The sequence below is a fragment of the Papio anubis genome, chromosome 8 (genome assembly GCF_008728515.1).
Source record: "Papio anubis isolate 15944 chromosome 8, Panubis1.0, whole genome shotgun sequence".
NCBI lineage: Eukaryota > Metazoa > Chordata > Mammalia > Primates > Cercopithecidae > Papio > Papio anubis.
In genome coordinates, this window is record NC_044983.1 from 2,388,303 (window position 1) to 2,460,391 (window position 72,089).

General features: G+C 40.0%; 2 long non-coding RNA genes across 2 annotated transcripts in view; one reads left to right on the forward strand and one right to left on the reverse strand.

The window, feature by feature from the left end:
* Positions 1-13,518: 13,518 nt before the first annotated feature.
* Positions 13,519-18,313, forward strand: LOC103886580. The gene is made up of 3 exons (XR_002523676.2): positions 13,519-14,192; positions 17,427-17,615; positions 17,827-18,313. It is a non-coding gene; the product is annotated as an uncharacterized LOC103886580 (long non-coding RNA).
* A 49,456-nt stretch (positions 18,314-67,769) lies between these two features.
* The window catches only part of LOC103886579, a 13,316-nt gene continuing 8,996 nt past the window's right edge, over positions 67,770-72,089 (reverse strand). The window contains exons 2-3 of the long non-coding RNA XR_650301.3: positions 68,958-69,164; positions 67,770-68,432 (exon numbers count right to left, since the gene is read on the reverse strand). This is a non-coding gene — a long non-coding RNA (uncharacterized LOC103886579). The remainder of the gene's footprint in view (positions 68,433-68,957; positions 69,165-72,089) is intronic.

A 72,089-nucleotide genomic window follows, 5' to 3' on the forward strand; every position in this document is an offset into this window, starting at 1 on the left:
GTCAATATATTTCTTTACTTCTTAAAATGGAAAGTTTGAATTTTAAGGATTTCCTTGAGTATACATATAATTCTAATATTATTCTAGATATCGAAGATGCATGCATCAGACGTGATGAGGTGAAGATTCTAGCTCCATCCCACCCCTCTGAATTTTAGTTTCCAAATTCATAAAATAATGCTGTTGATAGAGTTACCCTAGAGAGTTGTGGTCTAAAGTCACACAGCTGGTACTAGAAAAATTTAACCAAAATATTTACAATCCGCATGTCCATGTTGTCTTAGGCACAGCCGTCCAACGATGTTTCATTATGTTGCTCAGATGTCTCCCCAGGATGTTTAATAACAAAACACTGTGCTTATCCCTGGCTTCTCCACCTTTTCAAAATACTTCTCAGTTGGTCATTTAAAGATAGTTTCAAACTTCTGTAAATAGATCTTACACTTTAAAAAAATTACTAGTACTACTACTACTAATATTGTAACAAAGCCAAACACTTATAGAGTGTTCACTTGTGCTGTTTTGCAAATGTAATCTCAGTTAACTCCCACAACAACCGTACGAGGCAATAGAAATAATAATGGTATTGGCTGTAAGTATTTTTGAAGATTAAGTGGTAGTGAGTGTATAATATTCAGAGGAATGCCTAGTATACGTCAAATGTAATATCCAGTAAATCTTAGCCTGGACTCATGATGCACTGAGATTGCCCAATGGTCGGTTTAAGTGACTGAAGTGAGTAGCTCATTTGTAATTTATACTTACTAGTTACCACACTAAGTTTTAAGGATCAGATTTCAAGTTCTAATGTAAGAATGGAGGTTAGTGTGCACTTGCAAAGACAAGAGAAAGGCGACAGTATTCACAGGGATGTCCACTCCTGCTGCCTGTGCTTTGCAGATTAATATACTGTGCGGGAAATGGAACCTGCTGAGGTACTGCCTTGGGTGCAAATAGCCACAAATGCTTTCTGCCCCACTGGTGTGAGGAACACTGGGTGATATGGTTTGGCTGTGTCCCCACCCAAATCTCATCTTGAATTGTACTCCCATAATTCCCATGTGTTGTGAGAGGGTCCTGGTGGGAGATAACTGAATCACGGGGGCAGTTTACCCCCATACTGTCCTCATGGTAGTGAATAAGTCTCATGAGATCTGTTGGTTTCATAAGGGGAAACCTGTTTGCTTGGCTCTCACTCTCTCTCTTTGCCTACTGCCATCTATGTAAGATGTGACTTGCTCCTCCTTGCCTTCTGCCACGATTGTGAGGTTCCCCAGGCATGTGGAACTCTATATCCAAATAAACCTCTTTCTTTCGTAAATTGCCCAGTCTTGGGTATGTCTTTATCAGTGGCTTGAAAATAGGCTAATATATTGGGCATAACGTGGTTTTTTTTTTTTTAAGAGTTTCTATAATTTTAATTTCAATTCTGAAGTACACGTGCAGGAAGTGCAGGTTTGTTACATAGGTAAACGTGTGCCATGGTGGTTTGCTGCACCTATCAACCTATCATCTAGGTATTACGTCCAGCATGCATTAGCTATTTTTCCTGATGCTCTCCCTTCCCCCACCCCATCCCCAGACAGGCCCCAGTGGGTGTTGTTACCCTCCCTGTGTCCATATGTTCTCATTGCTCAGCTCCCACTTATAAGTGAGAACATGCAGCGTTTGATTTAAGCTCTCTATTGCTTAATTCTGAGCATGTGTTACGGTTTTGCATGGGTCATGATTGCATTTTCCGTTTCTTGGGTCAAAATATCAGAGGCTTTTCCAAATGCAGAAACTGACAGAAAACTCTAGGACAGCCTGCTGTGGTTAGGAAGAAGAAGCTCCAAGAATTCACAGTGACAGAGAGTATTTTGCATAACAGATAGAAAAGGTTTTCACAGAAATAAATTGCTTAAAACTTTCTAAACAATTTACAAAATGCATGATGGGGACTGAATAAAAAGGACCATGAAACTAAAACCAGACAGGTTTGCACAGCTCAAATCCAACGAGCAGGGGCACCATGATCTTGCACTCCCAGTGGGGTCAGGACAGAGAACAGTCATTTCATCATATTGCTTAAGAGATGAGGCCAGTTACATAAAAAAGAAAACCTGAAGACAGCTACTGTTATCCAACGTAATAGGTTTTGGTGAACTCCTACTGTTATTATAATTTTTTGGTATACAAACCAGTAAAATGAACTACATAGAGTCCTAATTACAAAATATCTATTCAACCTTTCTCCACAATTTCTTTTCCCTTCATGAAGTCCAACCAAACTTTATTCTAGCTATTGTATTTATGTGCATACAAACGAGAAAATTCTACTAAATTTGACTTCTGCTACAGGGAAAATTCTGGTAGAGTCTGTGAAACTAGATTTAATGAAACTTATTGTATCCTTTTCATTTTGTATACAAATATTTTTGTAAAATTTTAGCTTTCAAAATCTTAGCTTTATCATGGCATGCTGCAAAGTAGATGATACTGAACAGAGAGCAAGTTTTATTTACACTTACACTAAACATGCACACAGTGCCCCCCACAGGACCATTGGCTAGCACACCTGTACCATTTCTAAGACTTTGATAGGAGGGTATCTGAAAAGTTGACCTAAAAGATGGGGAAGAGGATAAGTAACTATTAGCTAATAAATGGGGAACATGTCAGTTTGTGGAGTTCGAAGCAAAGGAAAATATCTGTGCTGGCTGCTGTGGTCCCCAGATATAGCCTTAGACCCACAAGAGCTGTGAATCCTTAGAAATGGCCCCATCCTGGAGAGAGCATAGTGGGAGACCTGAAATAGAATCTAGGTTGACTTAATTATGTCGAAAAATACAGGCAGGTTTTTTTTTTCTCTGTTAAAGACACCATTTTTGCTTATTCATATATTTAATCCTTTATGGCCTAAGGGAAACAACGTTAAGCCCTAGGCTAACAGGAAATAATTTATTTCTGTGATTTTATTAAAGTGTTGGAAAATAAACATTCTGAGAACTAGGGGAAAAGAAAAAAAATTGAGCTATTTAGATTTGAGGGGAAAACAGGAGTTAGCTTATAATTACTTCAAAATACATAGTCTGTTATATAACATACACTTACCAATTGTTCCCTGTCTCACAATGAACTGAAGGACAGAAAAGAAAAATGAGATTTAGGTTAAGACTAGGAACAAGCATCTTAAAGCACTATTAAAAACAAAAAACAAAGTTTCTCAAAGGAACACACAAATTACTTTTCAAGGAGTATATTAGTCCGGTCTCACACTGCTATAAAGTAATACCCAAGACTGGGTAATTTATAAAGAAAAGAGGCTTAATTCGCTCACAGTTCTGCGGGTTGTACAGGAAGCATGACTGGGGAGGCCTCAAGAAACTTACAATCATGTCAGAAGGAGAAGGCACACTTTTAAACACCCAGATTTCCTGAGAACTCTATCATGAGACCAACACTAGTCAGATGGGGCTAAACCACTAGAAACTGCCCCCAAGATCCAATCACCTCCCATCAGGCCCCACCTCTAAACTTGGGGATTACCATTTAAAACGAGATTTGGTTGAGGACACAGATCCAAACCATATCAAAGAGTGTTTTACATAGAATAGTGTTTCCCTTGTCTAATATTTCTATACATTTGTCAGTGTGTTACATGTGTGAACATGTAATATCCCACATAGTTTATCTCACAATATCTGCCAAAAGAAGAGGCCAAAAGTTTGAAAATTTACGCTGAAACTATTTGCCATTAATTGTCACAACGAAACAAACACAGATGTGCTAATCCCCACAATCTCTGTGCAATCTTAGTTTCCTGAAACACAGTTTCTTCCCATTTGATTTTAAAACCTGTTTACAATTTCTGACAAATACAAACATGTTTATCTTACATGTGTTTACATTTGGATACATACATTTAAATTATGACAGCTTAGCATTTTCTCTTGAATTATAAACAATTCCATGAATACACCACTCTTCTGAAATTAAACAAAATAATCTTGGCCTGTTTTTTAGTTGCTTGTCAGCTGATAAAAAGCAAATACAGGCTGGATGCAATGACTCACGCCTGTAATGGGGGGCTGAGGCAGGAGGATTGCTTGAGCCCAGGAGCTCCAGGCTGCAGTGAGCTGTAATCACGCCACTGCACTCTATCCTGGGCAACAGGGTGAGACCCTGCCTCAGAAAGAAAAGTAAATACATGTGGCACACACCTGTATAAAGTCACCGTACTCATTTTCTGTAACTAGAAACAAGCATAAAATTTATACCTGCTTTTCTGACTTTAATAAACAAAAAAACTCCAGGAAATAAGATCATCCATTTCACTATTATTTTCTGCCTTTTTCTTAAAAGTCAGATCTCCTTTTACCTGAGCCAAGGTGAGTGAAGACTTCCTGCTAAACTCAGATGGCAGTTACTACAGTGATTCTCCCTGAGAATCTTACAACCTGGGGTAGAAATTTGCTGGTCTCAGTTTATTCATTTATATTTAAATAATGAGTTCATAGAAAAGCAAATTTAAACATGTTATGCAGCATATTGCATTACATTTAATAATACAAACCTTACCAAATTATTACTAAGTAATTTCAACTGTAATCAAGCAAGATTCAAGGGATGAAATCATCAAACTTGATTTTTGTCTCTTCTTACCTGTTTAAAATTGTTCCGGTAAAGCCTGTTCTTTAATGACTCCCATCATTTCCAGGGCATAAATAAATCTCTTTTATATGTCCAGGGCGCTGTCTAACCGAAGATGTTGGATTATTAAACTCCCTTCATCATGACCCCAATTCCTGACTCTCAGGAGTGCAGTTGGAGCGAGCCTTGGAGGGTGCAGGTTTTCCCTCTCATTTTGCCCACTCTCCCCATTTTTCATGGCTTTGCTTTTCCTCCCTGCCTCACATCTGCAGGTTTTACCCCATCATGACCTCTGGAAGGAGAGGTCACATGGAGTCTGCCCCTGTGCCGCTGAGTTCCTCAAAGACGGACCCTGTTCTTTCCTTCCCCTTACTTAGGCTCTTTCCTATCCTGCTGACAGTGGCAGGTGCCCAGTCTCTGTTGCTCACAACCTTCCCTGTTGCTCTCTTCTTGCTGCCCCACAAACTCAGGAGAGTTCAGAGTGGGCTCCCATAATCATATTATTATTATGGGATCCCATGCTGGACGTTAATCATAGTATAATTTTGACTCTAGCCACCGTATCTTTACTGAGCCATCAGCGCTGGTGGCAGGAAAACCAAACACTTACCTGTGTTTCTCAGGCATGACTCGGACTTCAGTGGATCCAGAAGTGGCATATCTGTCTCTGAGAGCTTCTTAAGTATCTCCTTCTTGAGGTGGATCTGCCACTGACACCAGTAATAGTCTCATGATTTCACTTTCCTGACCCTTTGTACCTAAAATACGGAGGAGAGACTAGGTTAGAAGCAATCTTGCATCTTTACAAATATTGCATGTCTGTATTTCTCAGCTGAAATAGAAACCAAAATAGTTCAATTTTAATGTCCTAATATATATAGTAAAAGTTGGTGACTTCGGAGCACAAAAAGAGGAAATAAATCATTCATTTCTCTGAGTTACGACAAATATTTCTCAAATGCAGTTTATTTGGGGAGAAGGAATTCAGGGAGAAGGCTCCAATGAACTACTTCTGAAAGATCTTTAATGAACAGAAGAATTAAAATTAGTATGTGTTATCAATGCATTGGTTTTATTAAACATAATTTAAGATCGTTGGATATATTTTTCAAAAATACCAAATATTAGGCATTGTTTCTCCAAAAACAGAAGTAAGTTATGGTAACAGATAAAGAGTTCCATGATTTAGAGAGTAAGGACAGGCAGAGAACTAGAAAGAAAACAAAATATCAGTAAAGAGAGTAATTAGATATTTTATGGAGAGGAGGCAACACAATGATGACTATTTGGTACAGAAATACTGGAACAAGGTATGGGTAGAGGTTCTTGCTTTGCAGAATAGACTGATGATGGGTGATACCTTCACAGATGTTCTCCAAGCCCCCTCCCACTGCTGACCCCACATCGAGAAGCTCAGCCTCCACTTTTCTCAAACTCATCCTTCCCCTAACTCCTGCCACCACATCACTGTCGAAGACCCCTGGCCTAGAAGAGCCTAGCTGACCCCTCAGGGCTCTGCCTCACCCAGCTCCGAGAACGCAGCTGTGTTGCAGCACACTACTTTCAAATCAGCATTCCTAAAACACATTTGTTACAACGTGTCCTCTTGTAAATTCATCAGTGCTTCTCGGCAAAACATTTCTGTAAAAATGCTCTCCACGATCTTCCTCTACCCCTTATTTTCCACAATTATCTTCTCCTCCCCTACAGGCAGAGGCCACCAAAGATCAGCCCCGCATTTTACTAAGCACTATTTTTATTTATCTAATCGCTGCAAAACAGTAACAACGATATTGACCCACGCATTCCACATAACAAAATCCAGTATGAGAACTACCTGGGGGCCCCTTTGCCTGGGCTCACAACATGGTACCACAATATATGGCATGTTAGAGATTAAGAAAATGCAGGAGCAAGTTCACTCTGACCTTCCTTTGCCTTTCTCCCCAAAAGCAGGCCATAAAAGAATTTTCTGACCAACCTTGCCTGAAATACCCTCATTCCAGATGGGTCCTGCCCTATACCCAGAAGCCAGGGGAACTTTGAACACACAGGCCCTGCTAAAGCCACCCTCGTTTGTCCAAACCTGTTCCCTCACGGTTGTCCTTTCTTCATTGAACCAAAGCATAAACATGCACAACTTTCCCTGGGTCTTTGGGTTTCATTGCTAAAGGCTCCCATGTCATATAAAATTTTGATTAAATAAATGTGTTGGGCTTTTGGGTTTTTCTCTCATTGATCTGTCTTTTGTTGTGGGATGTCAGTATGAACCTTGCGATGGGAAAGGGAAAGATTTCTTTCTCCCTTACACATATTAGCATTCAAATCTACTGCATTACCGAGTTTGCTTTTGAGGTCAAATTCAAATATTACCTCCTTCTTAAAACTGTCATTGATGCACACACTTCCCTGGTCAGAAGAAATTCCTCACTCCTCTATCCTCTCAATGCCTGTAAGGATATCTTTCCTCTCTTCTTCAAACTCTCTAGCACACAATTTGTGCATCTGGCTTTTTATTTACCAGATTTAAAAAATGTAACAGTAGTTCCTAAATAAATATTATTGGATTAAATGTGCTATTTGTACTGGTACCACGCACTAAAGTATTAGACTGATGAAAATGTACTTGTGTATTTTGCCATTGTAATTGCAAAAAACACAATAATTTTTGCACCAACCTACTACTAAAGCATATGTTGTGAAGTGTGTGTGTGTGTAGTATGTTGAGAAAAATCTAGCAACTTCCTTTAGTGATCTGTTTTTAATAGAAATTGGGTTTACACTCCCAATCCTACTGACTCCTGCTTCTAATCAAATCGTAAAATAGAGACAGATTTGGTTTTTGGAAATTTTTCTTTCAAATATGTAATACTTCAAAATGAGAAGAAAAGATAACTCACAGTCATGTAGGAATGGCAGAACCTCTCAGCCTGCAGGCTGCTGCTTCCCACGCACCTTGTGCTTTGCCTAATTCATACCGTATAAGCGCACAGTGATGAATATGCATTGTTTCTTGGTGAGCACAGGATGGTCCCACAGAGGAACACTGATTCTTGTTCTCTAATTTGCGCTGTGCTCTTGAAAGCGTTTAACACATTCCACACCTTGGATTATATCCTTTTCCAAAAATAGCTTTAAAAAATACATTTTGCTGGAAGTATCCTACATTCTCTTTTTATACATAAAAATAAAATAAAAATCTGAGCCTTCATGGTATTCTGCAATATTTTATGTAGAACTTTGTACTGTTGTTTCCAACGTTCAAATAATGGGAGGAAATTTACACCTGGACTCCACAGTCTCCCATGACTTGTGCAGAAAGGATTTGTAGCAAATCAATCTATGACCAGAAGATAGATACGGGTACATTTTCCTCAATTCGAGAAGCAACATTAATCTACTGTCAGCGGCAATGGGAAAACAATGCAGAGAAAGATTGTGGAAGACAAAGCCAGAGGAGAACAGGAGCTGGAATCCTCTACCAAGGGCGGCAGCTCCGATGTGGGATTCATTAATGCAGTTAGAGAAAGACAATGCTTTGTTTTTAGTCTGGCATCCCCTGGTGAAGACAATTTTGTGTGGGATTTAGCGTTGTCCTCAGACTTCTTAAGCCCTGCAGGGGAATTAGTACCGTATTAGGGGATTCTTCTGCAGTTTTTGCCTCCAGTGTTGTTTTTTTAGGTGAGTTTCAGGCTCCTTCCATTCTAATGAAGGCTTTAAGAATTCTCTTGGGAGCATTGTAAGTTAGAACTGAAACTTATGCAAATATTTCTCCCTGTAGCAGTTTGGGTGTACTACAGTCTCTAGCTTCCAGTCTTTGCTCGCTGAAATGAATGTTTCAACAGCTTCATGCCAGTCTGGTCAACACAAAACCCTAAGTTGTGTGTAATATTTTATGCTAGTGATCAGTTGCATGCAACACAAATAAGACTGTTAGGCTCATAAAGTTGTTCGGCTGACATAGTTCAAAGGAACCTCTTCTAAAATAAAACCTTTCTTAAGGTTAAAAATGCATTTTTCATAGTACAGAAAAATAAACAATAACTCTGTGAATGCTATTATTGTTGACTTTAAAAATCACACATTTTTGTCTTTGATTTTTATCATGCCCTTATTTGAATATGACAATATTTTCTTGATTAAATAGTCTTGGCACCCTTATCCAGCATCATTTGACCATGTATGTAAGGGTCTATTTCTGGGCTCTTCTCTCCCATTGGCCTATATGTCTGTTTTTGTCAGTAACCACAGTGTTTGATTACTACAGCTCTGTAGTAAATTTTGAAAGAAGGAAGTGTGAGCCCTTCAACTATGTTCTTCTTTTTTAAAATTATTTTGAGCTGAGCACAGTGGCTCACACTGTGGGAGGCCAAATTAGGGAGCTCACTTCTGCCTAGGAGTTCTAGGCTAGCCAGGGGCATAAAGCAAGACCTCATCCTTCCACAAAAAAAAAAAAGATGTTGGCTATTCAGGATCCCCTAATACTTCATACAAATTTTAGGAAAATTCATTTCTATTTCTGCAAAAAAATGCTGTTGGGATTTGTACAGAGATTGCACTACATTTGATCTTTCTGGGTAGTATTGGCATCCTTAACAATGGTCTTCAAATTCATGGAAATGATATTTTTTCCATTAATTGTGTGTCTTCTTTATTTCCTTTCGGCAGTATTTTGTAGTTGTGGCTGTGATATTTTTAGAAGTTGATTGACACTGATGAGATGCACGTGTTTTAAACTAAGAAGAAAGCGGCTCAGTTGTGCTGTCACTAACATTTTAAGCCTTGACTTTTTTTATTTACGGAGTTGATAATATGTTTTTCAAAGGATTATAAAAAAGATAAAATGAGATAGTTTAGACTAAGCACTTATCATACACAACTTGGCACACAAATAAGTAAATTGTTGTTGTATAATAATTGTTGATATATTTGTTGTTGACACCAGTAATTAGAATTTTAGTTATTTTGGTTACTAAAGCAAGATTGAGCAAGAATAAGGGAAACTTTTTGTTTATTATTTAGCTAGAGGATATAGTAGCATAAATGTATCAAACAACTTGAAATACAGTTTTATAACAATAATGAAAATATCAGTTTTTTAAAATTCTGACTGAAAGTAAAGAGATTAAAACACCAACATACGTCACTGTGAATTCAAACAAGAACACAAGAACATGCACTTTCTTTAGGCCTATTTATCATCATTACTCAGGAAAGTTCAAGAGAATAAACAGTGACTATAGCTCTAAAGCAGAAGTTTCATTTACACATAATATTTTAGACAAAGTCCAAATGAGAAACAATACATGTTTCCTTGGTACTTGCAGCAAGTCAGGTAACTTCTTAGCGATCTATACTCTCCTTGATAATATTTTATAGATCATAGATTTAAATTTTTGTCATTTATTTATAGTCTACTACCATTCCATTACGTTTCCGTCTTGGAATCTCTAGAACCAATCTTTTAAGAGAAGATGATTTCCTTAAGAAATGGTGAAAAGCAGTATGTAATATACTGTATGTCTTTGCTGATTGCATTGCAAATGAATAACATAGAGTTACACCGAAGAGGTTTTTGAAGAGACAATCCATGCAATTTTAACTGAAATAAATATCTCAGTGTTAATAAAAACAATATGCAGTTTGTTTGCTACGTATTTTTAATAATACCCACTTCAGTAGTCTTGGCCAGATTGCAGATGTATACATACATTTCGTGTGTGTATTTTTAACATTGGTAAACTATTAAATTTATAAAGAAATGCCAGTCTGATTTCCTATTATCAATATAATAAAGTTTATATATAATGGTCAAAATAGCCATTTGTTTCTTGTAAGGGAAAATGTGAAAATTAATTCTTAATATAAATTTTCCCAATGACTTATATACAGATAAATAAAATTTATTTAAGATTTAAAACTAGCACTGCCCTCCTTGCTGCAGGATTTCCATGCACCTGCTATAAAAGGGTTTGGAAAGGGAAAATTGGGTTAGTGTTTTACCCTTGAAAATTGACAGAATTAATTTAAGGGAAAAGGAAAATCAGGCATCCTGTTTTGGATTGAACTATGTCCCTCGAAAAGATATGCTGAAGTCCTAATTTCTGGTACCTGTGTATGTGACTTTATTTGGAAATAGGGTCTTTGCAGATGTAATCAAGTTAAGATGAGGTCATTCTGGAGTAGGCTGGGACTTAGCTCCAATCACTGGTGTCCTTATGAGAAGAGATACAGAGACAGCCAAAGAGGGTGCCTAGTGATGATGGCAGAGCCTGGAGTGATGCATCTACAAACAAATGAATGCCAGGAAATGCAGGCAAGAACCAGACAATTGGAGGGAGGCTGGGGCAGCTTCTCTCCCAAAGCCCTCACACAGGAACCACACCTGTTGATATGGTTTGGATCTGTGTCCCCACCAAAATCTCATGTCAAATTGTAACCCCCAGTGTTGGAGGAGGGGCCTGGTGGGAGGTGATTGGATCATGGGGGAGGATTTCCCCCTTGCTGTTCTCATGATAGTGAGTCATGATGAGATCTGGTGGTTTAAAAGTGTGTGGCATGTCCCCACTCACTCTCTACCTCCTGCTCTGGTCCTGGAACATGTGCCTGCTCCCTCTTCACCTTCCAGCATGATTGTAAGTTTCCTGAAGTCTCCCCAACCATGCTCCTATACAGCCTGTGGAACCATGAGCCAATTTAAACCTTTTTTCTATATAAATTACTCAGTCTCATGTAGTTCTTTATAGCAATGTGAGAGCAGGCTAATGTACCTGCCCACACTTTGATTAGGGGCTTCTAGCCTCCAGGACTGTGACAGAACAAACATTTGTTGTTTTCGACTCACCTAGTTTTTGCTATTTTATTATAGCAGCTTTGGGAAAGTAATACACATAAAATCAGAGTGGAGGAAATCTTAGATTTACTAACCAATGAGAAAAAGAGCAGGTTAGGCTCCAGAGACCCCAGACTCAGAGGGCCCTGTGGATCTAGCAGCCTTGCTTGCACCTGATAAGCTAAAATTTATCATGGTTTTCTTAACACAGTGGAAAAAAGGCCAATGGCATCATCAAATCCCACTTCTTAGCTTAGCAACATCAGTGAAATTGCATCACCTTTGACAACTCCAGGGAAACACATTATTTTATTACATGGATTGAGGAATGCTGAGACAGTCATTGAAACAGGCCGTGCATCAAGTCACATAATTCATCACTGCAGCCTGTGGGAGGAGCAGAGATCTTCCTTGCAAAGTTGTATGGTACTCATAGAGGCAAGTACTGTCATTAAAAGTAATGGTGGCAAAAAATGGGCCAATTTCAGAACAATAACTTAATGTAAGGTCATTGATGATTTCAGTGATTATCTATAATTGCACACAACTTTTCTAATCCCTTGAATATATATTATCATGTTTGATTCTCATGGTGAACCTGCAGAAGAGAAACCTATACTAATCCCTACTTTACAATGAATTTGAATCACACGTTAAGAGGCTAATACAGGTATATGAAGTTATTGTAATGGCAATTAAAACTACTAACATCTGTTTCTGATTCAGTTATGCAAGAACATGATGAATTATCAAAATGTAGCATTTTCCCCAAATTTGCTCCTTTAAAAATTTACCAACTAAGCTTATTCTTTTCACATAAAATTCACATATACATAGAAAATATTTGTGTGTATATATGAACATAAATATGTATATATGTACATATATATAAGTACATACACATGTATATGTACTTTTGAAGGTACCATGTAAAGTGTGTTCATTTTGATTAGCTCATATGTTTATTTGGTTCTTTGCATAAAAATAAAATCTAATTGCTTTTGCCATTATATTGTTCTCTATTGGCATTCCTCTGGGAACTACACAACTTTTTCCTAAAGATTCTATTTCCGTTCCCGAGATGTAGTAATGTGCTCATGAATTCAGCATTCTCTTTGATGGTTTCATTTGTATTTCTACTTTACTGCCATTGGAGGTTAGCACTCTCCCTTCACACTTGGGTTGGCAAGGAGCTCACAGAAAAAGACTCTCCCAGCATAGAAGGACCTCTGGTGGCTCCACAGCCCCTCATCTGTGTCCCTGTGGCCAGCAGGCAGCCCTTCCCCATTCCAGCTGCCTCCATCCTCATTGACCCAAACCCAGTGTTCATGGTCAGCACAGCTAAGGGCTCACTGTAGAACTTGAGGCAACATTCAGATTATTGCAGGTGCTTTTCAACAGAACACTTCCAGAAAGTTTATTTTTAATTTGCTCATTTCCATCTTCAATTATCAAAAATTTGCTTGTGACCAAATCTGGAGGATGCTAGAGCCTTGATCTTACGTTTGGTAAGCTGTTTATAAAGATGTCTTGGAAATTTGATTAGGATGTCCAAGTTTTACTAAAAAGCAGAAAACATTTTCTGGCATTTTTCATAGATAGATAGATAATAGATTCTTTTCTAAAAGTAAAAATTAAACTGTATTAGTCAGGGTTATCTAGAGGGACAGAACTAATAAGAGATACCTATCTAGTTCATACACACACTCACACACACACACACACACAGGAGTTTATTATGTATTAACTTACAGCATCAAAAGGTTGCACAATAGGCCATCTGCCAGCTGAGGAGCAAGGAGAGCCAGTCCGAGTCCCAAAACTAAAGAACTTGGGGTCTGATGTTTGAGGGCAGGAGGCATCCAGCATGGGAGAAAGATGTAGGCTCGGAGGCTAGGCTAGTCTTGCCTTTTCATGTTTTTCTGCCTGCTTTATATTCGCTGGCAGCTGCTTAGATTTTGCCCACCAGATTAAGGGTAGATCTGCCTTTCCCAGCCCACGGACTCAACTGTTCATCTCCTTTGGCAACACCCTCACAGACACACGCAGGATCTGTACTTTGTATCCTTCAGTCCAATCAAATTGACACTCAGTATTAGCCATCACAATAACCATACAAATAAACTATGTGATTTAAATAGTTTGCATGTTGTTGTTTAATTGTTTTGTGTCTTGATTTATTAAGAAAATTATCACTAGGAGATCCAAGGATTCTACAGTGGATGGCAGAGACGTAAGACGTGTTCCTCTATCCAATGCAGTAGTAAGCTGTAGGGACGCACGTGCATTTCCTATGCACTGTGTGAGAGTAAGATACTTAAAATGTTTATATCTGCATTCACTTTCTCTGAAATGTCTCCTAACATGCTGGTAACATAGCAGATGAGAGACAGAAGCAGAGAGAGAGAGAGAGAGAGAGAGAAGGCAGAAAGAAAATTCTGAAAGTAGTTCCAAAAATCTGTTTCTATTGTGCTTTTGTAAGTAGACTGTGGTACCTTAGCTTGCTTTGTTTTGCTTTTAGAATTGGAATAAGATATTTTGGAATGCTGTACTCCTGCGTCACTAAGTAGAACAAGGCATGCCTGTGTGAAGCTGTTCCATTTCACACATAACCCTGTAAACATCAGAGATGTGCTGTTCATGGATCATGAAGCAAGAGCTAGCAAAATAGAATCTTACTATGACACCTTTCTATTCGCTAGATCAACAGATCTTGAGAAGAATTTGGGTAAGGCTTATTTATGGTAAAATATATTTTTATTTGAAATTATAAAAACAGGCCTTGCACAGCGGCTCATGCCTGTAATCCCAATGCTTTAGGAGGCTGAGGCAGGAGGATCACTTGGGACTAGGAGTTTGAGACCATTTCAGGCAACATAGTAGGATTCTATCTCTACAAAAACTATTTTTTTTAATTAGCTGGGTATGATGGCTTGTGCCTGTAGTCTCAGCTACTCAGGAGGTTGAGGTGGGAGGATTGCTTGAGACCAGGAGGTTGAGGCTGCAGTGAGCTATTCTGTCTTATGACAAAAAAAGAAATAAATTGTAAAAACATTCACATAAAATAAATGCTAAATGATAATACTTTTTATTGACCTATGACCTCAGACTGTTAGCAGAAAGGCAGGTGGGGGGAGACAGAGAGAGGGTAATTAACTTGTCATCAGATTGGTAAAAAATAATCAGGAATTGCTTAGACTATTCTAAATATGTAAAAGATAACCAATAGAAAAATAAAACACAGGTAATGTTTATAGCTATAAAGACATGTATTGAGTATCATAAAAACATTTAATAGCGCTATCAGCAATATAGAGCCTAGATGTCTATTGGCCTTTTGTTGTACTAACCACTATAATACGAAAATAGTAAAACAAAACAAAACAAAACCATATAGGATATAGCCAAGCCTCCTGACACAACAGCTGTACTGGCGTTTTTCAAGGTTCTGTAGCATTTTATATGTTAATAGAACGATGCACAAGGCTTTCTGAGTGAGGTATACACAGTATCCCTTAATTTTGTACAGTTATTCACATTTCCATCTTGGAGTCTTGAAGAGTGGTGAATATACCTTACGGTAAGTCAAACCCATCTTCATCTCCAGAGTTGGGCATGATGGATTTCAGGCTTTTCTCAGCTCCTCGGCAAGCACATGATTGACCTGAGGGCATGATGCCCTGTGGAGCTTGCTGGAAGCTTCTGAGGAAGTTACTACCAGCTCTCCTGGGAGAAGTTCTGGAAACAACTTTCTTTCTCTAGATGGAGAGAAAGAAGAAAGCTGTCGTGGTATTGCTACTGTGAGCCATGCCACAAACTCAAGGGGGGGAAGACTTTGGATGAGGTTTAGGATGAGGGTGCCAGAGCAGAGGCATCCTGGGTCGCTGGTGGCTTTGCTGAGCTTCTAAATCAACTGACCTGGGGCCGGCATCCTCCAGGCTGCCAGGCGTGGGAGCACCTGCCTTTCCTTATCATTGAGGAAGCTGGAGCCAAATTTCCTGCTTGGGACAAAACACGTTCTATCTGACTCATTCAATGAGGAGTGTAAAACAGTTATTTTAAGAATTAGAACATCTTATATACACTTTTATTGCATTCTGGAAAACATTTTTATTGCCTATCACAGTGGAGTAAGGCAAGGAAAAGACCTTTAAAGTGTGTTTTTCAGAGATAGAAATTTTTTCCCTCTGTTGTATCTGTCATTATATACTGATAATGACAAAATGTCAAAAGCCCAATCGAACCTCAAGAATTTCTCTTTGAATTCACCAGAGCAATAAAGCATGTACGGCTCTTACATTAAAGACAGCTAGTTTGAACAATGGAAATTTAGATATGGCTAGATTTGATGCTTGACATGGTACAGATTTTATAAAAAGAATGAAAGATCGAACGTCTAAGCCATAAACACATAACAAGTTTTTTTCAAAAAACAAAAAGAAAAATGCTTTAAATGTATTTCCTCAGCCACCAAAAAAAGGCCTTTAAGCTATGTGGAAAATAAGTATGGAGAGGAAGCAAGTCTGCTAACAGTAACAGTGTATTTTTCTTTGAAAGGTTAATGCCAAGGTCCCAAGGAGATCGTTCCATTTTAGAATCAACGTAAAACTTCACTCACCTTTTGGCGTTATTTTACTATCTTCTGTGAAAGAACTTGATTGAGAGCCCTTCATCCTGTGTGTTTATTAAGTCTGACCCTGAGTCCTCTCTTCTTCCCAGCCTGGACTCCAGGGTCATGCTTTGCATTCCTTCCCCACCCATCTGCAGTCAAATTGTCTCTGCATTTCTTTACCACTTCCTCCCCATGAGACTGAGGTCTTTTTTTTCTTTCTTTTTTTTTTTTAAACAAATTTTACCATTTAAATATTTTTTCGGTGTAAAGTTCAGTGCCTTTAAGTAAATTCTCACTGCTGTGCAGGCATCGCCAGTGTCCGCATCCAGGGCTTGTTCATCTTCCCCAGCTGAAACCCCACATCCCACCCCCGCCCCAGCCTCTGGTAATCACCCTTCTACTTTCTGTCTGTATGGATTTGATAACTCTAGGAAACTTACATGGACAGAATTACACAGGAAGTGTTCTTACAATGTCCTCATGCTTCACCCATGTTGTAGCACGTGTCACAGTTCCCTTCCTGGTTTTTATTTTTAATATATTTTTTTGAATTGGCACCAGTTTTACGTAGCTTTATATAAGGACACAGGACAGGAAACAGCGTATAAACGTTACAGCATCAAACACATCTTCATCAGGAACCTTCCAACCACCTAGGCATGGCTTCCCAGCCCGCAGAGGACACACTCAGCTATGAGTGATGAGAGTAAGTGGGAGCCTGTGGACCGCCCCAGCAGGGGAAGCTCAGCATAGCAACGAAACCTTATAGCAGCCCATAAGCATGGCTTCCAAGGCCCTCCAAGGACACCACTGGGTCTTAGAGCTAACCAACAGGAGCTTATGCTTTCTGAAAGTCTTTTTAAATATCCTGGACAGAAAAATGCTCAGGATTTGCATGCCTGCTTACACCTCTCAGTCCAGAGGCAGTTCACTTCCAGGAGAAGCTCCATCCTCTTTGTTTCATAGCTGCAGACACGGGTCCTTTTCCTGAAGGTTGGAGAAGCACCTCTCATGCACACTCATTGTCTCCCTGACTCTTTCATGAATTCCCACGTGATGACTGCTCTCAGCATTTGCCAAAGTCCCCGAGGGGATCCCTAACAGGTGGGCTGCTCTTGATGTGACTTTTACAGAACTATGTATTTTAGTTTATCTGAAACTTCATTTTGACTCTAGTATTATTGATGAGTTTATTGTCTAACTTGAGATTGTTGAGTATTTTACAATCACTATATTTCTGATTCAATTCTGCTATGTTCAAAGAACATCGTTAGTGTGACTTAAATCCTTTAAATCTGTTGAAATTTACTGTGTGGCCCATAATACTATCTATCTTTGTGGATTTTCCAGAGGTATTTGAAAAGGATCTATTGGTTGGAGCACTCTATGGCATAAGACACATTCTCCTTCACAACATAAAGTGGAAACGGGAAAGTGACGTGTCAGAAAATTAGCAACTCTGTAGAAGAAGATGATATATTTGAGTGATCAAATTATGAATATACGCTTTCAAAAACAAAAATAGAGGACCAGATGCAAGTGCGTACAAAAAGCATGACTAGGGGAAGCCGTGGGACAGCTAGGGGATTTGAAGCTAATTTCCCAAACATATAAGTAGTCAGTGATTGTGCACAAAACTGTTTTAACAGCAAAAGTAACACCTGAAATTCTGATTCTCATATTTTAATAAACTGTGAAATGGAAAATAACAGCTTCTTCCTGTATTTCTCCTCCTTCCATTGACATTTAGAAGTGGAAATTCTCACAGACATCTATTCCGTGGAAGGCCAGCGTGAAGCAGGGAACAGAGCTATGGAAAAATGAACAAAAATCAACTTGTTGATGTTCCAGTTGTTAACAGCCGAGAAACTCAACAGTGTTTTGAGGGAGATCTGAGCTTATACTGCTCTACGAATTTGATTTGGTTGTTGTCTTGAATGGTGTTTACTCTGAAGGAGTCAGAGTAAGTAGTGTTTTTGTTAATAATGTGGGATGCTAATGTCTTTAATGTCAGCGAGTGTCGCCATCTCAGGTCCTTCTGTCAATACCACATATTAACGAAAATGTGGCGCCCATGGAAATGAGTGTGAGAGACTGTGCAGGGCAGACCTTGTACACAAAGGGTGGTGCACAACATCTGAGTACAAGCCAAGATCCATCAACAAGAGAAGAGAGAGGTGAGATTAGAAGGAAGGAAATAACCTGGACCATCAGAGAGCTTTTGAAAATTGTCCCATAACCGCCTTGAATAGAAATAAAAGATATATGAATTTACTTTTCTACTAATGTCTATTATTTTATAATATTCTACTTTTCCTGATTGGAGCATATGAAACTATCCAAATTCAAGCATTATAAAATTTAAAGATGGGTTATGTAAAAGTCAAAATCTTCCAAATTGCTGTAGCACCCTAAAAAGAATTAATATCTAACATTTTAAATATATATTTTTTTCTTGTATACTTACAGGTATATATTATATTTTTTAATAAAAAGTAGACATCTCATACACTGTGGGGCAAAATGTTATTTTCTTTTAGCTATTTTACTTGCACATGATTTCATGTTAAGAAATATAGCTGTCCATAATTCTTTTTAAGCAGAATATGGTAGTTTTTTTGGTAAGAATATGCTTAAAATTTATTACGTTTTATTAAAATTTTTCTGATGAATATTTGAATTATTTCTAACATGTCACTAATTTAAACAGTGCTGCATTTTGATATACATTATTTAGGCACTTAAGAAAATATTTCTAGAGGATAAATTCCTGGAAATAGAAATGTCAGGTTATACAGCAGATACTTTTAAGGTTTTATGAGACATTACCAAAATGCTTTCTAAAATGTAGTATCAATTCATTCTTCCATTAAGATTGTAGAAGAGTGCCTGTTTCTCAACAGCTTTCCAGCAAGGACACCATCATTTCTATAGTTAAAAAAAATTAATAGTCCAGAAGTGATACATTTATTGGTAAGTTATCAATTCTGTAAATTTTAGTAAGCTTGGGCATGCATTAATAAGTTAATTACTCCATTCTTTTTCAGTGACTTGCCTATTCATATCATTGCCAATGTATTATAATACTGTATTCTTGCCAGAAATCCAGATGTGATTTTGTTAACAGGATTTCCTAGGCAGTAGAATGAACCTTCTACGTGTCCACAAAATATGTAACACAGAACTGGCCAATATGAGATCTGCAATAATTATACTCAATAATTGTTGTAGATTTAATAATAATTAAACATAAACATTTTCCTAATGGCCTTCTAACTTTCCTGATAGTAGTTATATTGTTTTGTAAAAGTACTAACTATAGAATTTTGCCACTATTTACTTCCAGAAGAAGTTTATTTCCTTTATAAAAACTATTCTATATTCTAGTCTTTGGTTTAACCAACACAATTGTCTGAAGTTTGCAGAGTGCTATACAGATGTATACTTAGTAATATGAAAATTACTCCTAAAAGGGTCAAAGTATTATTGACGTAGTTTGTATATTTGTGCCCCCAAAATCTCATGTTGAATTACAGTCCTCAGTGTTGAGGTGGGGCCTGGTGGGAGGTGATTGGATTACGGAGGTGGATTTCTCATGAATGGTTTAGTGCCATCTCCTTAGTGCTATCCTCGGGAGAGTGAGTGAGTGCTCTTGAGATCTGGCCATTTAAAATTCTCCCTCCTGTGACAAGATAATTATGTTCTAAAGGATAAAGTCTAGATTTGTTCCAGGTCCTGGTCATCCATCTGGGTCATCCCTGTGTTATAGGACAAATCTGCTCTTTATATCTTTAAATGGCTTTCTAATATGCTTTTTATTATTCTCAAAATGTGTGTCTGTCACACACAACTCTTTAATGAACTGACCATCTTGCATTATGTACAAAAGTGTAACCACTGAACTGAACAGTTGTCATCAAAGAGTTTCCATGTTCCACCACACATGCTGTCCATTTAAAGACCCTTCTGTCCCAAGGGCTATGCCTAGAAACACATTTAAGGATTGGTATTCCCCAGAGTCACTGCAGAACAAAAACCCTACCAGCACTAGAGCCCAGCCTGGTTGGGAATTGATTTCAGTTATATCATAACTAGATTCCCCAAAGCACAAAAATGTTCAGAAGCTTAAAAACTGTCTTGATATGTGAGTTACAATTTTTTAAAATTTTATATTTGCTTTCTAGAGTCTGAAAGGAATGTTAAATTTTCCTAGGAATTAGTACATCTATTGCTTACAAGCTATTTTAAATAGCTGTATTTCCTCAATTTCTTGGGCTTGAGTTTTGTCTAGAAATTACAGGGAGAAAACTGCGAGTCCTCATGTGTGCAGTGGTTGGCCCTTTCAAGGAGTCTGCAGTTTGCAATGACGATCATCCTGCTGGGGAGACCAACAACAGCAAAAGTAGCACAGAGAGAGAAGAGCAGGGTAAAGTGGAGTCTCCAAAGCATTTGTATGTGTATTTGTAGGATGTAACTGAGGAAGAGTTAACTCTGTAAGATAAGATAGCAGTTATCAAATCCTTGAAGGACTAGTCTGTTAGATAGGGATTCTATTTACCCTGAATCACTCAATCAGCTGGAACAAGAACAAGCAAGTGAGAGCTACTGAGAGATGATTTGAGTTTCATATTAGGAAGAATTGCACAGCAGCGATCTCGAAGATGGTATCACCGGCTTCAGAAAGTTCTCAGTCTTGTGTCTCTGCAAGTATTCAAGCTGAATGGCCATTGGGAAGAGATACTATTGGAAAGGATTGACTGTTAGATAAGATGGACTCACTGAATGCCTTAAGCACATGCCAGTCATTTTAAGGAGAGAAAGTGCAGTAAAAATGGAGGATCCTGTAGAAAGGGTTATGTCCTACATATTTTAACATACACTCGAAAGCAAAAACACAGATTGATATCCACCTCAGTGCTGAAGGACAAAAACACACAGTGAAATCAAAGCACACCTATCACAAACCATACGTTACTCTCAGAGGCAAGGGCTGCTCCCTACCTCCTATCCCAGGTACTGTGTGCACAGCATTAAAGAAGAGGGGGTTCAAGTGTCAGGAACATGAGAATAAGATACCAGAAAATATTGGACAAATTGAAACAGAAAGGGTTTTCATTGATTTTTTTAATATTGTGGTGAAAGGTATATTCCTGAGCAATTTATACTGCATTCAACTAGGTTTTTTCAGTGAAGCAGCATCACAAGAGGTGATAAACAGCAAAGCATAAAACACTATGAGAAGAGCTGTAATTTAGCACCTAAGAGGTTGGTGAACCAACAGGAAGACAACTGTCATCCCGTGAATTCTTCTGTTACAAGCAGTGAGTGCAGAGTGGGACCATTAGCAATGGCAACAGCAGCAGCAGCGGCCACAGCTGGACCACGGGTCCTGGCAATGCACAGACCTAGGACAGTGTCATCTGGGACACCAAGGCCTGCTCAGGAGGCTGAGTGGCAGCATCGGTCAGCAGATGGGGACAGTGCAGAGGAAGAGAATGCAGATAAAGGAGTGTAGGTTTAGCAAACTGATGCAGGCACAGAAAACCAACGACCACATCTCATCATGGATAAGTGGGAGCTAAATGATGAGAACACATGGGCACAGGAAGGGGAAAAACAGACACAGGGGCCTACTGGAGATTGGAGGGTGGGAGGAGGGAGAGGTCAGAAAGAAGTAACTAATGGGTACCAGGCTTAATATCTGGGTGATGAAATAGTCTTTATGACAAAACCCCATGACATGGGTTTACCTATATATATATATCTGCGCACGTACCCCTGAACTTAAGATAAAAGTTAAAAAACAGAGAAAGCTGCTGCTAGATACCTAGACTAGAAAGGTGGAAATGGAAACTAGGCATGTGTCTGCGGAATGTGCACAACTATTCACCCACGGGACCGGTGCATGATGGGTCAACGATTCATTCAGCCGTGCTGTGTGCGTGCGTGTGTGGATGCATAGAACACAGACAAAAGTATTTCTTTTTCTTTTCTTTCTTTCTTTCTTTCTTTTTTTTTTTTGAGACAGAGTCTCACTCTGTCGCCCAGGCTGCAGGCTGGAGTGCAGTGGCATGATCTCAGCTCACTGCAACCTCCACCTCCTGTGTTCAAGTGATTCTCCTGCCTCAGCCTCCTGAGTAGCTGGGACTACAGATGCGCATCACCAGGTTTTGCCATGTTAGCCAGGTTGGTCTTGAACTCCTGACCTCGGGTGATCCTCCCGCCTCGGCCTCCCAAAGTGTGGGATGACAGGCATAAGTCACCACGTCCAACTGGATAAAAGTATTTCTTAAGGAATCTGGTTCTTTCAAATACACGAGTTCCTTCAGAGGTTGGGCTCTCAATTTTTTTCTTTTGCATCTCCTTGTCTTTCTCGGTCCAAAACTGCAGCACCCTCCTCACCACCTCCATTCCGCCTCTACTTCCTCCATTTGTCTGTGAGCATCAGACCTCACATTAGTCTTACCCATTGGACGCTATGACTGCCTAACTCCCTCGAATGGGAATCCCTCCACTTGTCTTCAACGGCGTTCCAATGTCCCACCCTTGGCAGCCACCTCCTCTCTCTTCGCAGACTCAGATATCTCACATCCAAGCACTCTGCTCCCTTGCAGCAATCTCCTCCTTTCTTACTGACACACTCCATATCCCATCAGTGAAATTCCTGCACTCATTTGAGCCTTCTACCATCCCTCTGCAAACCTCTCAAGATCTCACTGTCTCCCAGCCTCAACTTTCCCCTTATTTCACTGAGATTCCACTGTCCATCATCAAAGATTTTCTCTTGCAGAGAACTTTCCTTGCCTCCCCTCTCCATATTTCTCTGTAGTAGTAGCCTGGCAAGCCCCTCGCTGCTGAAATGCAATGCTACCTACTGCAGCCCCACCCTTGACACCGTATCTTCTTCAGAGGCTGCTCCATTTTTGTCCTCCTTCACATCAAAACTTATTCTAGAAGTTACGTTTAGGCCAGTCACTGTGACTCACAACCCATAATCCCAGCACTTTGGGAGGCTGAGGTAGGAGACTTTCTTGAGGCCACAGTTTGAGACAAGCCTGGGCAACACAGTGAGACCACCTTTCTATGTAACAAAAAAATAAAACCTTATTTTTAAGGTCTGTTTTTCTTATGCCATATTCTCTCCTCAAGCCACTCAAAGCTGGCCTCACTTCTCACTGTTCCAGTTCCAGAGAGAATAAACCTGCCAGGGTCTGCAGACACCTCCTCTATGTCTTCAAATAAAACAGTCATGTCTGCTTTTGCAGCGGACATCAGGGAAGCACATTCCACAGGAGTCACCACTCTGCTTGGCGAGTGCTGTCTTTTCACTGACTTTCTTTTTATCTTTCTCCATTGCCCGTCAAAGGTCCTGCCTGATCATGCAATAGTTAAATGCGTGGCTCTCCCAGGGACCTGTTTGGGGTCCTTTTCTCCTCTGACACACACATTATCTGCAGTTGATCTATCCAGTTTAATAATTTTAAATGCCACATATACGTAATGACTCTCTGAAGTCCAGGATGACCTCTCCTTATCCTTATCCAATAAGAATCTCAACCTTTGCAGTTCAAAACAAAGTCTTCGTTTTCATCCACCCTGAATCCTACACCACTTCATTCTCCCCCAGAGATCTATAAATGTCACCATTAGGAATCCAATTGCCTAAGCCCAAAATGTTTGAGTTATCTTTGATTCATCGTTCCATTTCCTCATATTCAATTAATTGATTCTTGTCCAATCCATCTACAAAACATTTCCAGATATGTCTAATTTTTTGAACTCCACACTGCTCCAAATCCTCATAATCTATCTTAAATTAATATAGCAGCCTTCGAAATTATCTCTTTTCTTCTTTATGTCTCTCTTGAAAATCTTCTATTCAAGCAAAGAGTCAGAACACTTTTTTTTTTTTTTTTTTGAGTCAGGATCTTGCTCTGTCGCCCAGGCTAGAGTGCAGTGGCACAATCTCAGTTCACTGCAACCTCTGCCTCTTGGGTTCAAACAATTCTTGTGCCTCAGCCACCCAACCAGCTGGGACATGCCACCATGCCTCGCTAGATTTTGTATTTTTGGTAGAGACGGGGTTCCACCATGCTGGCCAGGCTTGTCTCAAACTCCTGAGCTCAGGTCATCCACCCGCCTCTACTTCCTTAAATGCTGGGATTACAGGCATGAACCACCACATTCAACCCCAAAAATCATTTTAAAATGGTGTCAAACCTTGTTTAAAATGTGCTAAAGGCTTAAAATAAAAATCAACATTCTTGACCTGGATTAGGAAAACCAGAGCAATAAAAATAAATTTAAAAATCTGAACTCATCTTAAAACATCCTCCCTTTTCACTCACTGAACTCCCAGACAAGCAAGCTTGTTCCTACAGTGTGTATACAATATCATGCACATATACACCACATGTGTTCACATCAGCTCCTCCCTCAGCCGGAGACATTGGCTTTCCTTGTGTAGATCATGCCTTCCATCACTCAGGTACTTCTGAGAGAGATTCTCAGACCATCCAACCTGAAGAAACCATTTGATCATATTTTTTATTATTGGTTTATTAGCTTGGTGCATTACTTTTAATGGCAAAAACCGCAATAACTTTTGCACCAAGCTAATACATCAACTCTCCCATCTATTTTAATTTCTGATATAAAAGGAGGTCCTCTCTCAGGTCATGTTGAAAAGCTTTTTACAAACGGGTCTCCTATAAACTCCTAACAGCAGTAAACAACTCAAAAGGAAAACGGTTATAGATTAAAGATCATTTAAACTACTTGGGAAAGAAAGACTCCCATATTTTTTCCTTCCTTCGCTTGTTTCTTGGGTACTCATTGTCAAGGATGAAATGTTCCATTTAGCTTTTAGGTGAAAGCCTTTACGCATTCATTCAATTATTTTTAAACAAACTTGACTCTGTATTTATTATGTACCAAGCACTGTTAATGTCCATAAAACAGACAAGGATCCTGGTCTTCCACTCTAGTTCGAGAAGCAGACAAGAAGCAAGCCAAGAGAATGTTGAATTTTTATACTAAAATAAAATGCTCTGTAGGACTTCTCATTCTCTGATATATACAACCATTGTGGTTGACAAGTTTCCCACAGAATATGCTTCATCCAGTTGGGTAAGATAAGAAAATCATTACTGTCAGGATGAAACAAAGAGGATCCACATATTGTTGTATTATCATTGTATGAATCAGTGGCAAAATTAAATATCCAACTCCCCAAACTGTGCCTCTCATCACCAGTACACTAAGAAAGAAAGACAAGAACCCAGTTTATGTTCAATATCTTCTATGTCTCGAATGTTGTTTTGATAATGTTTTAGCTAGGCAATATATTACTCTTATGAGGCAACAAAATTCTCATAGCCATTGAATTAATAAGCTACTTTTAGTCTAATAATCCACAATTGAATGTGTTCTTGGTTTTTTGCAGAAGTTAAAAGGTTTAAACACACCAAGGAATTTTAGTTAAAGCAAAACAAGGGTCAAGTTCCACCTACAAGGGCAATAGGACCTAGTGTGAGAGGGATGTGGGTGGGTGCATTGGTGAATTCATCTCCCTCATCATTTCACAGGTGCCCATAGCTTTGTGCTTCGTAGGCAGAACTGCATAACATGTTTACATCAACTTTATGAAGAAAAGAAGAGAGACTGCATGAATTCCTCAAGTCTGTATTGGGTGGACCCATAATACAATCTGGCTGTTGTCCTTAAAGAACATGGTGAAGTGGCATCATCTCACACCAAGAAGATTAAGGACACAGACACACACTAAGAGTGAGTTTAGGAGCGGAAGTTTAATCCGCAAAAGAAAGAGAAAGGAGAGAAGCTCTCTCTCTCTCGTGAGAGATTGGTTGGACCAGGTGTGATGTTTACACAGCACATGGGGAAGGCTGGTCACCCCACTCTAATCTTATTATGCAAATGGGGTCTTTGCCTGCCTGGCACCAAATTGTCTTCTTACTATACACGAGGTTTGGCAAATAGAAGGGAAGATGGAGACACCATTTTGAACATGCCTACTCCCAGGTAGCCTTTCCTGCTGGCATTTGCCCGTGCAAGCTTCTAGCTTGCTTGTCTATGTCTGTAGATTGATTTTACAAGTTGCTTTTTGTTAGAAAAGAAAATGATTTGGGGGCTGCTTTTCATTAAAAGGAAAACCTTACCTCGGACTCCTGTACCCTCACTATCTGCCTAATTGATTTCTTCTTAACTCCTATATCAATGGCAATATGCAGTCAGAGACACTCATGAAGGCAGAGATTGGCGTGGTGAAGCTGCAAGTTGAGGAATGGCAGAGATTGCCACCAAACCATCAGAAGCCAAGAAGAGGCCAGGGGGGATTAGCCCCTACAGCCTTCCGGTGGGGGGGGGCGCTTGCTAACACCTTGATGTTGGACTTAGAGCCCCTGAAGTGTGAGGCAATTGATTTTTGTTGTTTTGGGTACCCAGCTTGTGGTACTTTGTTATGGAAGCACAGGAAATTAATACACTAGGCTTAGACCAAGATGTCCCCATGGGCCTGGGGATTTGAGGTTAGGCATTTGGATGGGTTCTAAAGATCACATTCATATTGTTTAATGATGGATTGGATGTCAGGTATGTGATAAACACAAAATCAAAGTTTCTGGACTAGGAAACTGGAAGTAAAGTTGCCATTTACTGATTTGGTGAAGACTTTGAAGTGGCAGGTTTAGAGGAAAACCAGGAACCTTATTTTATATGTGTTAATTTTCAGGTGATTATTAGACACCTACATAGGTATGAATTCAGGGAGAGCTACATGAGTCCAAAGTACCAATGGAATTAGAGACATGCAAATGTGATTGCACAGCAAGTGACACTAACTAGAGAAGAGGGAAGCCACAGGAATGCAGCCCCAGGGCACTCCAGCATTAAAAGCTTGGAAGATGAGAAGGCCTCAGCATAGCAGAGGAGGAAGGGGAAACCAAGGAATACAGTCAAGAGAGAATGGAGCCCAGAAATCAAGTAACGATGGAGTTTTCAGGAGAAAGTGATCAACGACTTCAAATTATGTTAATAAAATAACACTCAGAGCCTGCATGTTGATTTTTAGATTTGGAATGTTAGAGGCAATGGTAACAACAGTAAGTGCCATTTTAGTGGCCTGGAGGGGAGAAGAGCCTGATTTCAGTGGATGGAGGGGAGCTTGGTGAGGTCAATTCCAAAGAAGCGTGAACAACTCCTTGGGAATATTTTCTGCATAGAGTAACAGAAGAATGGGAAGTAGCTACCACACCAGATGCCTCAGAAAAATGAATAGTGAAGTCAAGGCATGAGAGTGGAATGTCTGCACCATAGGAGGAAAACACAGGCTTCTGCAAAGACAGATCAATGGAATTTTTCTGCCTAGATACAGATTTCAATGGGACATGCACAGTGACAAATTCTAGTACCAACCATTTTTTTCCAAGGTAAAAGTACCACTGAATGTGCTATGGGTCTACACACATGGTATATATGCAAAAAATGATAATTTTCATGAGGACGTTTTCCTTACAATACTCTAAATTAGCTAAGTTGTGTTTTCTTTTTTCTCCATTTTCCTTTCTCCTCCCTCTTTCTTCCTTCTGTCTTTTCTTTCTTCCTTTCTTTTTTTAAATCTTGAGCATATCAATTTTCAATTTAGTATAGAAGTATGCATATATAATGTGAATATGAATTATCAACTTTGGTATACTTTCTGTTTCAAAGACATTAATGTATTTCTAAGGGTCAGGGTTTGTGGAACACAGAGAATACTGTGTAGAATTATGAAGTCTATAAAATATTTCAATTTGATCTTCTCAGGTAAAGGTTAGAAAACATAAATTGTTGTCATTAATTTGATTGTATCTTCTGACATTATTAATTGCCTTTTGGAAAGTTGAACTAAACATCACTGATGTAATGAAAGATTTTGTTTATTTAAAATAATTAAAAAATTGGAGTTCAAAAGTAAACCTCTATTAAAGGAAGACAAATAATGTCATTATTACTCAACGAGAAAAGAAGCTAAAAAATAATTATAGAAAAGGAGCATAAATTTTCATTAGTTTGTATTCTGCCTTTGATAGCTGTTCTCCACTGATTGCTTGGGATTCAGTCTGAGATGCATGTCCTATTTTTGCATTCCATCTACCTCCAGTTTCTTTCTTGTTTACCTACAGAGGCACGAACATATTTTTTCTTTCCAGATCATTGAGGCTTCAGTGATTCTGATAAAGTATGCTGTCTTTATATGCAAAATTTAGAAATAATTTAAAAGACTTGAACCGAAGGCTACAAAATAGGGAAAAAATAGAGGTTCTTAACCTGATGAGAAAGCATGTAATTAACTAATTATTGTGAAATATAACTTCTATACAGAAGAATGCATACAAATAGAGCACAATGAATATTATAAAAACTTTTGTAGACAAGAAAATAATGTGCATATCCCACATTTTCTGGTGTATTGTCTTTCTGATCTCATATTTCTTTGCCCCTAAAAGTGACCATAACCGTGAATACTACAAACACTTCCTTGTTGTAAAGACACTTTTGCTGCCTACATGTTCATCTCTAAAACACAGAGCTTAATTTTGCCTGTTGTCAACCTTCATATAAATCAGTTCATGCTGACCTCATCCCGGTCAAACCGAGCATCTGAGGAACAGCACCGCGGCGTTCAGCCAGGAGGCGCCAGAGAGCGCCGAGGCCTGGAGACTCAAGGTGGCGGCCGAGAGCCGGAAGCAAAACGACGGGACCGGAAGCAAAACAACGGGGCGGGATTGACTCAGAGGAAGAAGACTTCCCATTGTGGGCAAAGGTAAGTGAGAGGTCCTCTGCAGTCCATGCTCCCACCAGAGACAGCTACAAGTTGGCTGCAGGAAAGCCCCTTGGCCCTCACAATCTCTGAGCCCTGGACAGGGAGATGCCAGCATCGTTCTAGAGTGTTCCCCTCCACCCCCAGTGCAGTGCCATCTGGGAGTGGGGTCGGCACTACTGCATCCGGCCCCGGGGCCCCACAGCCGCTGCCTCTCCACATCCCAGGCTGGACAGCATTCTCAGGAGTCCACTCAACCCTGAACCTATGAAACCACTAGAAGTAAACAGGGGAAACACGTTAGGACATTGTTTCTGGACAAAGATTTTATGGGTGAGACTTCAAAAACACAGGCAACACAAACAAAATAGAAATAGAGACTATATTAAGTGAAGCAGCTTCCACACGGCAAAGGAAGCAATCCACAAAATAAAGAGAAAACCTGCAGGATGGGAGAACATATCTGCAAACTGTTCACTGCCGTGGAACTAACATCCACAATATATAAGGGACCCAACAACTCCACAGCAAAACAATAATTCTGTTAAAAATGGGCAAATATTTGGTATAAATATCTCTCAAAAGAAGATATACAAATAACCAACAAACATATGAAAAAATGCTAAATATCACTAATCAGGTAAATTAAAATTAAAGCCACAATGAGATACAATCTCACTCAGTTAGAATGGCTATTATCAAACACACACACACACACACACACACACACACACAAATAACAAAGGCTTGTGGAGATGTGGAGAAAAGGGAACTCTTATACAATGTTGGTGGGAATGTAAATTAGTACAGCCATTACGAAACCAGTATGGAGGTTGCTTAAAAAACTAAAATTAGATCTACCATGCGATCCAGCAATACCACTGCTGAGTAATTATCCAAAGAAAGATATATCAGCATATGAAAAATAATATCTTCATCTCCATGCTTATTACAACAATATTCACAATAACCAAGATACAGAATCAACCTCAACACCCACCAATACGTGAATGGAGAAAAAAATGTAGTATATATTCACAATGGAACACTATTCACCCATAAAACGGAATGAAATTCTGTCATTATTGGCAACATGGATAAGCCTGGAGGATGTTGGGTTAAGTGGAATAAGCCAGACACAGAAAGATAAATACTACTTTTTCACTCATATGTTGTAAATTAATTTAAAAAAGATTGAGCTCATGGATATAGACAGTAAAATTTTGGTCATTAGAAGCTAGAAGGGATAGGGTTGAGGGGAGGTTAGAGAGCGGTTTGTTAATGACACAAAATTACAGCTAGACAGAAGCAATAAGTGCCAGTGTGCTATAGTCCTGTAGGATAACCAGAGTTAAAAGTAACTAATAGTGAGTTTTCAATTAGCTAGAAGAGATGATTTTGAGTATTCCCAGTCCAAGGAAATGATAAATATTTGATGTGATGTATATACTAATCATCCTGGTTTGATTTTTACACATTGTATGCATTTATGACAACCTTACTCTGAATCCCATGAATATGTGCAATTATTACATCTCAACTAAAAAATAAAAGAGAGAAAATAAAGGAGACACCATAGGTGCAGGGGAAAAATGAAAAGGAAATATGAAAAAATCACCACTTTATATCAGTTTATAAAATAATTGATTCAAAGAAGCATTGTCTTTGCAAAATACAGATTTTATATGAAATGATAGTAGAGAAATGAAGAGTCAAACAGTACTGAAGAATCACCCCATAACACCATAGGCCTCGAATTACATTTACATAGGAACATAAATAGTGCAAAACCAGTAGTGTCAGAAGTGATATTCACACACAGCGGACTCCGCAGAGAAAGATTCACTTGGAACGGGGATGATCCCAGCTGTGAGAGAACAAATACAAAATTCCCCTGGGAGAGAGCTGTGATAAAGCAAAAAATGCAGTGTAGAGCTCTGGAAAGTGACAGATGCATCACCAGATACGGAGGAATCTAATGGACCATTGAGTCAAAAGAAGAAGAGAAGAAAAACAGTGATCTTTGAATCTCATTCTTTGAGGGTATAGTGGAGTATGGGTTATTTTCTTACCAAAATAAATGCCTCAAATTGTGTTTATTACGTGACAACACTGTACTTGTGCTAAGATAATATAATGTATACCAACATTACCAGATCGGGCACTCAACCCACCCTTCCCAACTCACAGGAGAGCAGCACCCAGAGAAAAAATAGAACGTATATAACGTTACATATCAGCAGTGCAGAATTCCTTCACGAATATTTGAAACAGTAAATTGAGGCTTCTGTAAGGTAATTTTCTGAGTGATTCTTTTGCTAACCAAGCAAGAAAAGCAGTTTTCCCACATTGAATTAATTATACCATATCTGTGACAGCTGAAGAAATATATTCAAATAGCCTCCTTTAAGACGATTATTAGTCCTTTAGTGAAAGTAGTTGCTTTGATGGAATTGATGACTTGAGAGCATTGGATGTACTATGAATCAAATAAGACACCTGATTTAAAGCGACCTTTCCTGGCCATTTATGATTCAATGAATGTTACCAATACTGCTCAGTGTATTCCAGGAGTCCGTGCCAAGGTTGAAGTAACTGAATAGTTGCACATACCACTACAGTTGAAAACATGTGTAATGAGGTTGAGAAAACACTAATTCAGAATAATGTGAAGTGGACTCTGCTAAGATGTGTCCCAAATGATGGTGTTGAAAATATACGTAGAGCAGAAAAATTCTTAGACAAATATATAAAGTTTGTGAAAATGCAAAGTGTTCAACATTTGTGACTTATTAATTGTATTGACTTATTAGCAGGTATTTGCAATAAAATATTTGAATTTATCATGCATTACTAAACCAGTGCAGTCAGCCATGTCTATAAGTATTTGTTAGAAAAAAAAAAAAAAAAAAAGCTAAATATTCCAACTTGTGCTACTGCACATAGGAATTGGATGGCTAGGTAAAAGCCATTACAGAAAAAGACTATTCAAAGACATTAAATATATTTACAGGAAAAATATAAAACTACAGAAAAGTACAACTGTTAAAGTAGGCAGACAGCCAGACATAAGCAGGAGATGGGGATACCTGAGAAAAGGAGGTCTGGAAAATCTCTCACCCAGGGGACCACCCGAAACCTGCATGCTGGGTATATGCAGAGAGTGGGGGAAATGCCTAGGCAGGAGGGAACACCCCTTAAGATGCCCAGCAGTTGCTCACTCTGCAGTTAACCTGTTGGAATGCAGCTGGGTGTCAGTTGATAAGGGGAAGAGGGCAAAGAAGAAATTCCTAGGTGATAACACAGGCACCATTTATATCCAACACTTGGCCTGTGCACATGCACTAACTAATAGTAAGGGAGGGTCCCACAAACCTGGGAAGGAAACTTGGTGGGGAGTAGGGGAGGACTTAAGGCGGGAGTGGAAACACTAGTCAAAGAAAAAAGGAGGGGACTTAAGGCAGAGGTAAGAACTTCAAGAGAGTATTTTTCATCATAAGAACCCAACAGAACTCACAGGCTGCTGCGGGCTCACTCTCCTCAGCAGCCAGCTCTGCCTCTTCTTTTCAGCATGCACTGTCTCTCTAAATAAATTCTCTACTATTTTCCTTTAATTTTTTTTTTTTTTGATAAATCAGTCACTTGGCAGAATTCTTTCTCCAAGAATAAGAACTGATGATTCTTGCACTTCCCTGTAACACAAGGGGAGAAAAACAGTATGATCATCTTAAATGGTATTCCAGTTTAGAAATTACACAACTGAGCCAAGTGTAGTGGCATCCCAGCTACTCGGGAGGTTGAGGCAGGAGGATTTCTGGAGGCCAAGAGTTTGAGGCCACAGTGGGTTATGAGTGCACCATTGCACTGTAGCTTGGGCAACAGAGCAACATGCCCTTTCTAAAAGTTAAATGAATAATTAAACAAGCAAAAGGAAGGAAGGAAGGAAAGAAGGAAGGAAGGAAGACAAGAAAGGAAGGAAGGAAGACAGGGAAGGAAGGAAAGGAAAGGGAGGGAGGAAGGGAGGCAGGGAGGGAGGAGAAATCATAACAAAGAAATGTTAGAAAGAAAAAGAAGAAATAGAGTATTTGATATTTATTTTAGGAATAATTTGGAGAAAAGAAGTGAAGTTAATAAATAGATTAATAGAAAACTAAGGAAGAAAAAACTAAGGATATTACAAATGTATAAAGGTATACATAAAAACAAAACAATATAAATAAATTTTGGGGGTATATATTGCTGTGTAAGAAACCACCCCAAATCACTGTGGCTTAAAACAACATGCATTTTATTTCGTCAAGGCTGTTAAAGGCCTAGCCGTGTTTTAAGGGGAAGAAACATTAACTTTAACTACCGGTGAGGGGAGAGATCCTTGTACCAGGAGAATTGCATGGAGGTCATATCTGGAAACCTCCTACCACCCAAGATAGAGCCGTAAATCCAAACGAGAGAACAACAGCAATGTAGCAAATACATATGAGTGTGTAGCCTGTGTCCGGTGTGTAGCATAATGGGCACAGTAAATACACATGAATATGTAGCCTGTCTGCAATCATGAGGAAACAATTAGAGAACTGGAAAAACCGAGCTGTGACACAGACCAAAAGATGACCTGGTCTTTAAAACAATAAAAATAAACCTATGTTGTGAAAGACAGAAGAGGGGAGAAAAGAAATACTGGTTCAGACAGCACTGACCAAAGAGACCTGTCAACCAAATGCTCTGGGGGAGACACTGATAATGAACAGTGATTCTTATAGTCATTTGAGAAATTTGAATTAGGATTTTATTTTAAATATTAATATTTTATCAACGAATTGTTGGCTATGATTACAAAATGTTGACATATAGGATATCAAATGATCCTAAGTGAACAGAGAATGAGACAAGGAAGAACAATATTGTATCCACAAAATTTACTACTTCAGAAATAAATCCTAAGTGAAACATAGAATCTTTCTGTTTGACTATTTCCTCAAACTGTTTTTCCCTGGACAGGAGGCATCTGCAAATAAGAAATCGAAAGGGAAGCTTCATTAAACACCCAATGAGATTCACCAGGACTCCTGAAGCTCTGTTTTGTGTCGTGGTTAACAGATGAACAGATCCGTGGTTATCTCAGAAGCCCTTGTCTGACCTGATGAGAGTCCAGGTCATGGGGGAAGGGGGTAAAGCAATTGACTCCCTGTAGTAACACTGAGACAGGAGACTTCTCTTGACCTCCTCACAGGACTTGTGACAGGGTGGCTCATTTGTTTGGCCACCATGCTCAAACCCTTTGTGGGAGGGGGAGCATGCAGGTGAGCAGGTGCAGGAACCAGGGTGAGTGCCTTTGCACACCAGCAGGAATGAAACCTCTATCAGCCTGTGGCAGCATCTAAGAGTTGCCCGTGACCTATGGAGCCCCAGAGGGTGTGTTACAAACAATGCTCTTTTAACTTTGCCATCTGTGGATGGTTTAAGTGTTAAACAGCTCAGTGAAGAGTCAGTGTGACAGCCTTTTTGGGTTTCCACACCCAGTGCATCCCAAATTCTTGTCTGGCATCCAGGAAGAATCAGGTCACACAAACAGACTGAGGGTGGTATATGTGGGGGTTTTTATTGAGTGACGGAGTGACGGAAGTGACTCTCAGCAGGATGGGGAGGTGGAAAGGGGATGGAGTGGGAAGATAATCTTCCTCTGAAGTTTGGCCATCCCCAACCAGCCAAACTCCTCTCTGACCACCCCCGGCCAAACTCCTCTCTGACCTTCCCCAGCTGAAATTCTCTCTGACCGTCCTTGGCTGAACTCCACTCTGACCATAGTCTCTGACATCTAGCTGCCTCTTCTCTCAACATTCAGATGCATCGTCCTTCTCTCCTTTTCTGTTATTCCACTCTGCTCTTCTGCCAGTGAAATTTGGGGGTTTTATAGGTACAGGTTGGGAGTGAGGTAGGCCAGGGTTGTTTTGGAAAAGGTAACCCTTGGGTAGGAAAACAGGAATGCACATTCTCTAAATTAGAGCCACGGGTCTGGGCTTGAGGGTGGTGCCCTTGTCAGGGATCCCCCTCTCTTCTACTGAGTATTTCCCTTCCTCCTGTCCAGATCACTGAGAAACCAAGCCATGCAAATATGTGTTACCTTCTAGCATGTAGAGAAACCCTCTAGATAGCAACTGATAGGACCAGGGGCCTGGCCTAGCAAAGGGCAGAGCTGATGAAAAGCAAGATAGTCTAAGAATTAATCCTGCCTGTCTTAACATAAAAGATTCTTATTTCGTTTTTAATTTTAATTGAATATATAATGAACTAATTCAGTCTACTATGAAAAGTCAGGGGAAAAAACTGTATTCGCCAAATTTTAGAATATTGTTCCATCTGTCCCCACTGACTACTCACACTTTCTCTTTTCTTTTCCCCCTTCTAACTTATTAGAGTTATTATAAGGACAAAACTAACAATAAAATATTTATAAATCATAAAACATCATTTATTTTGAAGTATTTTTCTTGTTCTATTTCTATATTCTTCCCTGATTCATTTTCTGTTTATCCCTCTCTCATTCCTCGTTTAAGCACAGATAAAAGATGTGTTTCCTTATCTTAAAAGATACCACCCCAAGAGATTAATTAACATACAGAGAAATCATTAACATGCAAATTAACCTACTAAATGCCATGTTTTCTCATGAAAGAAGCTGGAGGCTACAGTTGCTCAACAGCAACCAGCAACCTGTGGCCTCAGGGAAACGTGGCAACGACTGTCTTCCCCAAGAGAATGCTGGCACGTGATTTATATCCGGCAAGCAGGATACAGAGAGTTTCTCACTGGAAGATGTTCTTCCCACTTTTATTGCTGGAATTTTGCTAAAACAAAGAAATCTGTATTAAGATGACTGCAGCTGTGTTAGAAACAACTGTCATACATGTTGAAATGTATTTATTTTTCCAACTCATACCAACAGAAACTCAATTATTCTTCAGTCTGGAAGCTCTGCTGAGTTTCCTTAATTTACCATGTCCTGACGTCTGTGATGAAGGCACAGACTGCATTGACTGCACTGACTGCACCGCAGAAGAACTCTGATGTCAAGAGCTGCATTTTATTTAATTCATTATTATTATTATTATTATTGATAAATGTAAAAGGAAAATAAAATCTCAGGACTCCAAATTCACTGTGCCAGAAGGTAAAAGTTAAGTTGGAAGCTGAGTCATGAAAAAACCCAAAAAATCGAACTCCTTTAAAGAGTTTGATTCTTTTTTAAAAAAGACTTTAAGGACTTTAGCTGTGGTAACAACACTTAACATGAGCTCTACCCTCTTCAGTGTTTAAGTGCTATCCATTGTTGTTGATTATTCGTATAAAGCCATACAGAAAATCTTAAGAGCTTATTTATCTTACTTGGGTAAAACTTTATACCTCTTAATTGGTAACTCCCCATCTTCCTCTCCCCTGCAGTTCTCTGCCCCCAAGTCTCTGGAAACCACTCATTGATTCTATGAATTTGAGTATTGTAGGTCTCTCATGTAAATGGAATCATGCAGTATTTATCTTTCTGAGATGGCTTTAGTTCACTTAGAATAATATCCTCAAGATTTAAGCATGTTGTTACAGAAGATAAATTTTCTTCTGTTTTTCAGGCTGAATAGTATTTTATTGTATATATGTAATGGGAGCATTATCTGACCACCCTCGCAGGGCACGCAACAAGGCAGTGGCTCATCTGTTCAGCCAGGGATGCTTAAACCCCCTGTGGGGGGAGCAGGGGATAGGGGGCATGAGGACAGGCAGCTGCAGGAGATTTGATGAGCGCCTTTGAGCTCCATCCCCATGGTAGCATCTAGGGGTGGATGTCTGGGACTCCCAAAACCCCAGTGCGCATGTTACAGTGCTCTTTTAAGCTCTGACCCCATGGTAGCATCTAGGGGTGGGTGCCTGCAACTCCTGAAGCCCCAGTGGACATGCTACAGTGTTCTTTTGAGTTCTGATGTCTGCAGACAGCTTAAGTGTTAACAAGCTCAGTGCCCTCTTGGTCTCTGGGTTCTTGTCTGGCATCCAGGAAGAATCAGGTCACATATGGACTTGAAGGATGGTGAATGCAGGGATTTGGCTGGGCAATGGAGATGGCTCTCAACAGGATGAGTGGGGAGCTGGAAAGGGGATGGAGTGGGAAGATGATCTTGCCCTGGAGTTTGGTTGTCCTGTGGCCAATATTCTCTCTGACCATTTCCAGCAGATCTCCTCTCAACATTCATACGCTCCTTCTCTGCTGCTCTTCTGCTCCTTTCTGTTCTGTTTGTCGGCTTATGTGCTTGTGGAGTGTGGGGTTTGGAGTTTATATGGGTACAGGATGGGGGATATGGCTGGCCAAACAGGCATATTTTTAAAATGTTCAATGTCACTGCTAATCAGGAAAATTCTAAGAAAAACCATAATGAGATACCACCCATACCTGTCAGGATGGCTATCAACAACAACAACAAAAACAACGACACACACGCACATACAAAAGAGAGCAGGTTTTGGTAAAGATGAGAAGACGCTGGAGGGACACTTGCACACTGTTGGTGGGAAAACAAAGCAAAGAAACTGCTATGGGAAACAGTTGGAACAGTACTCGCAACGCTAGAAACAGAAGTGCCATTTGATTCAGTTATTCCCCTTCTGGGTATTTATCCAAAATTATTGAAATTCAGGATCTTGATACTAGAAAGACTTTAAGGCAGTTATTATAAATATGTTCAAAGCTTTCAAAGGAAATATAAACATGTTGAAGAGAGAAATAGAAGATACAATAGTGTAACAGAATTTCTTGAGATGAAATAATGAAATATCTGAAAGAGTTATTTAACTTACTAGGATTCACAGCAGTTTATAAAATGCAAAAGAAAAATCAGTGAAATTTTAGAACGTTAGAAACGATCCACACAGAAACAGAACTTACACCCCAAATATGTGAAGAATAATTGTATTACAATAATTTAGAATATCCCCCAAAATCCTTAATAGATTTTAGAACAGAAAGAAACAATAATTTAGAATATCCCTCAAAATCTGTAATCGATTTTAGCAAAGAAATAAACGGAAAACAGATTTTAGAAACAGAAAGAACTGGAAGTGGGAACATGCTCAATATAATTAAGAATGTGAAAGGAAAATAAATCTTGGGACCCCGAACTCACTAAGCCAAAGGGAAAGTCAAACTAGAAACTGCATCACGAAAATCTGCCTCCCATTTTATTCCTAAATAAGACAGCTACAAAAATAAAAAAGCTACATACCTCCCCCACGGTTTTCCCACTAAGAAATCCATTGTGGGCCCCAAGATTCTTACCCTAAAACAGTCCTGTTGAATTTCACCCCAGCAAGAAAAATTGACACCTTACCTTCAGAGGTATGACACAAAGGATGAGCCTCAAAGTCATATCTCTGCTCACTCGAGACAATGCATATTCGATTGCTTCCCCTGACCTATGCTTATTTCATTTTATGTAAAAATGCAGATTCAGTGAGCTAGATGAATATATAATTGACTATTCCTCTACCGCCTCTGACATGTGAATGGCTGATCAAAGACTCAAAGGAATGAAACTATTCGCCTCTTACCTACCCACACCTTTTAAAATGTCTTCCTCTTTCCCCAGTATCTGTCCTTTCCTCTTTAAATGTTGAAGCCTTCAAAATCATCTTTAGAGAAAGGTACCTTTCTCTAAAAGTGGGATGTGTCTCCCATGCTCACATCCTCATCCTTGGGAAAATGAACTTCTCCATTGATTGAGACCTGTCTCAGATACTTTTAATTAGTATCTGTCTCAGATACTAGGTAAATGCAAATGAAAACTACATCAAGATGCTACTACATACATATTACAACGGCTGAAATTTAAAAGATTGAAAATCCCATTGGTGGTGACCATGTGGGTCAGTGAGAGAACTCATCCATTGTTGGTGGGAATGGAACATGGTTAAGTGTCTTAGAGAAAATTGTAATTAATTTGTATGAAAAATTAAATATATGCCATGTGACACAGTCATTCCATTCTTGGGGAACAGATGGAATTCTTAAATATTATGCATATTGTCTAAAGTTCACTTAGACTTTCTAAAACATGAGAGTTAAACATCTTTAATACTGTGTTTTGTGAAAGCAAACCTTAAATGAGAGTCCACTTCTGGTCAGAGTGTCGTGAGGGGTCGGCTGATTCCCCTCTGAATAAAACAAGTATAATCTTAGACAAAATTGTCAAAACAACTATTTTTATTCTCTGAACATTTACCTTATCCAGAGAATCAGACACCAGTGAAACAATGTCCACAAATTAGAAAGCATTAATCTTAAAAAAAACAACAACAAAAAACAGAAAAACCAAAACAGTTATAATTTTAGGCAAGGACATCAGTGAGCAGATGGCTTTCTTGACCACCATGGTCAAAGCTTTCTCTGACTGGGGTTGGATGGAATCACAAGCAGCTTTGAAGAATTGCTAGAGATTGCTAAGCTCACTGAGTCAGGACATAGGTCATTCATAAACTCATAGATTTGTTGGCTAAAAGTAGCAGATTTGGTACAGAACAGATGCGGAAAATCACGCAGCTTTCTTAGCCTGAGTTTGCAGACTAGGTTCTGGGTAAGTGGCAGTGCAGCCGCAGACTTAATGGGAAGATTCTAGAAGTAAGAGAACCATGGAAGGGCTGAGATATGCTGCCCTCCACTCTCTGCCTGTCCGCCACACTACGCTATGCAAGCGTGAGGAGACCCAAGGCATTCTGATAAAGGAAAGCCAAGACAGACTTAAAAACTGTATGCAAATTCAAATGTGTTTCTCAACCTGTGAACAACTCAGTTGGAAGGTTTACAAAATAAAATATCTTCTGATTGCAACCCCTGTCCAAATTGCTGGAACTGATCACCAAAATCTGCAGAGATAGAAACAACCCCAAGGACCTAAGGAAAAAAAGACAACAAAAAAGGGAGCATAACACATCAACAGCTGAGCTTTGTAGAAGAGATGAGGTTTTCCAGTGAAGTCTAGGGAAGGTTCCTAAAAATAGTCCAACAGCCCTCAGGAAAAAAAAAATTGTATATATATATGCTTATATGCTTTCTGCTTTCTTTTCCTTTTATCTTGAATGTCAGTTTTTAACCAAAAATTACACAATACACAAAGACTCAGGGAAGTGTGAGGCATATTGGAAAATAAATTTTAAAAAGATAGTATGAACTGACTGGGTAGGACCAGTTGTTGAATGTAGCATAAAAAGAACAGCAATTGTACGTAAATTCAGCACGTTGTCCTTTCATAAAAGCCAGTGCTCCTCTACAAGCTGTACAAGGAGATGGTCTGTTTTCCAAAGGTATGTGCTATACAAATTTTCTTTAAGACGGTGCCGGTCAAAAGGCAGTCTGTGCTTGTGCTGTGCAGATGTGCATGACACCTATGGGTCATTGTTTTCTGACAGACCTAGCAGGCAAATCTTAAACACTACAATTGTGCCTTTACTTACATTTTCACTGGATTGCCCTCTGCTCCATATTTGTAGAATCTCATGACAAGGATGGTAAAATTTTAGTTCCTTTCCATTGATATCTATCCCTCAAAAAGTAGGAAGCCCAATACAGGCCTTATCCCAGACCTGCCACTTTAGAAGCTCTTCAGGGAAGCCCTGGAGGTTGCATTTAATTAAAAATCACTTGATTCCTAAACACAGTAAAATTTCGGAATGTCTGCCTGCAGAATCAAACAGAAACTTGTAAGCCTGACGTAGAAAGCCCTGTTGCACTGACTGCCCCTTACGTCCCTCTCAGTCTTTCCTGTTCTCACATCCTGCAATCCCACCATATCAAAGTGCACACAGCTGCCAGTACTCACCATGTTTCTACATGGCTATGCCTTTGAAAGTAAGTGGAAAATGAGCCCCAGTTTGAAATGATTCGTTCGATTCTAAGGTGTTCACAGATTGAAATACTGGGTTTCCTACTCATCAATGATAAGAAATATAGGATTTTTGCATTTTATACATAGTGGCTGGAGTTATAAATCCTAACCGATATGTTACTTGTTCTAGGCCAATATAACTAACATGTCTTTGAGAGTAAAAATAAAATGTATAATCTTGACTTTTTTCTAACAAAGAAAAGGAAGATGATTTATAAACCAGAAAGGTCACAGTCTTATCTCTAGTCTTATCTTATAATGTCTTATCTCTAGTCTGATAACCTGTTTTAGCTCAATTCAAATACGCATTTGCTCAAAATTTTACCTAGCCATGTGCAGATATTATGCAAAGCAGAAAAAAATGATGAATTTGTATTGAATATTCTGTGTGTATCCTAATATTTCTTATGTCAGCTGTAAAAGAAATTTTTCTGTTTCTATAGATTCTGAAGCTATAGTCAGATACGTATGGGCATAGATTTCCTGGATTTGTTTCTCTGAAGAATTCTGATTAATGCAGTCGGTAGGTCTGTAAAATAAGCAGACATGTGTCTGCAATAGTTAAGTTCTGTGCTACTTAGACAAAAAAATTTAAAAAATAAAATTACAAAAGACTTCTAAAAAGGAAAAGGTCCCTGACCAGATCCCAAGCATCATCAATTAAGGCATTATTAACTATATGTTATAGGGAACCACCTTGTATAAGAGAGAAAGCAGGCAGTGTGCCGTGACTCACGCCTATAATCCCAGCATTTTGGGAGGCTGAGGCAGGTGCATCACCTGAGGTCAGAAGTTCGAGACCAACCTGGCCACCATGGTGAAAACCCATCTCTACTAAAAATGCAAGAAATTAGACGGGTGTGATGGCATGCACCTGTAATCCCACGTACTTGAGAGGCTTAGACAGGAGAATCACTTGAACCCGGGATGCGGAGGTTGCAGTGAGCTGAGATCGTGTCACTGCACTCCATCCTGGGCAACAAGAGCAAAACTCAGTTTAAAAAAAAAAAAAAAGAGAGAGAGAGAGAAAGTAAACAGGAATTGTATCCTCTGCCTCTCATATAAATCTCCTCTTTCTAAATTAAGATGCTCTTTGTTTCTGGGGATAATGATTTTTCCAAAAGGAACAAAAATTCAAGCCTGGTAGAAACTAGCCACGGTGATTCTCTTTCAGTTGCAATAATATGTGGGACTTTCACTTTCCATATAATAGAATTCTATGATAATTGCATTTTGTAAGAAGCACGTATAAAGCCAGAAAGGGAACTGAAAAAAAGTATGTTTTTCTTTCATAAACATTTAAAACATAAAGACATCAAATATGAAAATCTGTTGTGATAAGAGAAATTGCCAGCATGAAAATCAAACCATTATTCTCTATTGTTTTAATTATCAAATTGGTTGACTTAGTTCATTTGTGCTGTTATAACAAGACACCTGTGACAGACTAAGTCATTTCTAAACAGACATTTCTAGATCTCAGTTCTGGAGGCTGGAGGTCCGAGGTCACGATTCCAGCAGATTTGGTGTTTGGTGAAGGCCTGGACTTTGCTTCATAGATGGTGCTTCTGATTTTATCCTCACATGGCAGAAGGGGCAGAAGGAAGGACCAGGCGGCTCTGGTAAGATCATTTTATAAGGTCTTTTAATCCCATTCGGGAGGGTGGAGCCCTCAGGATGTAACCACTTTTGCAAAGGTCCTACATCTTACTACCACAGCATGGGCATTCAGTTTCAACATGAATTTTGGAGGGACACGTTCAAATGCCAACCCTGTTTTTTGTTGATAGTTTGTTAAAGTTTATTTCTGTGTTTTGAAACTGAAGTATCTCATGTAATTGGCAACAGTCCTTGGAAGAGGGTTCAATAGTGAATGGAAACCTTAGGAATCTGTTTCTTATTTACAGATCCTCCTGGATTGCAGCAGGGAGCACTGCAACAGCAGCAGCACACTGTTTTGCAGTGAAAATTGATTTTCCTTGCTAAGTTATCTTTCAATTACCCTCATTTCTTGTTTCTCATACAGTTAATATATTATTTTTCCCTCTATGCCTAAAAAGTTTCTGAGAGATCTGAGAAACCCCACAGCTAACTCATCACCACTACAACATGCAACTTTCTTATACTGACCACAATTTTAAATTCAACTGAACATACGGAGTCAACTTACTAAAGGCTCCATATATTGTCTTGTTAGCACAATCTCATTTATAAAAATCTCACACCCAAAATGTTTTTAAAGTTAATATATAAAATAACCCATTTCATTTCTAATATTTATTTTTTAGCACTTATCGTCTCAGCCATTAGTAGGCATCAAAAAAGACAGCCCTGTTCCAAGTTTTCCTTCCTTCTGACTTTCAACTTCATATCAATAAACAAAATACTGAAATTCACCTAACTGTACCAATTACCATAGCATACTGGTCTGTTTTCACGCTGCTGATAAAGACATACACGAGATGGGGCAATTTACAAAAGGAAGAGGTTTAATGGAACTTACAGTTCCACATAGCGGGGGAAGGTCTCACAATCATGGTGAAGGGCGAAAGGCACTTCCTACATGGGAGCAGCAAGAGAGAAATGAGGAGGAAGCAAAGGGGGACACCCCTTATTAACCCATCCTATCTCATGAGACTTATTCACTTTCAGGAGAATATCACAGGAAAGACCAGCCCCAGTGATTCCATTACCTCCCCCTGGGTCCCTCCCATAACACATGGGAATCCAGGGAGATGCAATTCAAGTTGAGATTTGGGTGGGGACATAGCCAAAGCATATCAAATAGTGATGAGCAATTAATACATGTGAATTAAAAGTCTTTCTTCTCTAATGGACACTAAAGTTAAATGTTGTTATGTATTCTTTCTGAATTTTTCTATGAAAATGATAATGCATTTGTATGTGACAAAATATATTTGCTTTTTAGTTTCAGTTTCTGTTTTCACACTAGGGATTAGATTAAGTAAATATACATTAATGAGCAAATAAGTTTGATATATAAAGACACTCTAAAATAAAATTGAAAGTATTGTATTTGTCAATTGTAAATAAATATAAAACAAAAAAGAAAAAATGCAGTTGTATTGCCTAATAACTCAATAATTAGTTTTGGGTATAGAAGTCAACAGAAGTACAGTGTGATAACGACAGGTATTTTGAAAGGGAGGACAGATTATGAGGGTAAAGAGGACTGCACATTCTTTGTTACTTCTACAAACAGAAATGACATCAAATTCTTCTTCCTTTGATTTCAGGTCTTGGTCTCGCTGTGAGTTGCTTGACCAATTGAAGTGACACTCTGGGTCCTTCAAGCCTGACCCGTAAGAAGCCTTGCAGCTTCTGCCTGGCCTCTTGGAATCCTCTGTGGTGGGCTGTTCCTGCCTCCCAGCTCTTCTTACCAAGGCCCCGGACTTAGAGCCCTGTGGACCCTTCAGCCCAGCCAACCTGCCATTGGAGTAGGGCTGGGAGACTCCTCTTGCCCCCAGTGCCAAGTGGAACACCCAGTGCCCAGGATGATGTCATGAAGCAGTGAGTTTAACCACGGCACTCAGCCAGCAGTGGGCTGAGTAAGGATCCCCCAGAGGTGCCGATATCCAACTCGCTGGACCCGAAACTGTGTTAATGACACAGGCGTTCAAAAGAAATTAGTTAGGCAGGTAGTGAGGGTAAGGAAATTCTCGGTAAGGTTTTCCTGTTAATGAAAGGCAGCCTCCAAATCATTTCTTTTCTAACAAAAGCAGCCTGTAAAATCAAGCTGCAGACATAAATAAGCAAACTGGAAGCTTGCAGGGTGAATGCCGGCAGCTACACCAGTGGGCAAGGGGCTACCTGGGAGCTGGGCATGCTCTACATGGCGGCGCCATCTTCTTTGTCACGGAAGCAATGGGAAATCAGTACACACTGTGACGGAATAAGTTGCAACTCCTTGGAAATCTAAAACACATACAATGATAAAGGCTTTAAAACATCCATTAATTGTGTTTTTACTGCTTGTTGATACACTCTGGACTGAATTGTTCCTCTTTAAAATACATACATTGAAACTTTAATCCCCAGTCTAACTGGTTTTGGAGATTGGGCTTTTAGAGGATAATGAAGGTCAAGGGGGGTAGTAAGGATGGAATCCTAATCCTACAGACTTGGTGGCCTTATAAGAAGAGAGAGAGACACTTTTCTCCCTCTTCTAGTGCATACACTGAGAAAAGGCCATGGGAGGCCACAGCAAGAAGGCAGCCACCTGCAAGCCACGGGAGGCGGCCGCACCAGGAACCAAATCAGCTGGAAACTTGGTCTTGGACCATAAACATCTGTTGTTGAAGCCTCCCCCCATCTGTAGTACTTAGTTACAGCAACTCGAGCAGGCAAATGCATGAAAATGGGTGCGGTTTTACTGACTGAAGCAGTTAATATTTGTAAGCAGCTTCCAGAGAGGTAGGATAACCTGGTGATTATGAGGGAGGCTCTGGACTGCCCAAGTTTGAGTCCAGGAATTCCTAGTTACTGTAAGTGACTATGGGCAAGAAACTGAATGTCTGTGTTTCAACTTCTTCATCTGTAAAATGGGGTTCATAACAGTGTGGGAATTTGTGATGACCACGAAGATAACACATGTAAGACTCAGGGCACTAGCTGGCCTGCACTAACAGATTCCTATTACCACATTTCAGTTCATTGAAGCAATAAAATGTTTGTATTTTTAAGTAAAATAGGACGGCATGGTGGTGAAAACAAAGGACTAAGGTACAGAAAACTTAAATTCAAATTGTTTTGAACTTGAGTACATTACAATCTCTCTGTAAATTCTGTCCTTTTCCCACCCTTATAAATGAGGGCATTGAAATTTAAATATCACAAGATCATTGAGAGGATTAAATGAAATGATATCTGTGACTGCATTTAGAACTAAGAAGCACTATAAAAGTGAAATTAATAGGTGTCATTTAATGAATGTGATTATTCATATTACTGTTACATCTCAGGAAACAGAAAATACCACGCTCTTACATGTTTTCACATTTACTGTGCCATTTGGGAAACTTGACCCTTAAAAGCTCCCACCCCTGGGACTTTTATATGAAGTTTTCTTCTCCTTTCTGCCGAGCTCGCTTGGGTGGTGGTCACCCTGCCATTACCTCCCTGAAGCAAAGGGGTTGAGGAGGAGCCGCAGGGCTGTCCCTGGCAGTCTCACCAAAGCCCTGAGCTGTGCAGATAAACCAATGCTTGCAGGTGGAGGGGTGGAAAGAAAGCTTCCCTGCCGTCTACTCTGAAGGTTCTCTGCAAAGAACTAAGGGTAGACAGTTCAAAAAAGGCAAGCAAGAACTAACTTATTAGTGTGTACAGGGCACAGGAATTCCACAAATATGAGATGCAGAGAAGGCCTTGAATGCAGCCTCGATGTGCCACATGTGGGAAATCCTGGAGGCTTGTGCTGTGGACTGGGCTGCCGTGTCTCAGAGAGCAGCATTCACACTCCCGACAGAAGCACAAAGCACCTTGATTTTCTGCCCCACGTGCTGAAACTGCGTGAAAAATTAATGAGCAATAATCATTGAGTGTTGTATTTCACAGATTATCAAGCACTCATATACTCCCCCTAAAGACCCTCGTTCTTCCTTTCCACCTCATTATATGTACTTTTATTTTATCCTGAACAAAACCCAAAACTTTACAAAATTGTTATTTCTCAAACAGAGACACCAAGGAAGAGTAAGTGCAAAGCCTGGGGATTGCATGGTCAGGGTGTGATACAGCTGGAATATGAAACCCAATGTATTATTGACCCTTTCCTCCTCTATACTTTATCCCTTTTTGCTGGTCTTTATCAATACTTTCAGTTTGAATGTGGTTAAACTGGAATCTACACTGAAGAATCTGGTGGACGGTGAGACGGCTCAGAATACATCAGCGTTTGGATATTCTGCAAGTAAAATGAGGTATGTTTTATGTCGTCATTGATGTTTTTCTCATAGTGGTGATTTATTTTGCTCTCATTCTGATGATGATTACTTTAGAAAAAGAAAAAGAGAAACAACAATGAAGTCCTCAGTCTCTTCAATACTTAAACTAAGCTCTGAGGCCCTCCCAGGACTGAGAGAGAATGGAGTGAAGGAGGCACTTAGCTTAGCTCAGGCACAAAAGTTAGAGGGAAAAAAACTCAGTCATCAAGACAAATAATATTTAATGCAATTTTTTTTTTCTTTTTTTGAGATGGAGTCTCGCTCTGTCCCCCAGGCTGGAGTGCAATGGCACAATCTCAGCTCACTGCCACCTCTGCCTCCTAGGTTCAAGTGATTCTCCCACCTCAGCCAAACAAGTAGCTGGGGTTATAAGCACCTTCCACCACGCCTGGCTAATTTTTGTTTTTTGAGTAGAGTCAGGGTTTCAGCATGTTAGCCAGGCTGGTTTCGAGCTCCTTACCTCAGTTGATCCCCCTGCCTTGGCCTCCCAAAGTTCTGGGATTGCAGGTGTGAGCCACCATGCCTGGCATGCCCATCAATTTTACCATTGACTCAGGAGTCTAGTAGTTCTTCATAATTCTGTAGATAGCTATGACCTCACTCTGTGACATTATTTTATTTTATTTATTTTATTTTATTTTTTGAGACAGTCTTGCTCTCTCACCCAGGTTGGAGTGCACTGGCGTAATCTTGGATCACTGCAACCTCCACCTCCTGGATTCAAGCGATTCTCCTGCCTCAGCCTCCTGAGTAGCTGGGATTACAGGCACCTGCCACCACACCTGGCTAACTTTTGTGTTTTTGGTAGAGATGGGGTTTGGCAATGTTGGCCAGGCTGGTCTGGAACTCCTGACTTCAGGTGATCCACTCTCCTTGGCCTCCCAAATTGCTGGGATTACAGGCATGAGCCACCATGTCCGGCCCTAATGCAGTATTTTAAAGTCTTAGTGCAAAAAATACATGACAAATAAAATTCTAAGACTTTAAAGTCAGGATCAGTTTTCTACCAGAATAATGAACATAGACACATAAACCACACCCCATGAACCCACACAGTTTTGCCCTTTGCTTCCAGGAATTCAAGCAAGTACTTAGTACAACCAATTCAGCATACTCCTAAAGGACATGAAAACACATTTAAGAACCACTAGCGTAGAGCATTTATTTGTGCCTTTAATTTTTTGACTTTGAACTTTTTTGTAACATAAAATGAACGATACCTTAATTGTTTTAATTGAATGATTTTCTGAGTAGATTTCACAAGGAAAAAAAAAAAAAAAGGTAGTTAGGTTTTAGCCCCTGGGACATCTCATTCCTAGTAAACAGCGGGTAGCTTGTCTTCCCTGAGGGTAATAGGCTCTGAAAGAAAAAAAAAAAAAAAAAAATCCATACTCTCTTTTCAAGATCGATGTTCATGGAGATTTATGGATGGTAAAATGTGAGAGGGTACAGCAGCCTCAGCAGCATCTCCCCCAGTCATATGTGGGTGGGCGTCTGTGATAACAGAAGTTAAGAAGAAATCATTTAGACAGATAGGATACAGAAGTCCCCTGTAAGTCTTTCTCTTTAATGAAAAGCAGCCCTAAATCACCATATTAACAAAGAGCAGCCTGTAAGGCCAAGCTTCAGACATAAACAATCCAGCTGGGAGCCTGCACTGGTGAATGCCGGCAGGAAGCTGGGACTAGACGTGTTCAAGATGGCGGCTCCATCTTCCCTTCTCTGTGTCCGCCACGTGTACAGGAAGAACCAAACAAGATGGCTCCTAACAACTGGAAAGCCTATTTGCATAAGAAGATTAGGGTGGGTCCACCAGCCTTCCCCAAGGCTATGTAGACGTCATGCCTGAAGGAACCAGTCTCTGTGAGCCCTAGTAAATCAGACACCGCCTCCTCAAACTTGACTATAAAATTTGGACCCTCCACCACCTCCCTTGTTCCTTTCTGCTCAGGGGCTTCTCTCTCTCTAGAGAGAACTGTTTCTCATCCTCTTCTCTTCTGCCCATGAAACCTCTGCTCCTAAATTCCTTGTGTGTCTGTGTCCTAAATTTTCCTGGTGCGTGATGGGGAACCCCAGGCTATATACCCCAGTCAACGTAGCCACTTCATTTGTGCATGTGTGTGTTTATGTGTGTAGGGGGGGAGGGGGAGAAAGAGGAAATGGGAAGGTGGAGGAGGACAAAGGGGAAGAGGAGGGGGAAGAGGAGGAGGAAGTGGGGGAGGAGAAAAAAGGGGAGGAGGAGGAAAAAATGGAGGAAGAGGAGAAGGAGAAGAAGGGATAGAGAAAGGCAGATAGATAGATAGAAAGACAGATAGTTAGATAGAGAGGTACATAGCCCAGCTGTGGAGGTTCATGCCTGCAGTCCCAGCACCTTGGGAGGCCAAGCTTGAGGCTGGGATTTCTATACCAGCCTGGGCAACAAAGTGAGACACCATATCTATAAATAAATAAATAAATAAATAAGGTAGATTGACAGATAAACACTTTCAGGATATGTCACAGAGTATTTAATAGTACTAGAATATTTCTTTTTCCTAAATCAGGAACATGTTTCCCACCTTTTCAGTAACATTCAGTATGGAAGGAAAATTAAAGAAAACATGAAATTAAGAGGGTGCAATGCTTGTCAGAAGTAGAATAGGGGAATTCTAGTTGAAGGAAACAGGTATCCTTGACTGTAACAGAAATCTTGGAGACCTGTTCCTCTGAAATACACAAAGCATAATCTTAAGCCTACCTGTGTGTATTTCTTTGTTTTAGGAATCTCTGAGTTGAGAAGCATGGAGAAAACCTCAGATGCTTAACTTAGAAAATGACTCTTGTAATGCAGGTATGGAATGGTACAATGCATGGCAAAACTGGAATTTTTTTTTTTTTTTTTTTTTGAGATGGAGTTTTGCTCCCCTTGCCCAGGCTGGAGTGCAATGGTGCAATCTTGGCTCACCACAACCTCCGCCTCCCGGTTTCTAGTGATTCTACTGCCTCAGCCTCCCGAGTAGCTGGGATTACAGGCATAAGCCACCATGCTTGGTTAATTTTGTATTTTTACATAATCTATACAGGATTTCTCCACGTTGATCAGGCTGGTCTCAAACTTCCGACCTCAGGTGATCTGCTGGGCTTGGCCTCCCGAAGTGCTGGGATTACAGGCGTGAACCACTGCTCCCGGCCCTGGAATATTTTAAAACTGTTATTGTTTAAGAGAAGGAAACGTTGAAAGAAAGGAGACATTTGATTTTGACTAAAGAATGTTCCTGCTGAGAGAGACTAAGTAATGCCGAAGTGCCACACACCATTTTCATTCCCATTAGTATTTAAATGATTTGATTACAAATGATAAGACTCCTAATTGAACTTTCAGAATAATAACTAAGCAAAACTGTTTTCCATTATTAAAATGAAACAAGAATAGGAAATTAATGAACACAAAGTTTCTGAACAGTGTGGTCTTCTAAGGTAAAACCTGGCTTCCCTGGGAAAGAGGACAGAGGAGGTGGCCAGCAGCCCACATGGGAGGGTGCTGGGGACAGAGAGTATTGCAAGAAGGAGGGGCAAGTTAAACACTGGGACAGAGCTTCTTCAGAGCACTTCCTACTAATAACATATTTTCCATTTTTGTCTGTATTATACACATTTGAAGAGTTTTAATGGAGAGGATCTTCCCCATGGATCATTCATGTAAAATTGCTTCATACTATAAGGGTCATTTCAAAATTATTTCATGTGAATTGCTACACATGTCCTACACTTAATCAGGTTGGGTTTTCTCCCCCTACTTCTCACTGATCCCATTAATTTCATCTGCTCCTTTTTTTTTTTTTTTTCCCCACGGAGTTTCGCTCTTGTCACCAACCAGGCTGTAGTGCAATGGTGCGATCTTGGCTCACTGCAACCTCCACCTCCCAGGTTCAAGCAATTCTCCTGCCTCAACCTCCCAAGTAGCTGGGATTACAGGCACCCGCCCCCACGCATGACTAATTTTTGCATTTTTAGTAGAGGTGGGGTTTCACCATGTTGGCCAGGCTGGTCTCAAACTCCTGACCTCAGGTGATCTGCCCACCTCGACCTCCCAAAGTGCTGGGATTACAGGTGTGAGCCATCATGCCTGGCCTCCTTTGCTACTTGAAAGGTTGCCCCTAGGAAAAGTGGATATGCCAAGGACAAGAGCCATTTTCTGTTTTTATTCCTAATATCTAGTATCCTTTACAAACATTTTTAAATAAGAGAACAAATAGATGAATTAATGCCACAATTTGAAAAGTATTTCTCCTTTACCATGTTTCACACAAACAAAATAGGAAGCAAGTCCTTAAGATTTAACACAGAGATTTTTTTTCCCAAATCTACATTAGATACACAGATGAGGGCACAATTCACAAATGTAATTAATTTGGATAAGCTGCTGGTTACCCTAGAATTCAAATGGCAGACTTCTGAGGAAAAACACTTATAGGGTAAAGAAAGAATAGCTCTATTGATTTCCAATAAGTAATACACTCGCCCAGGGTGGGTGCAGTGACTCAAACCTGTAATCTCAACTCTTCAGGGGCTGAGGCAGGAGGATCACCTGAACCTAGGATTTCAAGGCAGCAGTGAGCTATGCTTGCACCACTGTATTCCAGCCTAGGCAACAGAGTGAGATCCTGTGTATCAGTCCATTCTCAGGCTGCTGTGAAGAAATACCAGAGACTGAGTAATTTATAAAGAAAAGAGGTTTAATTGACTCGGAGTTCCACATGGCTGGGGAGGCCTCAGGAAGCTTACAGTCATGGCAGAAGGCACCTCTTCACAGGACAGGAGAAGAAGCCGGAAATCTCTGCCTTTATTTTCAACAGGGACAATTAAGACTCTTTGTAGCAATAAGATACCAAATTCCAACCTGACCATAGTATAGCATCACATGACAGGTAGCCGTTCCTGAAAGAAATAAAAATATTTTGCCCCAAAATACATCTTTAACAAATTTTGAAATGACCCTGCAGTGCTGTCTCTGGTGGAGGAAATCTACATTCTGTAGAAAATCACCTTCCCTTTCCAGGTCTTTTTCTGCTCCTGAAGAGGTGATCTGAGAGTCTTGTACCTTTTAAAGGTCTGAATAGAAAACATTTGCCATCTATTGCCTCTATGGGTGGCCACCTATGAGACTTTGTCTACATAATAAGAACTGTGGTCTCCACAACACCTGATGTTAAACCAGACACTCCTTTCTATTGATTCCAGATTCTCAGATACTAACTTAACTCATTCTACCAATTGCCAATCATAAAGTCTTTGAATCTACCTCGACCAGTAAGCCGCCACCTCCAGTTGTCTTGCCTACTGGGACCAAACCAGTGTATACCTTACATGTATCGATTGATGTTTTACGTCCCCCTAAAGTGTATAAAACCAAGCTGTAACCCGACCACCCTGGGCACATGTTCTCAGGACCTCTTGAGACTGTACCTCAGGTCACGGTCACCCACATTTGGCCCAGAATAAACCTCTATAAAATGTTTTACAGAGTTTGACCCTTTTTTAATCAACAACATTAAGAAAAAAACTATGTAATAAAGTACTTCAGCCTTGGTAAACCCTATTTCTTTCTTTTTTTTTTTTTTTTTTTGAGATAGAGTCTCGCTCTGTCGCCCAGGCTGGAGTGCAATGGCCGGATCTCAGCTCACTGCAAGCTCCGCCTCCCAGGTTTACATCATTCTCCTGCCTCAGCCTCCTGAGTAGCTGGGACTACAGGTGCCCGCCACCTCGCCCAGCTATTTTTTTTTTTTTTTGTATTTTTTAGTAGAGACGGGGTTTCACCGTGTTAGCCAGGATGGTCTCGATCTCCTGACCTTGTGATCTGCCCGTCTCAGCCTCCCAAAATGCTGGGATTACAGGCATGAGCCACTGCGCCCAGCCCAGTAAACCCTATTTCTAATGAGTCTTTTCTGTCTTCAAAGACTCCTTTTTCAGAGACATGGGCTGGTAAAGATCACTCATAGAGAAAGAAGAAACCTCCTAAATTTTTAAATTCAAATACCCCTGCAGGTAGCCTAAGACAGACAGGTGGGGACTGGGCAGACCCCACATTAATTGTCCCCTAAGGAAGCCAGAAAAAGGACAACTATGAAAAGATCTGGAGAGGAACAGAGCAAAAGTGGAATGTCACTGGTGTTCTCACCATTTTAATTTACTGAAAACTGACTGCGTCCAAGGGAAGGAGCCACTGGCTAGGAACCACACAAGGACAGAATTAACATTCCTGTTAACTTAAAATTACATTTAAAAGTTGGGTAAATTGATGTACTCAGGCCACAGTGTAGTCCACCCTTGTATTTGTATGTCTACACTTTCCCCTAGATCAACTCCAGCTCTGGCCGTGTGTTTAGGCATTGCTGTCTGTCTACCTTCCTTCCTCTGGTGGACCCAGAAAAGGATTCAGCTGCTGCTGCTAGTCTGTAACTTCAAAATGACACATAAATCATCTTAACCATCTCCACAGAGTTTTATACCACAGAACAATGCAGGACACACCGAGATAAATGCTTTCTTTACACCCGACAGTGGCTGGCTGAGTGGGTCACGGTGACAAGGATCAGGAAGGCAGGCCATTCTCCTCACTGCTGAATTTGCTTCTCACAAAAGAGGGTGGAGGAGAGCTGTCAGTCAGCAGCAGAAATGTTGAATAAGTTTTATTTATTTAAATCCTAATGCCTTAATTAATTGCATCTCAGAGTACTAAGGAAAGGCAAAGCAAAATCTACTGTTCTAGAAAAGAAAAATTAGACAAGTTCAGGGACATTTGATTATTTGGAAAGGATTCTTTGTGGAAATTGTTTATTAATAAACTAAGCTTTCATGCTGAAGTCACGACTAAGATTTATACAAAGATTTATACAAAGAAGCTTATTTGTCACAGAAAGTACACACACACACACACATGCATATATACAATATGTGATTATTAGCCAGAATTTTTTGTTGTTGTTGTTTGTTGTTTGAGACAGTCTCCCTCTGTCGCCCAGGCTGGAGTGCAGTGATGCGATCTTGGCTCACTGCGGCCTCTGCCTCCCAGGTTCAAGTGATTCTCCTGCCTCAGCCTCCTGAATAGCTGGGGCTACAGGCATGCACCACTATGCCTGGCTAGTTTTTGCAGTTTTAGTAGAGATGGGGTTTCGTCATCTTGGCCAGGCTGGTCTCGAACTCCTGATCTCAGGTGATCCACCCCCCTCCACCTCCTGAAGTGCTGAGAGCCACAGCTCTCAGCCTAACCGCAAGTTTTATAACCCAGAGATTCAAAATTCGCACTACATAGTACCATGTGATTCTTGACGTATTTTCTAGCTCTTTGATGCATTCATTTTCAAGCTAACGTGGGGAAGGAGTATGATTGTTAGTTCATCTTCAGATACTGTGTATGAAGTAATGGGTGAACATCACGAGTGAGACGCCCATGGAGCTTGCAAACACTTCCCTTAGCCAATGTCAGCATTAGTGATCTTATTAATTCTCCTTCCAGAAGGACTTTCAATCCAAGAAGTCAATCCACTTTCATTTCCTCACTCTTTCCTCACCCACTGGTAATGTGCTGATGTCCTCTGAAACCACCTGAGGGTGAGGAACTGTGGGGAGAAAAGAAGAAAGAGTATGATCACTTTAAATATAACTAAATTGATAATATTCGGGTATTTTCCTCTATAAACTCAATACAAAACAGCTATCAAATCCACTGTAGCTATAAGAATACATATATTTTTTGGATTTGAGGTAGATATCCAGAAGAGGTTTTTTTCCTCTGTGTCCCTAGACCTGCGTTCTTTCCAAAACTGTTGTGAGATGAAGGCCTCCCTCCTGTGGTCCTGAGGATGGTGTTGCTAGGCAGCGACAAGGTCCTCTTGCACCGTTTCCAGAGCCAGTCACTCCAGCCTGCCTCAGTGCACACCTGGGCGCCAGGCAGGTGTTTGGAAGTGACTCATTCTCTAAAGAACATTTGCCTCTAGAATTTTTTTTAGAAATTCAGTTTAAATCAGGGCATATAAAATAAGCCTTAATAACCATGAAGGTATAAATATAGTTTTGTGAAATATAGGGATTGACAGCTTGGATAATCAGGAAAGAGCGAGAATTAAATATAGAGAAGAGGATGGTAACTAATGTTAGCTGAACAAGTCATTTCAACTGTAATTTTAAGATAATAGCTTTTGAAATATGGTCCTTGTGGAAAAGTCGAAGCAAAAGTTTATGTGACTCTAAGGCAGAAGCTCAGTGTTTAAGAGAACAGAAATATGCTTTTAATTAATATGATGACTAAAAATACAAAATGCTTTGGTGGGTCTTTTCTTATTTGATTACAAGTCTTTGTTGAAGCTGTTATATGTCACTTTTAGTCATTTCATGTAATAATTTTATGCTGCAAATTAAAAATCTGGTATATCAATGAAGAACATGTTGATTAAATGGTTTATATGAAAATAAAGCAGGAAAACAACTTGAAAATATTAAAAGCATTTAGCCTTGTGATGATTGCAAAAATGACTGATTAATAATACTGATATTTTTCCTTCTGTCCATTTCACAAATATAAAGATTAGAAAGCATATTAATTATATTAAAAGGTACCAATCAGAAATTGATTTTTTTTACTTATGGAAATGTCTAGGCAAAGACTATGTACATCCGTCTTTTTATTCCTATTTTCAGAATGAAGATTCATTACTCTTAAGAGTTGAATTTTCTCCCCCATAAAAAGAGATAAGGTGAAATCCTAACTCCGGCAACGTCAGACTGTCACTTTATGTGGAAATAGCATCCTGATAGAGAAAGTCAAATTAAAATGATGAGGGAGGAACCCAATCCTGTATAACTGGCATCCAATATAAAAAGGGGACTTTTGCACACAGGCAAACGCAGGAGGAAGATGACGTGAAGACACAGACAGAAAGTCATGTGAGGCTGGATTGATGTGGCCACAAGCCAGGAGTCCCTGGTTGACCAAGAGCTGGAAGAGGCAGGAAGGACCCTTTATCTCCAAGTCTCAGAGGAAGCATGGCTCTGCTGACACCTTGATTTTGAACTTCCAGCCTCAGAACTGTGAGACGATATATTTCTATTTTAAGCCACCCAGTTTATGGAAATTTTTATGGCAGCCCTAAAAAACTAATACAATAGTACTTCTGATAATATAAAAATGCACCCTCAGCCTAAAAATAATCTCATTATAAAAATACACATAAGTATAAAAAAAAAAAGAAGAGATTAAAAATCTTCAAATACCCATCCAGCCTTTAAACAAAAGCCTCTTTTGGTGATCATTCTTTTATTTCATCTGTCTATGAACATATGCCATCACGCAGTATACAATTTTAGCCTATGCATTTCAAAAGGATATTGATTTTGAAGATGAATTAGAAGTATTTGTAGTCCTCTTATACAGCAAAGCATAGTACTTGTGATATATAGAGGCTGACCTGTAAAGTTATATTTTGAAGTTCCAGTGTGTGCATGCATGTTCTTCTCAAGCATCCTGTGGCAGGACTAGATTCCAGGGACATCAAAAGAAATTACCTTTACCATTTACCAGTCAATTTCTGAAAATGTTCTTCTATTAGAATCCCAGGCATTTATTATAAAATTATTATCTCTGTGAGAATAAAAAAACCTACGTGAAGGTAAAATACTTTAAACTTGCCAAAGTTTGATGATTAATGTAATAGGATTATTGAAATAATAATCCTGTATTAAGCAAATTTTTCATAAGAAAGAAGGAAGGGCTTGTCATCTGAAAATAGCTTGAGATCATGATGAAGGGCAGGTGGAGAGAACTGTGCGTTAGAGATGAAATATTCCCACTCAGAACTTTGCGCATCCTGACAGGTATTATTTGAAATACTTTCATGAGTCTGCAGTTTATTTTCCATTTTCTATGGCCAATACATTGTCACATTTAATAATCTCCATCTTGATTACATGTGTAATTACCATTTCTCATTTAGTGAGACAATATTTTTGCAGCGTGAGGATTTTCCTTACTCGCTACTTCTTTTATGACTTCTTAACAAAGCTTCAGTATTTTAATATATATGTGTATATAATTATATTTTTAAAACACAGCAGCACGATTTCCATCCCGAATGCATATAAATTTGAAATACTGACCAGAAGCAGTTTCCTTTATCGTACACTTCCTGGTGACTTCAACGTGGCCGTGATCTCCTCAGGGTAGGAATTTTGTCTACCAGGTATTTCTGTGCACACATGTACATATTTATCTGCTGTAATATGGTTCATACCTGCTCCTGAAATGTTAGTTTCCTTGCATTTTCTATGCATTAAAATCAGTGAATCAATGAAATCTTGGGTTGGATAAAGAGGAGGGAAAGGAGAATATCTGGCAGGTACGAAACGCGATTAAACCTCACAAAGGAATGAAGTAAGAAAGCAGGAGAATTCTTGCACAGCTTCCACTTAAGGATTAATGTGTAAGAAATGTGTCTTTCTAGTGGGTGTGGATTATTCATCACTATTTCTCTCAGGTTGATGGTTATCTCCAAATTTGTTCTAGAAGTAGAAGTGGTTTTGTATTTATAGACAGGCGCTGAGACCTTCCTGCTGTCTTCACTCGAGGGATACTTGCTGAGCAGCTGTTCTGTAGCAGACATTGTTCTGGGGGGGCTGGGGATAAATAGCAGAAGACGGCCAGAGCCTCTGTGCCCTGGCGTCTGATAGCAAAGGGCAGTAAGTGTTTGTGACAATTTCAGGTGTTAAAAATTCTACTGGTAGAAAAGAGACTGGAAAAGGACTGGACAGAGAAAGGATCAACCAACAAGCTCAGGGCAGAGTAGGTAGAGACCTACCCCCTTCTGTTAGCCAAATCCAGACACTTTTCACTAGATCACAATGTTTTCTGGTTAAAAGGAGGGATGGGAAGAGTCATCATTTTTACTCTTTGCTTCAAATCTTCCTCTTAATGTTTGTTAACGATAAGCCTTATTTCTTACTTGTTTTTCTATTTTTGTTCTAATATTAACATACTTTTTGACAACTATTTTTCTGTTGCGACTAGGGACGTGTGTGTATGTGTATGTGTGTTTGCGTTCGTGTGTGTGTCTTTAGATTTTTGTCCTTTTATGTGTGAGTTTATGTTTTGCATCAGTTTTAGGAAGTTTTCAATTGTTATCTTCTCAAATATTTCCTTTTCTTTATTTTTTTTCTTATTTTATTTTGGGACTTAAATCACGTGCATGTTGGACCATTTATAATTACTATGCCTCAGTTCTCAAGTGATTTGTTCCATTATGTTTTTCACTATTTTTTTCCTTAGATATTTTAATCAAATGCCTTCTAAATCATTAACCATTTCTTAGGCCATGTTCAGTCTGCAATCAAGTGCTTCTTGTATTTTTTTTTATTTCTGATATTATTTTTTATATTTCTGGCATTTCCATTTCTGCATAGTGTTCATGATGCTGCTGAAACTTTCCATTGCCACACACATTCACTTCCCCTGCCAAACCCATTAGCGTTTTGCTCATATTTTCTTAAGGGCCTACTCTGCTAAATATATCAATATATTGTTGAGGGGACTGTTCCTATTAATTGCTTCATTTTATGACTGTGGGTCTATTTTCTTGAGTTTGTTTGTATGAATATGTGTGTTTTGCAATTTTTTATTGTCAAACCTTCAGCAATAGAAAACAATTAACATACGAAAATATGTACCTACCAATCCCCCCTCTTCTAATTTCCAGAAAGCAAAAGTACTTCTCAGAAATGTGTCACAAAATACACACATATGCATTCTACACACAGTTTGAGAAAGAGAATAACCCCCATCCGCGATTTTGTCCCTTAACCTAGTCACCGCCCCTCCTCCCAGACGTCCCCTCCTAGGTAGCCCCATCCTGACTTTTATGATGATCCCTTTACTGCTTTTCTTTACATTTTTAACACCTAACTTTGACTCTCTAGAATAGTATTTTGCTTGCTTTTTATTTTAACTTTATATAAATGCAATTACACAGTTTATATTATTTTATGCTGGTTTCCTGCATAATATTATATTTGCAAGGTTCATCCATATTGTGGTGTATAATTGTACCAAATCTGGACAAACACGTTACAATATCTTTTATGATTATAGATGCACTTGTCTTAAACACAATTTTAGAAAATTGAATCTAATAGTAAATAACAAGAACAATATATCACATCTAAGTGGGGTTTATCCCAGGAATGTGAATCAATTTTTGAAAAGCAATTTGAAAATTACTTCCCAGTTTTTGAATGTGTAACAGTATAGGCCCTTTTCAGGTCAGCCCTTAGGATGATGGTTGAGCCGATCAGATTTGAGCTGGGTGTGGGGCTGGTTAGTTACAATTTGATTCAGTTCATCACAGGACTCCAGTTGAGTTGGAGGTCAGCACTCTCCTTCCACTGAGGTCCAGGGTCCCAGCACACGTGAGAATCCTGAGGTCGCCTGTCCTCTCAAGCCGAGCCACCTGCTTTGGATTCATGCAGGATCTGTCCTTGCTGGAGAGTCTACGGTCTGCTCTGGGGGCAACTGAAAACCCTTTGCTGTCTCTCAGTTCCTGGCTCCTACTTTCTGAGGCCAGGGCCGTTTCCTTCACCGGGAATGCCGGGCTCCCAGGCCTCCTATGGGGCACCCCGCAGGGCTTCGGTAGCTGCTTTAGATGGTTTCTGTCATCTCCTGTGAATCTCCTCACTGCCTCTGGTCTTCCGTAATTGAAAGCCTGGAGTGCATTCGACTTTTAAAATCTGAAGTTTCCTCCCCTGACCCCATGTTTCTTAGGAGAAAACAGATGCTGCTTTACCCTCCCTCTGAAGGCTGGTAAGCCCCTCAGATCAACCCATCTCCACCTCCTGCCCTGGTGCTTGCCACTGCCAGACGGTTCTTCCCCAGAACTCGCAAGATCCCTTGTGGATCTTCCAGCTGTTTTAATCCACCCCCTCCCTCAACCCCCTTTGACACATGACACTTGGTCACTCAGTGAGACCCATGGACAGGTGGGCAGGGGAGAAGGCTGTTTCCATTTGTGGAGCTCGACCAGCTTCAGCTCTGACGTGCAACTCCCCCAGGCCACTGAACACCCAGGAGAAGTTCATCTGACCCTCCTTACAGAATCCGTGTCAGATCCATCTCACTTCCACAGCTGACGGGATTCCTGGAACGTCCCTTCTGATTTTCTGTTCAGTTTATTTACACTTCTTTGTCCTGAGTTTTCTGATGGTTAAAAAAAAAAAAAACTGCGGTTTTTGTAGTTTTTCTGACTCATTTTATGTTATGGTGAGAGTGATGGTCTCTAACTTCGACATCTGAATCAGAAGCAGAATTCCCCCAACTTCCTTATTACACAGTTGAGAAAACTGGCGGTTACAGAGTTAAGCAACCATGCGGCGAAATTACATAGAGACCAATAAAAATCCAGCCAAAAGTAGTGTATTTGTGTCTCCAAAGTTGTATTTAACTGAATTGATTAAAGTCATAAAATAGACAGTAAACTAAAGACATGTAGAAGATATTACCTTTAGGATAATTGGTAGAATATGTCATAATGAAATTTAGCGTTGTTAACTAGTGAAATCCGACGTTGTTCTTCACGATTAGGTTGCTTTTGTAGGTGGTTACTAATAGCTGAGAATTGCAGGAGGAAAGTGAGAGCTGTAGGTATTTTCTCCCACGCATCTCTTGAGTAGATGGTATGCTACTGTGAAAACAAGCGTCAGATGACACATAGGAATTTGTGTTAGCAGGCAAGCAACCAGAAGGATCCCAAAGAGCCTGCTCTGTGAGTTCAGTGAAGTTCTATGCCATCTTCCTTCCCGGTGTTCCATTCCACAGTGACTGAAATCTCATCTGAATCAGCTGTGACAATGCTCCAACAGTAACATTAGGCGACTGAATCGCTCAACACACATCTAAACACAGGGAAGTTAAGAATTCTAAATCCAGAGGCTGACTCTAAAACAGCATTCAGCCACGTGTGGCTGCCGAGCACTTAAATGTGCCTGGTGCACAGTGAGATGGACGCTAAGTGAAAACTACAAAATCCAAAGTTTTCAAAGGCAGCATGAAAAAGTGAAATATTGTATTAATAATGTTTATATTGATTACATGTGGAGAGGATATTTTGAATGCATCAAATTAAATAAAATATATTATTAAATTTAATTTCACCTGCATCTTTTTTGCTTTTACTATCACTACTAGAAAAAGTAAAATTACCTAAGTGCCTCACATAGTATTTTCATCATAAAGCATTTGTCTAAACTAATTCACATCTGTTTCGTTAGAAATTATTATATGCAGGCCAGATGTGGTGGCTCACGCCTGTAATCCCTGCACTTTGGGAGGCCGAGGTAGGCAGATCACCTGAGGTGGGGAGTTCGACCCTAGTCTGGCCAACATGGTGAAACCCCATCTGTACTAAAAATACAAAAATTAGCAGGGCGTGGTGGCAGGCGCCTGTAATCCCAGCTACTTGGGAGGCTGAGGCAGGACAATCGCTTGAACCTGTGAGGTGGAGGTTGCAGTGAGCCAAGATCATACCATTGTACTCCAGCCTGGGCAACAAGAGCAAGACTCTGTCTCAAAAAAAAAAAAAAAAAATTATATGCAAATTAATCTTAGATTGGAAAGAGACATGGTGGGTGTTCTGTTCCCAATAATTTGGCTGTATTGTTAGAGAAGATGCACGCTGACCCTGCAGAGTTGGCTTTACCATCACACAAGTTGAATTTTTTTTTCAATCTCCTTCTGAACAATGTCGTTATGCTCTCCAAGAAGTGATTCTTTGCTATGCTGATGAAGTTGGGGCCTCTCTGATAGGACAGTTATTGACTGTAGCTCTGTAAGCCCCAAACCGCCTCTGAGATGAGTCCAGGACCTTTCAGTCCCCAAGATACATGTCCTCCTGCCTCACTAAAGCTCAGGTCCCGAAACTAGACAATGGAGAGATTCTTAACTACACAACCAGCTTCCTCTCTCCAGACCCCTTCTCTCAGGGTGACCACTCAATGCAATCCATTTAATATTACAGATTGTGGTTATTTTCATTCCCATTTCCAATGTTTTAAATTGACCCATCTAGTTCATGGACCACATCACAGCTGACAACAAGAAACAGAGCTGCCCAGCACCCCCAGAGCGATTCCTTGGAGGCTTTGCTCGCAAGGCTCAAGCCTGGGGTCCACCCCATGGCTTTTCAAATGTCTGCCCTGGCTCACCCACCGCAGCACCCACTTCTCTTTGGTGTGTTCACCTGTCAGACTGCCTTTTAATATTTTTAATTTTAATTTTAATTTTTTGGGGCAATGGAACCTTGCTCTGCTGCCCAGGCTGGAATGCAGTGGCATGATCTCAGCTCACTGTGACCTCTGCCTCTGGGATTTAAGTGATTCTCCTGTCTCAGCTTCCTGAGTAGCTGGGATTAAGGTGCCTGCCACCACATCCAGCTAATTTTTGTATTTTTAGTAGAGATGGGGTTTCACCATGTAGGTGAGGCTGGTCTCGAACTCCTGACCTCAAGTGATTCACCTGCCTCTGCCTCCCAAAGTGCTGGGATTACAGACATGAGCCACCAAGCCCAGCCAAGACGGCCTTTTAGATTTAATCTGCTTATGCTCTGACTTTCCATAAATTCTTGAATCATGTTATAGCCAAGATTTTTAAATTGATACGTAATATTTGCACATATTTATGGGTTCATGTGATATTTTGATGGGTGCACAGGACGTGTAATGATCAAATTAGGGCAGTTAGCATATCCATCACCTCAAACGTTTATCATTTATTTGTGTTGGGAACATTTTGAATCTTATAGCTGTTTTGAAATACACAATAGAGTCACCCTACTGGGCTATGGAGCGTTAAAATGTATCCCTTCTATCAAGTCTATGTTTGTATCCATTAACTGACCTCCTCATCCCTCCTCCCACATCTACACATCTTTTCTAGCCTCAGGTCTCTATCATTCTATTCTCTAGCTCCCTGAGATCAACGTTTTTAGCTCCCACTTATGAGTGAGAACATGTGATATTTGTCTTTCTGTGCCTGGTTTATTTCACTTAACCTAATGACCTCCAGTTCCATATTTGTTGCTGCAAAAGACATTACTTCATTGTTTGCTATGGCTGAACAGTATTTAATTGGTGTATGTACACATTTTCTTTATCCATCCATCCATCCATCCATCCATCCATCCATCCATCCATCCAATCAGCTTAGGCTGATTTCATATCTTAGCTATTGTGAATAGTGCTGCAATTAACAAGGAAGTGCAGATGTCCCTTGGATATCATGATTTCTTTTCCTTTGGGTAAATACCCAGTAGTGGGATTGCTGGACCATACTGTAGTTCTATGTTTAGTTTTTCAGAAACCTCCATCCTATTTTGTATAGTAGCTCTACTAACTTACATTTCCATCCCCAGAGGACAGTAAGGATTAGTGAATCGTGCAATGACTTTCCTGTGAGATCCCTTCTCCTCCGGCCACAGGCATTAAACAAAACAGAATAAATAATAGCATATGCATGGAAGTGGCATATCCAAATATTCCAAGTTGCAATAGAAAACACATTAGTTTTAGAAGCTTTGCCTGCACCATTGCTTAGTCTTAGTGATTGCCCATGGCTGAGAGCAATATTTTGCCCAGAGTTTCCGTCATCAGCATGCTCTGGCTGGACTTGCAGCCTGCACACTTCATATGTGATTCCGCTGTGGGGAAGCCTAATCCATTTCAGTCATGGATGGGCTGTAAACCAAGTTAGTAGCCAGATACAGAAGGTTTGATGCAGAACCTCAGAGCCAACCAGTTTTCTTCAAAGATGTCTCTGCTAGACCCCTACGGGTTTGTGTTGCTAGTTGACCTTTTGCAATCCATTCCCTCTGGAGTCAATTAAGTTATTTTACCCTGAAAGTTTTTCTTCTTTCTAGGAGAGTTCAGTAGGTTACTGACACACTTTGTACTTCTAAGTAGCAGTTTGACAACCTGCTTCTGCACTCCCTGTCTCTGCAGAACAGCTGTGTTCAGTATGCAACAGGAGGCACAGCTTTGATTCCTTTTTTCCCTTAAATGTGCAATATTCCTCATAACTATTAATAGGGGATAGAAGATTAAATATTAATCATTGGTAGTCCTGATAGATTAAATATCAGAGAGATGCATAGTTCATTTTCAGCACCTTGGAGTGACACATCATTTTTCCTGACCACAGAATTTAAAGCAAGTGACTAAATTCGAGTTGCGTATGTTTAAGGATTAAACAAGTGATGAGAATAGATTATGACTTTCGCCAAGTCTAAGCTTATGTAATTTCTTCTTTTAGTAATTTCTCTTTATTACCTGTCTTATGTTCATACCACAACTACAAAACTACTCAGCCGAAGAGATACTTCAGTGAAGAGAGTTAAAAAATTATTTTAACTTCTAAAGTAACTTTCAAATATGTTTAGATCAGTGATGTTTTGTTTTGTTTTGTTTTTTGGGGGGTCAGATTTTTACATTCTATGAATTTTTTCTCTTTTTCTGCATAATCTATGATCCTGTTTTTCTTTTTCTTTATTATTATTATTATTATACTTTAAGTTCTAGGGTACATGTGCACAACGTGCAGGTTTGTTACATATGTATACATGTGGCATGTTGGTGTGCTGCATCCATTAACTCGTCATTTACATTAGGTATATCTCCTAATGCTATCCCTCCCCCCTACCCCTCCCCACAACAGGCCCCAGTGTGTGATGTTCCCCTTCCTGTGTCCAAGTGATCTCATTGTTCAATTCCCATCTATGAGTGAGAACATGCGGTATTTGGTTTTCTGTTCCTGTGATAGTTTGCTGAGAATGATGGTTTCCAGCTGTGTCCATGTCCCTACAAAGGACACGAACTCATCCTTTTTTATGGCTGCATAGTATTCCATGGTGTATATGTGCCACATTTTCTTAATCCAGTCTGTCACTGATGGACATTTGGGTTGATTCTAAATCTTTGCTATTGTGAATAGTGCTGCAATAAACATACGTGTGCATGTGTCTTTATAGCAGCATGATTTATAATCCTTTGGGTATATACCCAGTAATGGGATGGCTGTGACCCTGTTTTTCTTTTCTTTAATTAAAAAGACCATAGTAGTTAGCCTAGCTATTCAGCTTAGTAAAAATTGCATGGTGCTCATATTTAAATAAATAAAAAGCAAATGAGCATTTTTTCTGAAAAATATTAAAGAATGTGAGAAACAACACCCTGAAATAATTTTCTCAAAAACATAAAAAACCTTGCATCGGCCTGGCGTGATGGCTCACACCTGTAATCTCAGCACTTTGGGAGGCTGAGGCAGGCATATCACAAGGTCAGGAGTTCAAGACCAGCCTGACTAATGTGGCAAAACCCCGTCTATATTAACAATACAAAAATTTGCCGGGCATGGTGGTGGGCGCCTGTAGTTCCAGCTACTTGGGAGGCTGAGGCAGGAGAATGGCTTGAACCCAGGAGGCAGAGATTGCAGTGAGCCAAGATGGCACCACTGAACTGCAGCTTGGGCAACAGAGTGAGACTCCGCCTCAAATAAATAAATAAATAAATAAATAAATAAATAAATAAAACTTGCATCATAGAATAATGAAAAAACGAAAAGATGACCATTAGAATCTTCTAATGTAATTATCTATGGGGAAAGAAGCAGAGAAGGAGAATGAAAAATCCATTCATTCAACAACAACAAAAAATACGATCTGGACTTTGCTCTCGGTCCTGGCAATGTAGCTACTGAAAAACATTTTCCATCATTGAAATTACATTCGAGTGACTCACAATGCATGAAGGTTCCTGCCTGTTTTCCGCAGCGGGCACAGGGATCTTTAGGGGTCTTCCTGTCCATCCATCCTTGCAGCTCTTTGCGGGTAGGTGGGTCCATTGGTTTCAATGGAGAAGAAACTGTCTAAGGTGATGTGCCTTGTCCAGCATCACACTCAGGCTCTACACCTTAGACAGTGCTGCACATCGGGCTATGCTATGGGCCTTCCTCTGACACCTGGGTCCCCTTTCCCCGAGGTCAGCCCCATCCACAATGGCTGCAGCCCCCAGCATCTGCCTGCAGAGCGGTGTCTTCTGTGTGACACTCAGGGATGGAGCAGGGGGAGGGTTTGCAGGGAGAGGACCTCTGGAACCGGGCCGATGACCTTCATTGGTGTTAGCAGTTGTGCTGTCTGGTAAGCTCTGCATTCACTTTCCCAAGGATGGCCCTTCACTGTCCCGGAGCTGTAGAACTTGATCTGTTCACTGTTCACACCCTTGAATACAGAAATGAATAGGGTTTTCCAGGAAAACTTCCGGACAGTGTAGAGGTCCTTACGGGATTCTGGAAGATGTGCTCTTTCCAAACAAAAATATCACCCAACAAAGAGAGAGACATTGTTTCCAGGAATATTGGGTTGGACCTCGTGGTGCTGTCTGGGCCACAGGCCTGAAAGTAACCATTTGCCATCAGACAGGAAGCGGGGAACCCGGGATGAAGGCTGCCTCTCAGAAGACGATTTGGAAGAATGGAAATATGATGGTTAAAATCGTGGAATACCCAGAATACAATGTAGATACATATAGAAAAATATGCAAATAAAACAACATAGTTAATGCAAAAAAACCACAACTCTGCAGAAAAGAAAATGCAATTTTAACATACTAGACCCCACACAAAGTTTGTAATTTGACTAAGAGGGTGATATAATTGTAGTAGGGGGGTGAGGAAGGAAACAGACCCAAGGAAGAGCTGATCTGCCACCGTCATTAAAAAGCAGTTCGTATGCCCCAAATGGATACATCTCTAAAGGACAGTGTGAGAGTCTGTTTAACAAATCTGAAGGTTACCATGGGAAGATCCTAGTGACGGAGTTCATAGCCATTTTGTCTAGTGTACAGTGAGCTGGAGTGTGAGAAGTAACAGAAAAACAACTGTTTTATTTCTCAAAATGATAAACAAATTTCACCACTAGTTAAGTTCTTAATATTGGATATGTACTAGTCTGATAAAAATTAAAATACAGGGTGGGTGCGGTAACTCACACGTGTAATCCCAGCACTTTGGGAGGCCGAGGTGGGCAGATCACCTGAGGTCAGGAGTTCGAGACCAGCCTAGCCAACATGGTGAAACCCCATTTCTACTAAAAATACAAAAATTAGCTGGATGTAGTGACAGGTTCCTGTAGTCCCAGCTACTTGGGAGGCTGAGGCAGGAGAATTGCTTGAACCTAGGAGGTGGAGGTTGTAGCAAGTTAAGATCGTGCCACTGCACTCCACCCTGGGTGACAGAGTGAGACTCTGTCTCAAAAAAAAAAAAAAAAAATTAAAACACAAAGAATTCATTTTATTTAAATGAACTTGCTCTTTTAAATGCATATAAAAATTGTGAAAAATTCAGAAACAGAACGTGTTTCTCCAGATTCCCAAAAATCTCAGGATGATATATATATATATGTATATTTTTTTTTTTGCCCTGTTAAATACATATTTTTAATGAGAGCTTGTGATCCAGCCACTGCACTGGGCACCAAGGACTCCAAGTGGAAGATGATGTCATCCATAATGGCCTCTCCAGGGGAATCGATTTTGATGACTCCAATCAAGGACGGTAAGTCAATGGCAGTGAGCACTGAAGATGCTATGGCTTGAGAGGGAAGGAGAGAGGCAACCGCTGCCTGAGGCAAGCTGGGGTGATTCTGCATTAGGAGGAGGGCTAAGGCAACTTGTGGGGACACTGGGTCAGGGCAGAGAGTCAGATCCACATTTTTTTTTTTTTTTTGAGATGGAGTTTTCCTCTTGCTGTTGCCCAGGCTGGAGTGCAGTGGCACTATCTCGGCTCACTGCAACCTCTGCCTCCTGGTTTCAAGTGATTCTCCTGAGGGAGAAACCTCAGCCTCCTGAGGGACTTTAGCTGGGACCACAGGCCCCTGCCACCATACCCGACTAATTTTTGTATTTTTAGTAGAGACAGGGTTTCACTATGTAGGCCAGGCTGGTCTCCAACTCCTGACCTCATGCTCCTCCCACCCCAGCCTCCCACAGTGCTGTGATTACAGGTGTGAACCACCGCGCCCAGCCCAGACCCACATCATACAAGGCTTTCTGCCTGTGGGAACTGCAAACGCATTAGGACCAGTGGCAGCTGAGCTCAAAAGCAATGGAGAAAAGGGAACAGGTTAGAAAGGCACCATGCCTTTTCCTACCATTCCCACCTAAATCAACTGTAGAGGAAACAGATGTCTATACTGGAACCAATATACATTATAAATGCTGTTACTGGTCATTTATTTTAATATTTCCATCTGGATTTTTCAGTTAAAGATGCACCTGGTATGTTTCATTTCTTGAGGTAAAATTCATAGGGCAAACCTGGTTTTTAATATAAAGTAGTGGTTAAGACTATGAGCTTCAGACTCCAGGCTAATATAGTATTTGAGTAAGGTTTATAACCATTCTTGAATCTGATGGTTTTCACCATCAGAAGAACTATCAATTGTATTTACTTAATGGTGTTGCAATGTGGTTTAATTGAGATAACATATTAGAGTAATCCAAAGGAGCCTAGCAAATAAGAAATTCTCACAGAATTCATCTCGGTCCTTCTCAGATTCTGGGTTTATTGAGTCCTTCCCTCTTCCTCTGTCTCCCACTGGTTAAAAGGAATAGAAAAATGGATTAGCTCACTTTTAACAGACAGATCCAGGATTTAAGATAAACATTTTAATATAAAATATATCCTTCTTTATACTCTTTTGCAATGAGTAATCCTGTAAGATTGAATATAACATGGAAACGTAAGCCAGAATATGTTAAATTATTCTTGGCTTTATATAATGTTCAAAAACACTTAGCATCCAAATGTGCAAAGTATGCTTTAAAATTCATGTTAAGAAATTACTTTTGCTAGACATTTCTTTCTATCAGACATTATTTCATAAGTATTAGTATAAGTAGGGTAGAAATAGTCTGACAAAAATCTTTCATGACATTTACAGTCATAAATATCCTTGCTTAGAAATGCAGGAATACATTGCATTCTATGCTTCTTTTATACTTTGTCATTTCATCCTTTTAAAACACATATTTTTTCTTTTATGTCATATTTGTAATAACTAAAATTTATTTTTTTTTGTTGAATAAGGAATCAATATATAAATGAAATGCATTCAACTACCTTAGTCACTTTAGCAAGACTCCGCCTTTAGAAGCCTTGCACACCTTGATGGATGTCACGGCAAAATCAAGAGAGGATGCAGATGCTGGGAGCTCCCGGTGGGACAGCCCTTCCTGGGTCCTCACCAGCCCACCGAGCATGTCTTTGGACTCATCTTTTGCGACAGCTCACAGCTGTGAGATATTTTGCAGGTGTAGCAAAAACAATCTGTGAGCAAGGGAGAAATTCAGGACAGCGATTTTCACATTTTCTTGGTATTCCTAATTTTTGTACTTATTTATGTATCTTTTATTTTACTTTAAGTTCCGAGATACATGTGCAGAATGTGCAGCTTTGTTACATAGGCGTACATGTGCCATGGTGGTTTGCTGCACCTACCAACCCATCATCTAGGTTTTAAGCCCCATGTGCATTAGGTATTTGTCCTAATGCCCTCCCTCCCCTTGCCCCCCACCCCCAACAGGGCCTAGTGTGTGTTGTTCCCCTCCCTGTGTTCGTGTGTTCTCACTGTTCAACTCCCACTTATGAGTGAGAACAATCGGTGTTTGGTTTTCTGTTCTTGTGTTAGTTTGCTAAGAATGATGGCTTCCAGCTTCATTCATGTCCCTGCAAAGGACATAATCTCATTCTTTTTTATGGCTGCATAGTATTCCATGGTGTATATGTGCCACAATTTATTTATCCAGTCTATTATTGATGGGCATTTCGGTTGGTTCCAAGTCTTTGCTATTGCAGATAATGCTGCAATAAACATACATGTGCATGTGTCTTTATAGTAGAATGATTTCTAATCCTTTGGGTGTATATCCAGTAATGGGATTGCTGGGTCAAATGGTATTTCTGGTTCTAGATCCTTGAGGAATCACCACACTGTCTTCCACAATGGTTGAACTAATTTACACACCCACCAGCAGCGTAAAAGCATTCCTATTTCTCCACAGCCTCGCCAGCATCTATTGTTTCCTGACTTTCTAATCATAGCCATTCTGACTGGAGTGAGATGGTGTCTCCATGTGGTTTTGATGTGCATTTCTCTAATGATCGGTGATGATGAGCTTTTTTTCATGTGTTTGTTGTCCACATAAATACATACAAAAATTACCTCAAGTTGGATTAAAAACTTAAATGTAAAACCAAAAACCATAAAAACCCTAGAAGAAAACCTAGGCAATACCATTCAGGACACAGGCATGGGCAAAGACTTTAAGACTAAAATACCAAAAGCAATTGCGACAAAAGCCACAATTGACAAGTGGGATCTAATTAAACTAAAGAGCTTCTACACAGCACAAGAAACTAGCATCAGAGTGAACAGGCAACCTACAGAATGGGAGAAAATTTTCACAATCTACCCATCTACAGGAACTTAAGCAAATTTACAAGAAAAAAACAACCCCATCAAAAAGTGGGCAAAAGATATGAATGGATACTTCTCAAAAGTCTTCTTAATGTTTTTTCTTTTTTAAATGGAGTCTCATCTCCCTCTGTTGCCCAGGCTGGAGCTCACTGAAACCTCCGCCTCCTGGGTTCAAGCAATTTTCCTGGCTCAGCCTCCCGAGTAGTTGGGATTATAGGTACCCATCACCATGCCCAGCTAATTTTTATATTTTTAGTAGTGATGGGGTTTTACCATGGTGAACAGACTGGTCTTGAACTCCTGACCTCAGGTGATCAGTTGGTCTTGGTCTCCCAAAGTACTGGGATTACAGGCATGAGCCATTTCGCCCAGTCTCTTCCTAATTTTTAATACTAAATATCTCATGGGGATTGAGAATAAAGCAAGTATTTCCAAAGTGGCAATGCCCCTGTTGTAGAGCATAAAGGTCTTGGTGGAAATTTGGAGTCACATAGACCTGGGTTTTCGTGGAGTTTTACTCACTTTACAGATTACAGACCCTTTGACACGGTATTCTCTCCCTGCCTCTAGTACTGCCTCATCATATTGTTTCTTGGATATTTTTAATAGAACACAGCCAGTGACAGGTGCTCCACGTAATGACGCTGTGTGCGTGGCCTGTGAGCCCGGAGCTCAATGTGTGTCACCCTTGGGTGCTTCACACCCCTCCCCAAGCCCACGTAAATTCAATGTACTCAACCAGAAGGACATAATCAGAGAGAATAGCCTGGCGTTTCTTTGATTTGGTACCTATCTTTTCAGTTCAATAGAATGGAAAAAAAAACACAAACCTTTCTGAGCTCCTACTATATGACTGAATATACAGAAATGAAGAAAGAAATAGACTCAGTTTTTCAATAACTTGAAGACTAAAGAGAAAAGAGAAGCACCGTCCACCTGGGGAGCCCTGACGTTGGAAAACACTAGACCAGGTCTGCACAACGTGGCAGAAGAGTCAGATCTCGGGGCGGAGCAGCTTCTTGACCTGAGATGAGACTAAGGCGAGAACATTCGGAGATGGAACATCCTGAGCAAAGTGAACCATGTGAACGGTTCTGTGATCCTGAAGAACGAAGTGGGTGTGGCAGGACAGGAGGCTGACCAGGCAGAGGCCGTCAGGAGGAAGCTCGTCTGTTGCCCTGAGACCTGGTAGACAGGTGGAACCACTGAAAGGCACCTCCCTTCAGGCACACACATTAAAGACTCTGACTGAAGGATGTTGGTTGGCATAAAGCTAAAAAAGCCCTTATCACAAAATGTGTATATGCAATGCCTGGTACCCATAATTAGTGTTGTGGAAACAGTTCTCAGTCAGTATCTCTAAGTCAGAAATAGCAATGGATTATTCCTGTCTGTATTTTACATTATCACAATTTTTGTATAGACAAAGCCAGTATCTTTAGCTTGTCTCCCTCATCTGCGCATATGTACAGAGCATTATCATCACCTGTTGGAATGACCTGAGGTGCAACGAAACTCCACGCAGAAAAACCAGATCTCTAACAGTGAGGCCAACAAGTACCATTCTTATTGGAGGCAAGCACCCAATTCAATCAGTATCCAAATGTACAAAAATGCATAATGTCCATGTCATCCAAGTAATGTGTGTGTTCTGAGGCCATGTTCCCTTTAGTCACAAACAATGTCAACACATGTGAGTCTCTGTCTTGTGTTTACAGATTCACAGTGTGTAACTTACAACAAGAAAATCATATCAGAACATTTTATGGATATTG